General features: G+C 33.5%; 2 protein-coding genes and 2 pseudogenes across 3 annotated transcripts; 3 read left to right on the top strand and 1 right to left on the bottom strand.

Annotated features, from left to right (window-relative positions):
* The first annotated feature begins 23,714 nt into the window (after positions 1-23,714).
* LOC128157847 (uncharacterized) lies at positions 23,715-37,755 on the top strand. 2 transcript variants are annotated; one of them, XR_008239866.1, is made up of 4 exons: positions 23,715-23,925; positions 36,617-36,796; positions 36,918-37,169; positions 37,295-37,755. XR_008239866.1 is itself a non-coding variant. In XM_052820506.1 (3 exons), the coding sequence occupies exons 1-3, from the start codon at positions 36,671-36,673 to the stop codon at positions 37,589-37,591; spliced, it is 675 nt and encodes a 224-aa protein (XP_052676466.1). In that variant the 5' UTR covers positions 36,001-36,670; the 3' UTR covers positions 37,592-37,753. The 2 variants fall into 2 exon arrangements, 1 of the variants encoding a protein (XP_052676466.1); XM_052820506.1 differs by lacking the exon at positions 23,715-23,925 and having other exon boundaries at positions 36,001-36,796; positions 37,295-37,753.
* A 7,405-nt stretch (positions 37,756-45,160) lies between these two features.
* Positions 45,161-59,103, top strand: LOC128157841 (peroxisomal acyl-coenzyme A oxidase 1-like; annotated as a pseudogene).
* A 1,613-nt stretch (positions 59,104-60,716) lies between these two features.
* Positions 60,717-63,063, bottom strand: LOC128157837 (intersectin-1-like; annotated as a pseudogene).
* Positions 63,064-63,717: 654 nt separating this feature from the next.
* On the top strand, positions 63,718-67,476 carry LOC128157853 (perlustrin-like protein). Its single transcript, XM_052820511.1, has 3 exons — positions 63,718-64,012; positions 65,951-66,046; positions 67,058-67,476. The coding sequence occupies exons 1-3, from the start codon at positions 63,813-63,815 to the stop codon at positions 67,116-67,118; spliced, it is 357 nt and encodes a 118-aa protein (XP_052676471.1). The 5' UTR covers positions 63,718-63,812; the 3' UTR covers positions 67,119-67,476.
* The last annotated feature ends 4,613 nt before the right edge of the window (positions 67,477-72,089 follow it).

The raw sequence follows: 72,089 nt of genomic DNA, 5'->3' as shown, positions 1-72,089 counted from the left end.
TATTCATAAAAAAATTGATGACAGTAATTTCCACAGTTCTAACATTCCTAAGTGGTTCACACGCTATCGTAGATACAGACGAAACGGAAAACAAGAAATATACATGCAACAGAAATATTACGCGGCTGCTTACATCCCTTGCACTGTGTAAATTTGAAGTCCCCGTACAGGCTATACTCGCGGCTTGATATCGGAAATTTCTTCTTAATTGTTCAACCCGCTGCAAATTTGGCAGAAAAACAGAATGAGGTCCGAGGTACATTTACACAAAATTTCATGAGGATTGAGTGAAGGGCTCGGGAGTTAGAATTTTTTTCTACAGTACATGTCAAACACGAAAATTAAAACTCAAATGCCAAAAAGTTCATAACTCTGTTAATAATGAACAAATTGGTCTGATAATTAGTGCGGTAATCTAGAATGGTACTAAGTTGAAATTAAAGGTCCGAGATCAAAGATCAAGTAAAATCGGGCCAGAAAAACTAAATGATTTTATGAAGGGTGGGGGGGGGGGGTGGTCGGTGACTTCTATATTAAACGGAAAATACTAAATTCCCAATATCACTAGTGTTTGAGATACATGCTTGACCTATATTTTGCTATTTACCAGCTAATCATGATTTGGAAATAGAATGAAAAATCCTTTGATTTTAAACAGACTCTTTTCTTCAATTTCTATATCCTCTTTTTCTTTTACAAATAAATCATAAATGTATTGGACTTCTCGCCCTTGTTTTGTTTCTGATATATGTATAAGAGCTTTGTTTGAAACATTTAGATCCCTCTTATCATGTAATTTGAGGGGCTAGCCCCTTTTTCTTGATATCAATGAAAGGTCCCTTAATATTAAACACATTTTGTTCAACAAGTGTTTATAAATTTGTTACTGTTTTTGAGAAATTAGGGAAAGATTGTTTTAGAGGCCGACTCTTTATCTCCTTATAAGGACCATTAAACGAAACTTTGGTGGTTAAATATTATTACGAATATTATTCTTAGTATCTTCTCTTCTATAATGCATTTCAAAATATTTCTCCTTTTTAAGAAATAAATGATCAAAATATTGGACTTCTAGCCCCTTTAAAATCCAAATTATGTAACATATCAGAAAACTCTTAACAAATATAGGTAGATAACTGGAAGATACACATTTTTGCTTCTATAATACATTACAAAATATTTTTCATTAAAGAGATATAGATAAAAGACTTTAGACCCCTCTTGGCCCCTTATATGAGGGGTCAGCCCCTTTTGCTTTGTGTCAGTTGAAAGATCTTTTATAGATTAATTTTTGATGCTCTACATGTGTTAGCAAAATATTGATTAGAAGAAAGACATTCGTGATCAAATCTCAAATTTCGTAAAAATTGTCAAAAAAAATTAACATCAACATTTTCAGTTCCGGTCGAGCTTCAAGGATGATGACTTCTGGTCAAATCTAAAGCAAACATGCAAATCTACCATAACCACTCTATCTTGCATATAAATTTCAAGTCCCTAACTATAACAGTTTTTGAGGAGATGCGTGAACAATATCATGTTCCAAAATACATGAAAAAGGGAGATAATTCAGAAGCGGAAGTGAATTTTCAGACAGAAAGTAAGATGCAAAGAGATATTCACCTAAGACATCATCCCTGTAAAAATCATTAAAATCGATTGAGAAATGGCTGAGAAATTAAGGGACCCAGCGTACTGCAGGTGTACTTTGGCGGCACGTCTTTGATGCCTGCGATGCGACGAGCGTTTGAATATAGCGAACTGCTGACAGAAACAAACTATCTTTTTGTAATTAAAAAAAGCCGCTATTATTTCAATATATAATAAATATAAAACGGAAAACATTAAAATCCATCATTTTAAAGATAAAATCGTTAAACAAAACAAAATTAAGAAAATGTCTTTGATACCGGCAATGCGACGAGCGTCTAAATTTAGAGAGCTGCTGACAGAAAAGAGCTCCATATTTGTACTGCAAAAAGCCGCTATTATTTTTAATTATGACAAAAATAAAACGAAAGAACATTCAAATCCATCATTTTAAAGACGAAATCATTAATCAAAACACAAATAAGAGAGAAAAAACATTCGGCACTCAAGGACTGAACCCGGGTCGTCTGGGCACAAGTCCAACACTCTAACGACTGAGCTACGCGGACCTTCGCTTCAGGATTTTGGGGTCCAAAATCTCAAGAATGCGTGGTTCGATTTTAAAACAAATTTCATATTTAGAAGTTTTGAGGGCGTCTTTATCGACTGAAATAATAAAAAAATTCAAATCCCAAAAATTGAAAAATTAAGGTTTTTCATTTCCTTCCGGTGACGACCGGAAGTGACGGCGGACGTTCGGATATGCGTAGTACACTGCGGCTGGACACTTTCTATCATCCCTGACGATTTAAAAGTTCTATCTTAAACAGGTCGGGTACACTACCTTATATGGATAGCATTATTTAACACGTGACAGTATTTTCGTCAAACAGATTCTCCAATCCAGTGAATGAGTTGCAATGCATGACGGTCTACAACGTGTATACGATTCAACAAACGCACGTGGTTTTTGTCTGTTTTATTCACAATATTTAATTGCTTGCCGGAATGTTTGTACATCTTGATTTTTACTTTAGAAGGTAAAAAAGGAAAGATTACGTACCATTAACTTTGTTCCATGCTCACATTGAAAAATACTGTTGTTTTAGTTGATCAATTGTTGCTTCAAAAATGATCAGTATCAAACGACTGACAAACATACGCATACAAGTACAAACAGGTTTTGATAAGAAAAAACTGCACAGTTGTGTATTGGTGACTTTATCATTGTGCACTAGAAATAAATACAGGTAACTGTACATTTGTAACATACGTGAATAGCCACGGTAGTAGAAATGCACAAATATACAAACGCAGAAGCGCAAGCTGTGCAGCATATAGTATTTTGTCCGTGAAGCAATCTGATGAATGTCCCTGAAGAAAATATCAACGCGCATTCTAATAATGTTGCTTTAAATATGGGATATCATGTGAAAAAACGGTACTCGCTGCTTCTAATTCTATAGGACGTACCTCTCTTTTGAACAGTGACAATGGGGTATTTAAATAGGTTGATATAAGTCCTCATATGCAATACTTTTTAAATGTGAGCATAGAAATTGAAGTTCAGACATAACTGTCCATATTAATTTCATAAATTCTGAAAAATCATTCATAATGAGTTTCCAAAGGACAATTCAAAATGGTATATATTTGCAATACGCTTTGTATACACTGAAACTTGTAGTAGCCCACAATGCCTTGCAACTCATTCACCTGATTGGTTTGTCGATAAAAGTAAACAGATGGCTAATTTAGTATGCAAATTTATGCCGACGTCACAAAATATAGTGGTCTCGACCTGTTAAATACTTTTGGAGAAAACTCGTGAACAAGCAAAAACATAAAATCTTTAAAATCTCGGGACCGGAAGTGACGACCAAAAAAATCCCACGTACTTTTCTTACAAATTTTGTCATAAACAAGATCTGAAAGTTTTATCAAAATCGGCTGAAGCGTTTTTGAGAAAACGTGGGAGAAAAAAAAAAGAATAATAACTAGACACGATCTCGTTGCGAGCAACGAGGAGGTCTTCCGTCTGATTTTTAGAAGAGGAAATGACCTTTCCTTTTATCTTCATCAACGAAACATATCAGGAAATGCAGATGTGATATTAAAGAGCGATGGATGAGGAATTCTACACCCCGTTGGACCCCTAATTTGAAGGACCAGCCCCATTTTATTTCATTTTAAATAAGAGGTCTTTTGACCTAATAACACGTCTAATAACCTGTAATAAAAAGAAACCGAAGAAAAAAAAGAGGGTCACCCTTTGTAAACGGAAGACCCTAATAACAATAAGAATAGAAGGGTCTTCCGCTGAAGATGGAATACCCTAATTATAAAAGACTGTTTTTGTCTAAATCTTAATTGAAGAGTGTTTTTCAACTTGAATTTTAGTCCAACAACCCTTTTATGTTGAATATTTAGAAAATTAAATAAAAAGGAGAGAAAGAAATAGAGAGAAAGAACAAATCTTGGCTCCGGCGAGATTAGAACACACAGCCTTTGCAGATGTCTCAAAACATGGCTGACGCAAAATAATTCCCGAAGTTGTCTTTGAATTTGGGGTGTTTCCGCCTGGGAGAAGAGCTGAGTTTTTGTATGAGATGAAAAACAACGTGTAAGATGTCTAACTATTCAGGTTTGGTAACAGTGCGAGGTCATTTGAAATATTGATGCGTGTTTGTGTCTGAAGGGGGGTGAAAAGACCTGAGCTTGATTTTCGTCGTAAATATATCGAAAATAGAATTTTGAGGTGTGGATCTCGGATTGGGTCATTACATTTAGTACAGCAATCTAGAATTGAACTAGGTTGAAAATAAAGGTTCAAGATGAAGGATCTAGTAAAATCAGGCCAGAAAAACTAAATTATTTTGTGAATAGGAGGAGGGGGGGGGGGGGGTTGGTGCGTGTACTGTGTAATATTAATTTCCCAGTATAGGCAATAAGCGCCGTTTAATCTCAGGAATTTCGTCTTGATTGTTCAATTCGCTGCATATTTGGCAGAAAATGAGAATGGTGTCCGAGGTTCATTTTCACGAATTTTCATTAGGATTGAATGAAGGGCTTGGGAGTTATGATATTTTTGCAGTACATGTCAATCACGACAATTGAAACTCAAATGCCAAAAACTTCATAACTCTGTTAATAATGAACGAATTGGTCTGGTAATTAGTACAGTAAGCTAGACTGGTACTTACAGTCAGTTCAAGCATATCTTTTACAACATACACCATAGCATAGCATAGCATTGAAATCTCATCGCATAGCATTGGAATCTCATAGCATAGCATTGGAATATCATACCATAGCATACAATTTCATAGAATCGCATTCGTCATATCATACCATAGCATACCATAGCATAGCATACAACATTAGTTAAACTCAGTTTTAAATGTTTTTATATGAAAAAATTAATGTTTACATGATAGATTTGTTGTAAACTTTGGCTTCTTATTATTTCACTTCGAAATGTGTGGAACTCCTTTGTGTATGGAGGCGTTTTTGTTCAAATCTCATAGCATACCATAGCATAGCATACCATACCATATCATTAAGCCCTTCATTTCAATTTCTCATAGCATAGCATACAAATCTCATAGCATACCATACAAATCTCATAGCATATCATTAAAATCGCATACCATAGCATAGCATTAAATTGTAAAAGATATGCATGAAATGACTGTAGTTGAAATTAAAGGCCCAAGATCAAAGATCAAGTAAAATCGGGCCAGAAAAACTAAATGATTTTATGAAGGGGGGGGGGTGTCGGTCGGTGACTTCTATATTAAACGTAGAATATTAAATTCTTAATATCACAAATAACACAATTTCTAAACAAAATACATATGTTAGAACAATGTATAAGCGTTGTTTGAAAGATGTAACTATTGATTTTTTAACATCTGTTTATTTTAGGCTCAAACACTCATAAACTGCTGGTCAGTTTTCAAACCTTGTCGCAGTCACCCGTTCGTTTGTATAGTTACGTGTATAAACTTTGGAGGTTTTTCTTAATCCCAGACAGGCAACAGATTTGTATCGGTATATAGACATGCACAAAAAAGGTAAAAGTACACCATCTTTAATAAAAATGACTTTTTAGCGTTGACTTCCAATCAGTATGAAGACAATCATTAAACAATGAATTCAAATTATTTGAATCCATAGACATTATCCCGTAACTTGAAATAAATACATGTATAATTTTTGGACGCCAATGTACATTTAGCCTCTATCCAATTTAATGCATGTTACCTGTACTAGTTCTTATTTAAATGCTAAAACATTTGTACTTTGAGAGAGAGAGAGAGAGAGAGAGAGAGAGAGAGAGAGAGAGAGAGAGTTTTTATAGTGTTTAGGGAATCAGTATATTAGCAACGTATGTCAATAAACACATTTATATACATGCATGCGTGTATCTATATATGTGAATAAATACTAATCAGTCCTCCTTTTAAGGTAATGTTGAATACTTATTTAAACGTTGGTGCATTGCTAAATATTGTGTGTGTCATTGAGATGGCGGCATTTCTTTGATGCCGGCAGAGCGACCCAGCGTACTGCAGGGGTACTTTGGCGGCACGTCTTTGATGTCTGCGATGCGACGAGCGTTTGAATATAGCGAACTGATGACAGAAACAAGCTATCTATTTGTAATTAAAAAAAGCCGCTATTATTTCTATATATAATAAATATAAAACAGAAAAACATTAAAATCCATCATTTTAAAGATAAAATCGTTAAACAAAACAAAATTAAGAAAAAACCATCATTCGGCATGTTTTTGATACCGGCAATGCGACGAGCGTCTTAATTTAGAGAGCTGCTGACAGAAAAGAGCTCCATATTTGTACTGCAAAAAGCCGCTATTATTTTTAATTATGACAAAAATAAAACGAAAAAACATTCAAATCCATCATTTTAAAGACGAAATCATTAATCAAAACACAAATAAGAGAGAAAAAACATTCGGCACTCAGAGACTGAACCCGGGTCGTCTGGGCACAAGTCAAACACTCTAACGACTGAGCTACGCGGACCTTCGCTTCAGAAGTTTGGGGCCCAAAATCTCAAGAATGCGTGGATCGATTTTAAAACAAATTTCATATTTAGAAGTTTTGAGGGCGTCTCTATCGAATGAAATAATAAAAAAATTCAAATCCCAAAAATTGAAAAATTAAGGTTTTTCATTTCCTTCCGGTGACGACCGGAAGTGACGGCGGACGTTCGGATATGCGTAGTACACTGCGGCTGAACACTTTCTATCATCCCTGAGAATTTAAAAATTCTATCTTAAATACTTTTGAAGAAAACTCGTGAACAAGCAAAAACATAAAATCTTTAAAATCTCGGGACCGAAAGTGACGACCAAAAAAATCCCACGTACTTTTCTTACAAATTTTGTCATAAACAAGATCTGAAAGTTTTATCAAAATCGGCTGAAGCGTTTTTGAGAAAACGTGGGAGAAAAAAAAAGAATAATAACTAGACACGATCTCGTTGCGAGCAACGAGGAGGTCTTCCGTCCGATTTTTAGAAGAGGCCTTTTATCTTCATCAACGAAACATATCAGGAAATGCAGATGTGACCTAAAAGAGCGATGGATGAAAGATTATACACCCCGTTGGATCCCTAATTTAAAGGACAAGCTCCATTTTATTTCATATTAAATAAGAGGTCTTTTGACCTAATAACAGGTGTAATGACCTGTAATAAAAAGAAACCGAAGAAAAAAGGAGGGTCTGCCTTTGTAAACGGAAGACCCTAATAACAATAAGAATAGAAGGGTTGTCCGCTGAAGACGGAAGACCCTAATGATAAAAGACTGTTTTTGTCTAAATCTTAATTGAAGAATGTTTTTCAACTTGTACTACAGTCCAACGACCCTTTTATGTTGAATATTTTAGTTAGAAAATTAAATAAAAAAGAGAGAAAGAACAAATCTTGGCTCCGGCGAGATTAGAACACACAGCCTTTGCAGGTGTCTCAAAACATGGCTGACGCAAATAATTCCCAAATGTGTCTTTGAATTTGGAGCTTTTCCGCCCGTGAGAGGAGCTGAGTTTTTGTATGAGATGATAAACAACCTGGAAGATGTCTGCCTATTCAGGTTTGGTAACAGTGCGAGGTCATTTGAAATATTGATGCTGTGTTTGTGTCTGGGGGGGGGGGGTGAAAAGACCCGAGCTTGATTTTCGTCTTAAATAAATCAAAAATAGAATTTTGAGGTGTGGATCTCGATCTCGGATTCGGTTAACAACAATTAGGGGAAGTCCTAAAACAATGACTGGTGCATTTTACCCTGTTGAGAATATTTTTTCGTGTCGTTTACTATTATGTTTGACTGTTTTATTTCAGCAGGATTGATAAAATCTTTATAAATGTAGAAATAACGAAATCAGTAAAACGTAAATTTTTTCGGTAAAAATTTGATGACAGTAATTTCCACAGTTCTAACATTCATAAGTAGTTCACACGCTATCGTAGATACAGACTATCTACAGAATTTTTTTCTACAGTACATGTCAAGCACGCCAATCGAAACTAGAATGCCCAAAAATTCATATCCCTCTTAAAAATGAACGAATAGGTCTGGTCATTAGTACAGTAATCTAGACTTGAACTAGGTTGAAAATAAAGGTTCAAGATGACAAATCCAGTAAAATCAGGCCAGAAAAACTTAATGATTTTGTGAATAGGAAGGGGGGGGGGAGTTGGTGCGTGTACTATGTAAATTTAATTTCCACGAATAGGCAATAAGCGTCGTTTAATCTCAGGAATTTCGTCTTAATTGTTCAATCCGCTGCATATTTCACAAACAATAAGAATGGGGTCCGAGGTTCATTTTCACGAATTTTCATTAGGATTGAGTAAGGGCATGGGAGTTAGAATTTTTTTTATAGTTCATGTCAAACACGACAATTGAAACTCAAATGCCAACAAGTGAAAATCTGTCAATGTGACAGCAAACCGGGTTTTCTTTTATGTGAACTGTATCCATAATCAATGTCAACCCGTATCCAGTGAAATGGATAAGGTGAAAGGGTACCCTATATGCAAATTTTTGCCAAAAAATGACTAAGTTCAAAGGTAGTATTTTTTTCATAAATAATCAGAAATCAAAATCCTAGCAATATGCACACCTCTGATATATGTACAATTGATCTGCAAAAGAACAATTTCCTATCTTAAATACTGTAGGAGGAGTTATCCGTACAATGAGGGTACCCTATATGCAATTTTTTTTCCAAAAAATGACTTAGTTCAAAAGCTGGTATTTTTTTCATAAATAATCGGAAATCTAAATCCTAGCAATATGCACACCTCTGATATATGTACAATTGATCTGCAAAAGAACAACTCCCTATCTTGAAAACTGTAGGAGGAGTTATCCGTACAATGAGGGTACCATTTTGGCAGCCGCCCGCCCGCCCGCCCGCCATTTTCACCATTTTATTAACCGGATTTTTCCGTTGAAAAAACCCGGTTAAAAACTTCATAACTCTTTTATTAATGAACGAATTGGTCTGGTAATTAGTACAGTAATCTAGAATGGTAATGAGTTGAAATTAAAGACCCAAGATCAAAGATCAAGTAAAATCGGGCCACAAAAACTAAATGATTTTATGAATTGGGAGGGGGGGGGTCGGTCGGTGACTTCTATGTAAAACGAAGAATATTAAATTCTAAATATAAAATATTACACAATTTCTAAATAAAATACATATGTTAGAACAATGTATAAGCGTTGTTTGAAAGAAGTAACTATTGTTTTTTTTTTTTTTACATCTGTTTATTCTTATGCTCAAACACTCATAAACGGATGGTCAGTTTTCAAACCTTGTCGCTGCCACCCGTTCGTTTGTATAGTTACGTGTATAAACTTCGGAGGTTTATCTTAATCCCAGACAGGCAACAGATTTGTATCGGTATATAGACATGCACAAAAAAGGTAAAAGTACACCATCTTTAATAAAAATGACTTTTTAGCGTTGACTTCCAATCAGTATGAAGACAATCATTAAACAATGAATTTCAAATTATTTGAATCCATAGACATTATCCCGTAACTTGAAATAAATACATGTGTAATTTTTTGACGCCAATGTACATTTAGCCTCTATCCAATTTACTGCATGTTAGCTGTACTTAGTTCTTATGTACTTTAGAGAGAGAGAGAGAGAGAGAGAGAGAGAGAGAGAGAGAGAGAGAGAGAGAGAGAGATTTTCTAGTTTTTTGTAGTAATTAGGGAATCAGTAAATCAGCAACGTATGTCAAAAAACGCATGCATACATGCAAGCGTGTATCTATATATGTGAACAAATACCAATCAGTCCTCCTTTTAAAGCCATGTAGAATAACGTTGGTGCATTGCTAAATGTTGTGTGCATACAGACATGGAGATGGCGGCATTTATTTGATGCCGGCAAACCGACCCAGTGAACTCTAATGCGGTCGTACTGCAGGGGCGCTTCGGCGGCATGTCTTTGATGGCGGCGATGCGAACTGCTGACAAAAACGAGCTCTATATTTGTACAAAAAAAGCTGTTATTATTTTAATTTATGATAAAAATAAAACGGAAAACAATAAAAACCATCATTTTCAAGGTAAAATCGTTAAAGAAAACAAAATTAGGGAAGAAAAAATAATCGGCACTCGGGGATGGAACCCGGGTCGCTTGGGCACAAGTCCAACACTCTAACGACTGAGCTACGCGGACTCTCGCTTCAGAACTTTTGAACTCAAAATCTCGGGAATGCCTGGATCGATTTTAACACGAATTTCATATTCTGAAGTGTTTTAAGCGTCTCTATCGAATAAAAACATAAATAAAATTCAAATCTAAAAATTTGAAAATTAAGGTTTTTCATTTCCTTCCGGTGACGACCGGAAGTGACGGCGGACGTTCGGATATGCGAAGGGCACTGCGGCCGTTCACTCTCTACCTTCTCTAAAAAAATTTGAAGGTTCTATCGTAAATACTTTTTGAGAAAAATTGTGAACAAGCAAAAACGTAAAATCTTTAATATCTCGGTACCGGAAGTGACGACCAAAAAAAACCCGTGTACTTTTCTTACAGATTTTGTCATGAATAAAATCTGAAAATTTGATGCAAATTGGCTGAAGCATTTTTGAGAAAACGTGACAGAAAAAAAAAGAGAATAAAAACTAGACACGATCTCGTTGCGAGCAACGAGGAGGTCTTCCGTCCGATTTTTAGAAGAGGAAATGACCTTGCTTTTTATCTTCATCAACGAAACATATCAGGAAATGCAGATGTGATCTAAAAGCGCGATGGATGAAGGATTATACACCCCGTTGGACTCCTAATTTAAAGGACCAGCCCCATTTTATTTCATATTAAATAAGAGGTCTTTTGACCTAATAACAGGTGTAATGACCTGTAATAAAAAAAAAAGAGGGTCTGCCTTTGTAAACGGAAGACCCTAATAACAATAAGAATAGAAGGGTCTTATAATAGAAGACCCTTATAATAAAAGACTGTTTTTGTCTTAATCTTAATTGAAGAGTGTTTTTCAACTTGTACTACAGTCCAACAACCCTTTTATGTTGAATATTTTAGCTAGAAAATTAAATAAAAAGGAGAGAAAGAACAAATCTTGGCTCCGGCGAGATTAGAACACACAGCCTTTGCAGGTGTCTCAAAACATGGCTGACGCAAATAAATCCCGAATTTGTCTTTGAATTTGGGGCGTTTCCGCCCGGGAGAGGAGCTGAGTTTTTGTATGAGATGATAAACAACCTGTAAGATGTCTGACTATTCAGGTTTGGTAACAGTGCGAGGTCATTTGAAATGCGTGTTTGTGTCTGGAGGGGGGTGAAAAGACCCGAGCTTGATTTTCGTCGTAAATAAATCGAAAATAGAATTTTGAGGTGTGGATCTCGGATTCGGTTAACAACAATTAGGGGAAGTCCTAAAACAATGACTGATGCATTTTACCCATGTATTTCAGTGTTGAGAATATTTTTTCGTGTCGTTTACTATTATGTTTGACTGTTTTATTTCAGCAGGATTGATAAAATCTTTATAAATGTAGAAATAACGAAATCTGTAACACGTAAATTTATTCGGTAAAAATTTGATGACAGTAATTTCCACAGTTCTAACATTCATAAGTAGTTCACACGCTATCGTAGATACAGACTAAACGGAAAACAAGAAATATACATGCAACAGAAATATTACGCGGCTGCTAACATCCCTTGTACTGTGTACATTTTAATTCCCCGTACAGGCTATACTCGCCGTTTGATCTCAAGAATTTCTTCTTAATTGTTCAATCCGCTGCATATTTGGAAGACAATAAGATTGGGGTCCGAGGTACATTTACACAAAGAAGATGGGGGAATAAGATGGCGCAAATGCCCATTCGGTTTAGTAGTGAAATACAATTTTAAATTTATTTTTCCCCAATTAAATCTATTCAAATATATTATAATACAACTTTGCAAAAGCAAAATTTCTAACTATAGTCAGTTTTTGATATATTTAACAATAAATAAGAAAAAAATTATTGTCGGAAATTTTGTTAGTATCGAACCCGTAACATAAAAACCCTAGATATATAAGGTTAGCTTATGCCAGGTACTCTAACCACTGAGCCATTTCAGACACAACAAAGTGGGCTTTTTAAATATTATGTGTGACTAAGGTCAAGAACTACCGGACTTGTACTATTTTTTCAAAACGTTCAGTTGTTGGGATACAAAATGATATTTTTAATGTATAGTGGGTCTTCTCTCCACGTTTTTGTTGATTGAAATCGTTTTGTTTTCCAATAGACCTTAATTAGACTATGAGAAAAATATGGAGCACAGTCCCACTCTATAAAAGAAAATGCCTTGAAGTTCTAAAAAATGACAGTATTTGCAGGTTTTGATATGTATACGCCTGTTTGAGTCAACATATTCCAAGTATTGAACATACCTATAGGTTAAAAATCAATGATTCGTTAAACATATATTGTTTTAAATGATTTAAAAAAAAACATCAGATTTATTGTCCAAACGCGTATGGGCATTTTACACGAGTAAGGGGCTCGGGAGTTAGTTTTTTTTTATAGTACATGTCAAACACGACAATTGAAACTCAAATGCCAAAAACTTCATCTCTGTAATTAATGAACGAATGGGTCTGGTAATTAGTACAGTAATCTAGAATGGTAATTAGTTGAAATTAAAGGCCAAGATCAAAGATCAAGTAAAATCGGACCAGAAACACTAAATGATTTTATGAATTGGGAGGGGGGAGGGGTCCTTTTTTGTGATGTCACACTTAAGACATAGAGATAACTAATATTTGATCAGTTTTAATCTCCATTTCTTCATAATTTCTCATTTAATACACACATTCTTTATTAAAGTCTCGGTTACAATTGGTCGTCCGTGCTTCTAACGGTGGTCAGGGGCAGATTTTGTTTTGAAGATCTTGAGAGACATGCAAGTTTATTTTAAGATTTTGGAAATAGTACGCCTCATGTAAGCACGGTGGCTGTTGGACATGTACAACAATCACTACGGTTTCCTTATAATACATAAAAACGTACTCAGTTACGCTTTATTTAATAATTTCGTAAGATAACCGTATAATTTGACATCCACGAAAGACGTAAGGGGATCCTAAATGTGTTGCACGTACGTTGACCGCATGCCGCTTGTGCTCACTTTCAACCTATAAAACGAACGCACAGAAAAAGTAGGTCATACTAACCTCTATTGTACACAAATTAAAAAAAATCCCCTGAAGGTAAAGAAATTTCATTTTAACCTTTCATTAAAAAGCAAATACCATACAAACAAATACATTCTTTTGAATAAAAAGATCGGAGGCAAAGAAGAAAATACAGAAGGAAATAAAATAAGATATTGAAGTACATTGTAGAGAAAAGGCAAAAGATTACCCAAGCACTTCGATTTGCAAGCGAAGATGGGATAATAAACATTTTGTACGGATCCTGGGGAGTGGGGAGAAGAGAAATGATATTTGTGCGCAGAACGATTTTTTCAATTGAAAGCTTCTGCACAATTATACTCAAACATATCTTACATGAGGAACCTGTTCTAGGACTCGGCGCATAAACAGGGCTTACGGTTTGTAATAAAACTATTAGATAAGAATGATACCAGTAATATTTCTGAGCATTATAATTTTCGTTTGTGAAAAGAGTAGTTTCTCCATTTTGAAATTATTGATTCTAATCTCTTACGATCATTAAAACTTTATAAAAATGACATCAAAATCTAAATACCCGAACTGATTTTGTAGACTTTGATTTTCAAAAATGTGTCAAGTTTCAATAACATTTGTTAAGACACGTAAATCCCAGCGAAGATGGGTAAAACCTGGATATTTAATTTCATTTGAATTTTTTTTTCAAAGATATTTTAAAGTTATTATGAAGTTCAACAAATAGTGTACATCATTCAAATATATAAAATTCACCTATTGATAATTTGCTGAAATTTAGTTTGTGATTTCCAAACAATGTTAAATTTTTTATGGTATCAAACACTTAAGTTATATATTGGAAACATTTTTTATTTGTTTCATCTCATTTAGCTTATCTATTCACCAGAGTAGTATTTAGAGAATAACAGTCTCAGTACATGTCTACAGATACAAAATTATTGACTATTTTACGGGGAAACTATACTCCGCCCCCACCACTTTTTGCAGCATAACATTTCTACATTTCTACAATCTTACAAAACATTTATGCCCAATCTACGTCCACCAACGAAAAAAAACATCTAAATTTTTTGTTGTGAACCCAAACCCCCTTACCGCTTCTCATTTAAATGCACAAAGAATACCAAAAATAAAAATTCTACCGGGATATGCATTGCAACACATATTAAAAGTACCCGGATGATAACGTTATAATGTGTGTGAAGTGTCCTGCGTGTTTTCAAATAATATTTCTCATTATTAATATTCGTAAGAAATTGTTTTCGCTTCTGTTAGTTTCTCTGGGTAATTTATCGATAAAGGTAACTTTGATTTTCCCCTCGGGACATACTATAATTGTCCGTGAAACTGCCTTAAGGCAAAGGAAGACGTCGGTATGATTTTCTGCAAGTGACTCACGACGTTGATATCAATACCACTATTTGCAAGGCGAACGTACATCTGTTGCACGTGAGTCGTAAAACTCAAACACGGTTCCAACGGGCATTGCTCGTTGCGAGTAGCAAGCTGTTTCCAAATAAAACTGTATTTGTTACCCATCACCCATCACTGGCACGTCAAACGTTCTTTTGTCTTCATTGCACTTGCAGTCATTCCAATTGTCAGCCGACCGGTAACATGCACGACCAGTTGGGACTGAGTTAGTTTGCTTTTTAATGACGAATGTTCGAAATGATAAAGTCGAAAATATAAAGATGTAAAATTTAGTGTGTAAGTCAGTAAATAAGTAAGTTTTAGATGTACTTGTCTCAAAAGAAATGCTCAAAACATTCAGATGAATATGGTAGCAAAATAAGCGTAAAATAGATATTGTTTAGATACAGGTCCTTGGAAGTATATAATTTGACGTGTGCATCAAACGAATACCAGGGCAGTGTAGGTGACCTAGAGGGCTATCATTTCCCGGTCTCAAATGTTAACTGTAGAGGTACCACCGGGTGTTTGGGGCACAAATCAGGGTTTTTTATTTTGATCACAAACACTTTTAAAACACTGGGTTTAAAGGTGATTTTAATGTTTACAATGCTTAAGTAAGGCATTTTCAATAGGCAACCAAAATTTAAGTGTCATTCGTTGAATTATAAGCGAGTTACAGAACTTACAATTCTTTGCTTTGTAAATAAAGCTTTCGTTTCCATTTTGAAAGTTGAAATAAAAACTCCAGTTTTAGACCGAAAATGAATGTGGTAAACGTTAAGATCTGTTTATTTATGCTTAAAATGAATAAAAAAGGTGGAAAAATCAGCTTGAAAAAAACTTTTACCGGTATATTGAACTAATATAAACAAAAGCAGGGTACGAGCCTTGTTTACATGACAAAGAATTGTGAGCTCTGTTTCTTGTTTATATCTTTACTACAGACTCTCCAATTTCATTTGGTCATTAGAAATGCATTCCTCAAGCATTGTAAATGATAAAAATAGAATTTGACCAAAATCGTGACCATGCCTCTTTAAGACTTAGTAAAGAACCTTCCAAGTTATTCATAACAAGTGTTAAAAAGCGCATATGACCCATAAAAGGCACAGTTAAGCTCACCCGAACTTTGTAATATTTCAATATTTCACAATGATAAAGGGGTGAAAGGGGGTCGTTACATGTATCTCTTTTTTAAGTGTGCATTAAATGGATACCAAGGCAGTGTAGAGGACCTGTAGGACTATTATTTCCCCGTCTTAAATTTTGGGTGTGGGGGAACCACCAGGTGGTTCTAAGGGGTTTGGGCACATTTCAGGGGTTTATATTTCCCTTAAGTTATATTGAACCTTTTGGGGGACATAGGTGCCTTTTAATACTTTTTTGAAGGTCTTCTACAACACCCTTGTGTTCTTTTAGTTAGTAAAACCTAAGTAGATGTAAACCCGAACCTCTGGTAACCACCTGGTAGTGCCCCTAAAGCCCAAATTTGATACCTGGAAATAAAAGCACCATAGGTCCCCATCACTGCTTTGGTATCCGTTTAATGCGCTCTACAAAGATAAAAGAAACTAGATACGATCTCGTTACGATGCATATAGCAAAAACGCAATTAGAACTCTCATCCAGGCAAGCTTTACTGCCTCCGAAGTCATCAATGCTCGTAGAAATTATTAAGCATTAATCTTCTTGATATTAATTATCGATAATAAAGTAAAAAAATATAATTTTCTGTTCGAGTACTCTCAGTTTTTTGATGATTTTCCTTGTAGGGAAAAGAGTACCAATTCATTTCCCATAGGGCTCAATGTTAACCTAAACCCACCTGGCTAGTTTGCTATTATACTTACAGACATATCCTTGGTCACATTTGAAAGTTCATTCCAAGCACTAACACAAAATCAATAGAAATACATAGGGTCCCATGGCGTTTATAGGTCAAAATTGAGCTTGTTTACAACTTACAGCGATCCGCAGCAAATAAATCCAAGTCCCAAAATTGACACCCACCCCCTATTTCAACCCCTCTTATTTCTTCACTTTTTGCAGTACTTCTTCAATCCATCATTCATTTTAAACAGTGATAAATTTACTTTGAAATAATCATTATTTCAGCAATTAATTCAGCCAATCACCTTAGCCATACCTTTTTCTGCGCGGCTCAATCTTGTATTAACACTTCTCTGATGTCAACATCCGGTGCATTGGTACTCTCATTCCTATATTGGCTGCTAGCTTCAGCCTGGTTCGTGATGATCTGGGTCGGTCTTAGGGGGGACAAACACCACGATGCGCTGCCTTCGGTAGCGATGTGTCAATATGGCCAGTCGGGCAGTATAGATATATCGTCGGGGTTGAATCACTACTCAAATTGTGATCATCATCCATTTTAATCATGAAAAAAATTTCCACCATTATCATGCATCTTTGCAACAACGCACATCGTTTCATGGTGAATGTATCAAAGTATACACACGAATTTGCTCGTACACAAGCATCATCGATCAAAGACTCGTGTCGTGATGTTCGGATCAGATCGAGATCCAAGCAGAAATTAAACTTATCTTGACAATCTTATCAGAACGAACACATTTTATCGTATCAAATCAGTGATGTATGTTTAATGTGACCTTACTGTATCAACGCTAAACGAAACATACAGACATATACACTTGCATCACCTCATTACTAACCCTTGAATTATAGAAAAGCTCCATGATCACTTATCATTTCTCAATCGAAGTGTTTGTGACAGATTACTCGACAGTGGGAACCTAGCATTAAAGAGAAATCAATTTTTGAAGTGCTATTTCTTTTTGAAAACTTACAGCTTACCTGTTATACGGTGTGATGAGCAAATAATTATTATACACTAATGTTATTCTTTGGCGTACACCTACAGATTCACTGGTTATACTGTATGGTGGTTGATTACAAAAACCGTTAATTTATTACACGAGTGTTATTCTCCGGTGCACACTTGCAGGCCCACCTGTTATACTGTATGGTGGTTGATTACAAACAACTGTTAATTTATTACACGAGTGTTATTCTCTGGTACACACTTGCAGGCTCACCTGTTATACTGTATGGTGGTTGATTACAAACAACTGTTAATCTATTACACTAGTGTTATTCTCTGGTACATACTTGCAGGCCCACCTGTCATACTGTATGGTGGTTGATTACAACAACTGTTAATTTAATACACTAGTGTTATTCTCTGGTACACACTTACAGGTTCACTTGTTATACTGTATGGTGGGTGATTACAAACAACTGTTAATTTAATACACTAGTGTTATTCTCTGGGACACACTTGCAGGCTCACCTGTTATACTGTATGGTGGGTGATTACAAACAACTGTTAATTTAATACACTAGTGTTATTCTCTGGTACACACTTACAGGTTCACTTGTTATACTGTATGGTGGTTGATAACAAAGTTAAGAACAGTTAATATCTACACACTAGTGTTATTTTCTGGAATACACATACAGGCTTACCTATTATAATTATACTGTTTGGTGGTTGATTACAAAAAGCAGTTTATATCTATCCACAAGTCTTTTTCTCTGGAAAATTTACCCTTACAGGCTTTGGTTGATTACAAAGAAAAAAATAATATTTATTCACTAGCATTATTCCTTTGTACACCCACAGCCTCACCTATTACAGTGTATGATTGTTGATTAAAAAGAAAGTTTAATATCTATACGGTAGTGTTATTGTCAGGTATACACTTACAAGCTCATCTGTATAACTATATATAACATGTCTTACACTATATTATACTCCGTGTATGTAATAAGTAAACATAGTGAAGTCTGTTAGTTGTTTATTTATGTGTAATATGGTGTTGCCAACGGTTAATTAAAATGATTTCACAATGTTACATGTTATAAACAGTAGAATATCATAAAACAGTTGATTGTAGTCAGATCAAGATAGGTAAAAAATGGGTATAAAAAAGGACAAAAAAATGTATAAACCCATGTGAAATTCGATACTAAATGTAAAAGGTTTTATTCAATTTCATGTGTATGATGAAATGTACCTGTTCGCTCATTCTGTATTTCTACCATTATTATGATATTGATATTTTTTCATAAATTTTTCCAATCAAAGACTGTTTTATTGGATAGCCACATATAAAATGGCTGAAAGAAACAAAATTCAAGATGTTGTCACACTTCATTAGCCGTTATTGATGTAAACTTCTAACCCGACAATTAAAAAAAACATGTAATTAAATATTTTATTTGAAAGAACTATAAAAGAAACATGTGAAATGTAAATATATAGTGTTACATGTATGTAGTGTTGTCAAATTTGCGAGACAACCAGTCCCTTTTTCAGGACAAAATAAATTAAGGGGACTTAAAAGCGATCGGCCGTATTGCCAACATCTGTTCTAAGACTGTGATCTAAAACTGTTTCAGATGTGTTTGTTGTTCTGTACATAATATCTTTAGTAGTGTTAGTTGTAGTGCTAGATTTTCTTTTCCTCATATCATATACCTAGTAGTGAATCAGCTCCGATACACATATTTTAGACTAGGTGAGACATCAACTGGAAGCTAGGGCTGTTTCGCCTTCGGGGCTGATATTTCTCTGTCTCAGCCCGTCGTCAAGGGGGTGTATTGCCCTCAAATTTAAAATCGCTAATTTCCAAATATCTTTGCTTTAAATTAAGACTAGTCTGTAAAATAACGATAGAATAACAAATAAATAATACAAAGCATCACCTTACACGTCTGAATATTTTTATTTATTGCTGAAAATTGAAAAAAATTGTATCAAAAATGGCGCCAAAGAGTGATATGTATCTATTCAATGGGAGGTAAACCACAAAACAGTTGTGTATTCATAACAATAGCACGATTTATTTAATATCAATCAACATTTAAATCATAAAGGATATAGAGAAGGATGGAACGAGACTTAATCTTAGAAAACCAGAGATTAGACTGTAAACATTAAGTGATTAAAGTAATGGACGCGCTTATGAACGTTCTCAAACAACTTGCTATAACAGTATGGATTTTTATGAATGGAATCAGACAGGAAATCCCACTGAGGGAATTTGACTCATTACGACGTTGCGAAGGATGGAAGTTTCTCTCTCGATAATTTTGAATTCTAGAAGATAGTGCTTCATTTCAGACGATATACTCTCTTCTACTGTATTTTAAACGACAATGGTTTGTTAACAAAGTCTGACAACTCTTACAGTTCTTAACACATATAAAAGAGAATAAAGAACGAGTTTTATAAATCCGAAAAAAAATCTTTAGCTTCTGCATGATAAATTATATTCCTTACTTGGAATTTGAATTTGAATAAAAGTCTTTGATTTTAGATATAGGATATAAACAACATCACACTGTTGTTTTGATCTCGTCCTTGGTATCAGCCCTCGCGGATCGGATGGTATCGGCCGAAGCCTGAATACCAACCGCTCGGGCTGATACCAGGGCCGAAAACAAAACAATAGTGTGATGTTCTATATGTTCAAAAATCAAAAAAAGAAAAAGAAAATGAACAGTTCCAAAGTATATAAATATGTCGTGTAAATCCAAAAATCTGCTTTACTGTATTTTATGTAATATTGTTGATCTGTCTAGGATTGATAGAAAAATATAAAACATGGTTGTGTGTATGTACTGCCATTTATTTTTGCTAATAAGAAAAAATAGGCAATAAGGGGAGGTCTTCAAACAGTCATAATATCAATAACCAGACATTGAATGTAAGTTATAAATGGTGAGCAAATGACCTCCCCCATATTAAACAAAGATGTATACATTATCAACATGTACCAAATATACATGCAACAAAAATATTGTTGAACAAAAACAGCATTTCACACCAACAGCAACATACATGTGTAATACATTGCAAAATAAATCCCCAACTACAAAGGTGATGAAGGGGAAGGAGGTTGGGTTGATTGCGGTATTTACAAACTTGTTGACAGCTGACAGTTAAAGTGACGTAGTCAAAACATCGTGCGACTAAATGCCGCACTCTGATTGGCTAATGTAGTCAAAAAGGAAGATCAGCTAAATACTCAAAAGTACTCAAAAATTAGAATTACAATTATATTATGACTAGACTACTAATTTTGGTACTAGCATAAAAATAACATATCACAATTTACATAAATGCTATTATTTACAATAATGCTGTATTATGTAATATTGTTGATCTGTCTAGGATTGATAGAAAAATATAAAACATGGTTGTGTGTATGTACTGCCATTTATTTTTGCTAATAAGAAAAAATAGGCAATAAGGGGAGGTCTTCAAACAGTCATAATATCAATAACCAGACATTGAATGTAAGTTATAAAAGGTGAGCAAATGACCTCCCCCATATTAAACAAAGATGTATACATTATCAACATGTACCAAATATACATGCAACAAAAATATTGTTGAACAAAAACAGCCACCAAAAGCAAACAGCAGGTTTGCACAAAAGACCCCACACAAAGTGGACTAGCCAGATCATGGTAGTCAACAATATGAAAGATGGCAGTACATACAACACATATGGCAATGACTAACGCCTGCCTTATATGGAGATATAAATATTAATATATCATGAAGGCACAGATTATCTATAACCAAACCAGTTAAAAATTTGAATACCACTAGGAACATCTTATTTTTAACCTTGCAAGTATAAACACATCAGTTGACTTCTGCCCTGTGTTAATATAACAGCTGCTATAAAATATACATGTTAAAAGTTTGTTATATTATCAAACATGTTTTAAAGACAGATATACATGTAATCAAACATTTTCAGATGAACCAGTAGGCACATGTTACTCAAACGACAAAATCAAACAACAGAAAAAATGGTTAAAAAACTATACAGCAGACATAAACACATCAGTTTACTTCTGACCTGTGTTATGTTATGTGTAACCACATCATGCACATAGTATAGATAAATGTATAAGGTACATGAATCACACTTTGAATAATGTCCAATATAAGACAAATGATAGGGAATTGTGATGAGAACTGAATTTTTGAAATACAACTAATCTATACATTGAATTAAAAACACAAACAATGCATAATAGATACAATTATACAGACTATCAGATGAAGCGGAACCCTCTGTAATACACAGCAGTTAACTTCTGAACTGTGAAAATCTTCCAAGAAAAATTTATATACATAGCATTTGTTATACATATTTAAAATGTAAAGATTGACAGACATATGTATCTGCGAAACTTGTTGACAGCTGACAGTTAAAGTGACATAGTCAAAACATCGTGCGACTAAATGCCGCACTCTGATTGGCTAATGTAGACAAAAAAGAAGATCAGCTAAATACTCAAAAGTACTCAAAAATTAGAATTACAATTATATTATGACTAGACTACTAATTTTGGTACTAGCATAAAAATAACATATCACAATTTACATAAATGCTATTATTTACAATAATGCTGTAACATGTAACCACTGTGGTGAAAATTACATCGGCCAAACTGGAACACATCTTACCGCCCGCATGTGCGTCCATCGCCAACAGATCAATGATCCCAGTACCAGAAACACCCCATAGAGTGAACATTTTGACAGATGTGCTAAGAGAGATTATAAAGTATTCCCATTTTATAAACTTAAAACCGATTCAACCGCCATGAGACTTGTGAAAGAAAACTATTTTATTAAATTATTTTCCTCAAAACTTAACAAACATTAAATATCTGTATATATAATCATCTTTATCCTAGCCAGTCTTTGTATTTGTAATTTTATTGATGTCGTTATGAACATATTTTGTCTAATTCAGTTTTCCCGAACTTTAACGTTTTATATTGTATTATGACGTCATGGATTTATTCCTTCCCTGAAAAGACTCTGTTACATCATGACGTCATTTTAAACGTTTCTAAGGAAAACAAGTTCATAACTTATGTACGTTCACTTGAAGAAGGATGTAAATCCAGAAAGCGCTAGTGAATAGAAACTTTGGAACTGTTCATTTTCTTTTTCCTTTCTGATTATATATACTGTGTGATATCACCTTTCACTCTTTTTGGATTATATATATATATATATATATATATATATATATATATATATATATATATATATATATATATATATATATATATATATATATATATATATATATAGCCTTGGTACAGCCAAAAATACTTAGATAAATTAAATAAATTATAGATTGTTTACTGTTAGCTCTTTCAACTATGTCGGCTCTTCAGACATTATACAAAATTAAAAAGGTTGTTTGTAACGTTGTCAATATATATTACATCTTTCTCGGTAACTCTTTCTCGTCTTAGAAAATTCATTAGAAATTGAATGATTTTGTTTACTTTTAAGTGATTTTCTTGTAATTTGACTTTTCTCTTATACAATGACAGGTGGTTATACCGAACAGTGTTCAAATTTAAAAATCCAAAGGAAAAATACAAGACAGGAGGAAAAATACTAGACAGGAGCAGGGCAAACATGAACCTTTAACAAAATTAGAGGTAGGATCAGGTGCCACGGAGAAATGAGCATCCTATACTGACCGGTCAAGTATTTCTTAGGGTTCTGTTCTCCTATATGTCAGAGTTATGAATACATTTTTGTTCTACTGTAAAAGTTAGAATTTTATTGTTGATTTTTATTAAATTTGAGTTAATACAAGCTTATTTATAAAAAATAACCTTACAACGATACATTTCGTTCAGGGATTCAATGTAAGCGTAAACATATCATTGATCAAAATGTTTTTCTTCAGAATGATAAATGCAAACGTAAGCATGTCTAAGTCAGATTGCGTTACATTTTATATTGTATAGTGACTAAAGTTGCGTGCTTTTTATCTTAAAATCAAAAAAATTGTCAGGCTTGACTTATATTTCAAAATTTCGGACGGTTTTTAAAACCGTGTTTTAAATCTCACAGAGCTAGTATTAGTGTGTGTGCATCAACCGCAATTTATGTCGTTTTCTGAATTGTTTGTTTGTGAAGCCTTGATTCATCATTATTCAGATATAGGAATAAAGCAAAAAGTGTCTAAACAGTCAATGTTCCAGCGTACAACAAATATGATTCTGCTGGCTGTATCTGACATTTTATCAAATGACCATGACATGATTCTTTGGAGGGGTTTTCTTCGTGAAGTGGACTAAAGACAGATATTTTTAAGTAAGTTATTATAATTCTAGCCACAAACATTTCTTGTAGGTACACGTATAAGGGCAAGAGATCGATTAATCTAATATAAGTTTGATGGTTAAGATTCAATTAATGTAACCAGACACGTAAAATAATAATATAAAGAATCGGTTTTTCTTTATTCACATAAGTTACATAATACTAACTGAACTGAGAATTGAAAATTTAAACTTTGGCAAGAGTAGTGTAGAAATAACTTGAAAAGATGTCGAAGTATAACGTGAAAACATTTATTTTACAGAATTCAATTCTGCGAGTCATTTTTTTCTTTAAAGATTTCTTTATTTATATTCTTATGTTGAAGTAACTTGTGTTGCGTTGAATTTTATCTTTAACTTAAAACATTTTTACAGAATTCTAATGTGAATACGTTGTAAGAAGTTAAAACTGACAAAAATCGAACAGGAGCGAATGTAGTAAATAATGAAATAAGAAACTTTCTCAGTAAAATTCTTTGTAGTTACAAAATAATATTTTTTCAGAAAATCCATTTCTGAAAATGTTTACGGGGTTCATCAATAAGATATCGAAAATGAAAATCCATGAGCCTTTTATATTACCACATAGATAAGATCAAACATTGAAAATATTTCCCTTTACAATTTTAGTACTTATATTCTATGATTCGAATTAAACGATTGTCTCTAGCTATATGACTAAGGCTCCTTTTTAGATTCATAAATCGGTTTTACAATAGCACAAAGTCGCTTGATCGTGATATATTGCTTCTGATTCTAAACAAGAACTAAACATTAACAAAGGAAAAAATGTAGTGCTTATCGATGAAAATTTATTCAATTTTGGCATAATTTAATCAGCTGTCAAGTGAAAGGGCAATAAAATTGTATAATTGATTAAGTCTCAGACTTGCTTACTGCGACTTGGTTTTAAATATATTTACGCTATTGCTAAATTGTTTCATATCACGTGCGATTAGTCATCAACGAGGAATTTGCGTGCTAGAAAAAGCAACAATAGCCGTTGGTAGATTGTTTATATAAAAATTACATGATCGTTTTGATGTCAAAGGACTATGACTTATTAATCCAAATCATAATGTATGTCCACCCTAAATTCCGTTTTCCTTGTCGTATATATGTGTAGTTTCTAATTTTGACCATCTCTCTGTTCTTACAACCTACCTACCCCATGTTTCTACTCTCTCTCTCTCTCAGTCTGACTGTGTGTCTGTCTGTCTCTCGGTCTCTCTGTCTGTCGGTCTCTCTCTCGCTCAAAATGTTTACGGGGTTCATCATAAAATATCGGAAATAAACATCTATCACACGACTTCAATTAAAAACTCCATAAGCTTTTTATATTACAACATACATGTAGATAAGATCAAACATTGATGATATTTTCCTTTACAATTTCGGTACTAATCTTCTATGATTCAAATTAAACGATTGCCTCTAGATTTATGACTAAGGCTCTTAAAATTGCATATTGTATAATTGATTAAGTCACAGACTTGCTTACTGCGACTTGGTTTTAAATATATTTACGCTATTGCTAAATTGTTTCATATCACGTGCGATTAGTCATCAACGAGTAACTTGCGTGCTAGAAAAAGCAACAATAGCCGTTGGTAGATTGTTCATATAAAAAATACATGATTTTTTTGATGTCAAAGGACTATGGCTTATTAACCCCAAACATAATGTATGTCCACCCTTACAACCTCTCTACCCCATCTTTCTACTCTCTCTCTCAGTCTGAATGTCTCTCTCGCATTGTCTGTCTGTCTGTCTGTCTGTCTGTCTGTCTGTCTGTCTCTCTGTCTCTCTCTCTCTCTCTCTTTCTCTCTCTCTCTCTCTCTCTCTCTCTCTCTCTCTCTCTCTCTGTTCATTGTTCATGTTCATTTACGATATCGTTTTGATATAGCTCAAAGTTACTTGATCGTGGTATATTGCTTCTGATTCTAAGCAAGAACTAAACATTAACAAAGGAAAAAATGTAGTGCTTATCGATGAAATTTTAATCAATTTTGGCATAATTTAATCAGCTGTCAAGTGAAAGGGTAATAAAATTGTATAATTGATTAAGTCTCAGACTTGCTTACTGCGACTTGGTTTTAAATATATTTACGCTATTGCTAAATTGTTTCATATCACGTGCGATTAGTCATCAACGAGGAATGTGCGTGCTAGAAAAAGCAACAATAGCCGTTGGTAGATTTTTTATATAAAATTACATGATCGTTTTGATGTCAAAGGACTATGACTTATTAATCCAAATCATAATGAATGTCCACCCTAAATTCCGTTTTCCTTGTCGTATATATGTGTAGATTCTAATTTTGACCATCTCTCTGTTCTTACAACCTACCTACCCCATGTTTCTACTCTCTCTCTCTCTCAGTCTGACTGTGTGTCTGTCTGTCTCTCGGTCTCTCTGTCTGTCGGTCTCTCTCTCGCTCAAAATGTTTACGGGGTTCATCAATAAAATATCGGAAATAAACATCTATCACACGACCTCAATTAAAAACTCCATAAGCTTTTTATATTACAACATACATGCAGATTAGATCAGACATTGATGATATTTTCCTTTACAATTTCGGTACTAATCTTCTATGATTCAAATTAAACGATTGCCTCTAGATTTATGACTAAGGCTCTTAAAATTGCATATTGTATAATTGATTAAGTCACAGAATTGCTTACTGCGACTTGGTTTTAAATATATTTACGCTATTGCTAAATTGTTTCATATCACGTGCGATTAGTCATCAACGAGTAACTTGCGTGCTAGTAAAAGCAACAATAGCCGTTGGTAGATTGTTTATATAAAAAATACATGATTTTTTTGATGTCAAAGGACTATGGCTTATTAACCCCAAACATAATGTATGTCCACCCTTACAACCTCTCTACCCCATGTTTGTACTCTCTCTCCCCCTCTCTCAGTCTCTCTCGCTTTGTCTGTCTGTCTGTCTGTCTGTCTGTCTGTCTGTCTGTCTGTCTCTCTCTCTCTCTCTCTCTCTCTCTCTCTCTCTCTCTCTCTCTCTCTCTCTCTCTCTCTGTGTTCATTGTTCATGTTCATTTACGATATCGTTTTGATATAGCTCAAAGTTACTTGATCGTGGTATATTGCTTCTGATTCTAAGCAAGAACTAAACATTAACAAAGGAAAAAATGTAGTGCTTATCGATGGAATTTTAATCAATTTTGGCATAATTTAATCAGCTGTCAAGTGAAAGGGAAATAAAATTGTATAATTGATTAAGTCACACACTTGCTTACTGCGACTTGGTTTTAAATTTATTTACGCTATTGCTAAGCTGTTTCATATCACGTGCGATTAGTCATCAACGAGGAATTTGCATGCTAGAAAAGCAACAATAGCCGTTGGTAGATTGTTCATATAAAAAATACATGATTTTTTTTATGTCAAAGGACTATGGCTTATTAACCCCAAACATAATGTATGTCCACCCTTACAACCTCTCTACCCCATCTATCTACTCTAAATATATTCACGCTATTGCTAAGTTGTTTCATATCACGAGCGATTAGTCATCAACGAGGAATTTGCGTGCTAGTAAAAGCAACAATAGCCGATGGTAGATTGTTCATATAAAAAATACACGATTTTTTTTTATGTCAAAGGACTATGGCTTATTAACCCCAAACATAATGTATGTCCACCCTTACAACCTCTCTACCCCATCTATCTACTCTCTCTCTCAGTCTGAATGTCTCTCTCGCATTGTCTGTCTGTCTGTCTGTCTGTCTGTCTGTCTGTCTGTCTCTCTCTCTCTCTCTCTCTCTCTCTCTCTCTCTCTCTCTCTCTCTCTGTTCATTGTTCATGTTCATTTACGATATCGTTTTGATATAGCTCAAAGTTACTTGATCGTGGTATATTGCTTCTGATTCTAAGCAAGAACTAAACATTAACAAAGGAAAAAATGTAGTGCTTATCGATGGAATTTTAATCAATTTTGGCATAATTTAATCAGCTGTCAAGTGAAAGGGAAATAAAATTGTATAATTGATTAAGTCTCAGACTTGCTTACTGCGACTTGGTTTTAAATATATTTACGCTATTGCTAAATTGTTTCATATCACGTGCGATTAGTCATCAACGAGGAATGTGCGTGCTAGAAAAAGCAACAATAGCCGTTGGTAGATTTTTTATATAAAAATTACATGATCGTTTTGATGTCAAAGGACTATGACTTATTAATCCAAATCATAATGAATGTCCACCCTAAATTCCGTTTTCCTTGTCGTATATATGTGTAGATTCTAATTTTGACCATCTCTCTGTTCTTACAACCTACCTACCCCATGTTTCTACTCTCTCTCTCTCTCAGTCTGACTGTGTGTCTGTCTGTCTCTCGGTCTCTCTGTCTGTCGGTCTCTCTCTCGCTCAAAATGTTTACGGGGTTCATCAATAAAATATCGGAAATAAACATCTATCACACGACCTCAATTAAAAACTCCATAAGCTTTTTATATTACAACATACATGCAGATTAGATCAGACATTGATGATATTTTCCTTTACAATTTCGGTACTAATCTTCTATGATTCAAATTAAACGATTGCCTCTAGATTTATGACTAAGGCTCTTAAAATTGCATATTGTATAATTGATTAAGTCACAGACTTGCTTACTGCGACTTGGTTTTAAATATATTTACGCTATTGCTAAATTGTTTCATATCACGTGCGATTAGTCATCAACGAGTAACTTGCGTGCTAGTAAAAGCAACAATAGCCGTTGGTAGATTGTTCATATAAAAAATACATGATTTTTTTGATGTCAAAGGACTATGGCTTATTAACCCCAAACATAATGTATGCCCACCCTTACAACCTCTCTACCCCATGTTTGTACTCTCTCTCCCCCTCTCTCAGTCTCTCTCGCTTTGTCTGTCTGTCTGTCCGTCTGTCTGTCTGTCTGTCTGTCTGTCTCTCTCTCTCTCTCTCTCTCTCTCTCTCTCTCTCTCTCTCTCTCTCTCTCTCTCTCTCTCTCTCTGTTCATTGTTCATGTTCATTTACGATATCGTTTTGATATAGCTCAAAGTTACTTGATCGTGGTATATTGCTTCTGATTCTAAGCAAGAACTAAACATTAACAAAGGAAAAAATGTAGTGCTTATCGATGGAATTTTAATCAATTTTGGCATAATTTAATCAGCTGTCAAGTGAAAAGGAAATAAAATTGTATAATTGATTAAGTCACAGACTTGCTTACTGCGACTTGGTTTTAAATTTATTTACGCTATTGCTAAATTGTTTCATATCACGTGCGATTAGTCATCAACGAGGAATTTGCGTGCTAGAAAAAGCAACAATAGCCGTTGGTAGATTGTTTATATAAAAATTACATGATCTGTCATCCCCTGCGTTTTCACTGTCACCCTCTGTACATCCCCTGTGTGCCACTGTACAGAGCCCCTGTATACCCTGTCACCCCCTGTGCGCCCCTGTACACATCCCCTGTGTACCACTGTAAGCCCCTGTCACCCCTGTACGCCCCTGTCATCCCCTGTAAGCCACTGTATACTCCTGTGCATGCACCTGACATCCCCTGTACGGTTTTTAACTGCTCGCTAAGTAAATAAATAGCTTTCAATTAATTCGGATTTTTAAAATTTATATTCAGCATTCATGCTCTAGACGGTGCTTGTTTTTCTTTGCATTTCATAGAGGGCAATATTACTACAAACGTAAATAATTTTGACTCAACATTGACACAAATTAAGATTTACTTGTATACCGATAAACCGCATATTTTATTACATGCATTTAAACAAACGACCGTGTTCTGTAATTTGTAAAAAAAAAAATAAAAAAAAAAATAAGTGGAGGAGTGCGTGAAATCTTCAATGTTCTGTGCCATATAACCTGCCTTAGCTAAAGCGCATAATTATAACACAACAGGATCAGCACGTGCCGATAACCACACATAGATCGAAATGAGGAAATGATCACCTAAATTGTGACTGTTTTGCCCAGTGTAATGATACATAGAATTAAATAGTCTTTAGGAAGTTCATGTAAATCGCTGGTATTTGCTGTCATGCAGCAATTATTTGATAAATCATGTATTGAGAGAAAGAGAGAGAGAGAGAGAGAGAGAGAGAGAGAGAGAGAGAGAGAGAGAGTTTATTTTGGTCGGAAGGGGGGATTAGACCGGTCCATTGACACTTTTAACTTCTATCAGTGTGCATTTTCCAGTTTAGCTAATATTTATATGTATTATTGACTTCTTTCTTTTCTAATATTATAGAATTGTCCTCATGCATATAGAGCAATGATACGGTCAATGAATGATTTAATGCATGACTGTTTACAAATGTCGGTAACGGGTAAACATATACATGTATAGACACATGCTTTATCTTAAACAATGTTATGGGTTTTGGATTAGAAAAATATACATTTATTTAAATTTGACTTGATTTGAAAAATGAAAAATATTAAAGAGCAATATTATAATACAGTTTTAATTCATATCACCGTGCCAAATAATGATCTGAATCTAAAGCTCTTCAATCTTTTCATATTTGAAATTCTCAGAACTGAAAAATCGAAATTTTCAATTTCTTGTTTCTTCACTTGAATGACTGAGAAAAAAGTAATAAGGGGTGTTTAAACAACATATTGCATTATTGTGTAGCATTACCGAGCATCCAGACCTGATGACGTGTGTCTGTCACCTCATTGTTCCCAATCTCGCTACCGTGCACTGCAAATTGTTAAGAAAGGTTGTATACAGTATATATAGCTATTATATAATCACTGACCGACCATTCAAATCTAAGGAAGTGTGTGTATATATACATGTACACGCGTGTCTTTCATCTCTTTTTCCCTATCTCGCTACCGCGCACTGCAAATTGTCAAGATGGGCTGTGTACAGTAGTTATTATATAATCACTGACCGAGTGAAAAAAAATATCAACATCCTCTCCTTTGAAAAATGTAGCTTCAGTCAGCTAGTTGTTAATCATGTGTCTTCAAGTTTTTTGATCAATTGATCTGGTGTAGAATAAAACCTTGATGAATTAAAAATCAATTCGACAGGTCTAAGTTTATCTAAATAATTATAAAGAAATGGTTATGAAAATTAATTAGGATTGCATATTTACTTATCAGGACATTAATCCCCGGGGAAACTTTATAATTCATAAATTTCATTCAAAATCAATGCTCTCTCTCTCTCTCATTTTTAAATTTCTCAATATCTATATAACTTCCTAGATGCATAGAAAACACATTTACATGTTCTGAACTTGGCGGTAGATTTCTGTTCACTGGCAATTAACTAGCCTCCACTTTGCAGTAAAAAGAGATATGAAAATTAGATTTTATAAATTATTGAAATTGATTATGAGAATAAATCATCAGTTGAAAGTCAATTCAAGAGTCCAATAAGCCGGTCAGACACATAGTAAACAAACATACTTAAATAATTTCTTAGGCTTATATAATCATTTCTTAAACTTATATAAGCTATTGATGCTTTATTTTGCTATTTAAGTGAAGATCTTGGTTAAAAAAAGAAGAAAGGTGTACTCTATTGTTACATGGCTGATTATAAATTCTACATTCTGACTGATTTATTGGTTTTAGTGTGCACCTATATGATTAGATATATACTAAATAAAAAAAAACATGTGCCGCGCTTGATCTTATAGTTTCTATTGTAATGTTTATTACCAAGAATCATATGATTCATAGGTTTAAGATATTCATAAGTAAAGTGTACATATATCTGTAGACAATTTTAGAAAATAAATAAATCACTCTGTGTCGAATTTTTTATGTCTGTTTTTAAAACATAATGTTCCCGAGCTCTAGGGGACTACATGCCCCGAGGGCTTTCACACCTAATATCAAAAATAATCCCGCCCGCACCTGAGATTTACCACCCGGTGGATCTCAAGTCTTTAGTTGTTAGCATGATTATTCAAGTATCAATAAATTATCAACTAAAACATGTGATTTCTAAAATTACGGTAACAGTGTGTATTGTGATTCGGCAATGTTAAGTGTAAATATTGATATATAGCTCAAAATATAACATATGTGATTTCAAAAGTAGAATTAAGAAAATGATATTGAAAACCCCCCAGTAAAAAGCCGTACAGGAGATGTCAGGGGGATGCACAGGGGTATACAGTGGCTTACAGGGGATGACAGGGGCGTACAGGGGGTGACAGGGGCTTACAGTGGCACACAAGGGATGTGTACAGGGGCGCACAGGGAATGACAGGGTATACAGGGGCTCTATACAGTGGCACTCAGGGGTTGTACAGGGGATGACAGTGAAAACACAGGGGGTGACAGGGGAAGACATGGGATTTTCATACGGACAGGGGTTTTAAGAGCCAGTAGTGATCTGTTCATACAACCTCCCTACCGAATGCTTCTTCTCTCTCTCCCTCTTAGTCTGTCTGTCTGTCTGTCTCTCTCTCTCTCTCTCTCTCTCTCTCTCTCTCTCTCTCTCTCTCTCTCTCTCTCAACTCTACCCTTCAGGGATTATCTAGTCGTAATATTTGAGTCAAGGAAGTTTTAAGAATGATATTATCTGTTTACTGCCATTTACAAAGGAGACTAAATTTAACATTTTTTTCAATTAGAAATCACACCTTCATCTCCACAATTTTACTAAGAAATTGTTTACACTTAAGCAATTATTAACATCTAACAGTAACAGACAGTGGCAGTCAGACAATGTGGATTAAAATTCAGATATCCTAAAAGTACAGTATTTGATTCAAAATGTTTTCGGATATCAGAACATAGTCAACTGTGCTTCATCCATTGTTTAAAACAGGTAAAGGTACAAATTTTAACTCCAAAAGTACGACCATTAATTAAGTAGTCTCAGTTGATTTTATGCACAAAGATCTAATTTATCCCTGCCTCGATTATCTAATTTAGAGTCCATATTATGACGATTTAGAATTTGTTTGTCAACAATGTAATTTGAATGAAGAGGAATGTAGCCATTGTTATCATTTACAATAAAATATGGTCCTGTAGAGTTTCTGGTATTAAAATCGTCACATAATAAAATGTTGCCTAGATTTTGGTAAAAAGCTGTATCTTTACCATTGCAATAAAGAATGTAATGTTTGATACCTTTGGAATAAGATTAATTTTCTGGAGGGTTACACACCATGCAGATAAATAATATCTGTACAATTTCGTATATCGATTTGAATCAGTCACTATAACACTATAAATTCAAAATTTGAAACTCTCTTTCTTCTTACAATCTTCCTATCCCATTCCCTCTCTCTCTCTCTCTCTCTGTGTTTCTATCTATCTATCTATCTATCTATCTATCTATCTATCTATCTATCTATCTATCTATCTATCTATCTATCTATCTATCTATTGAGTCGTCAATCTATCCATCGATTCATTCACTCATCCATCCATCCATCCATTAGTCCATCCATCCATCCATCCATCCATCCATCCATCAGTCTATCCATCCATCCATTAATCTCTCTCTCTCTCTGTTTTTTCCTATCTATCTATCTATCTATCTATCTATCTATCTATCTATCTATCTATCTATCTATCTATCTATCTATCTATCTATATGTCTATCTATCTATCTATCTATCTATCCATCCATCCATCCATCCATCCATCCATCTAACCATTCGTCATGTTTCTATATTGTGCAACTGGTTCTTTGCAAGAACTTAAACTAAGCAATGGAGAGAAAGGTAGTGCTAACAAATGAAACTTCAATTACTTGTTCTCTGTCTCTCTCTCTCTCTCTGTCTGTCTGTCTGTCTGTCTCTCTCTCTCTCTCTCTCTCTCTCTCTCTCTCTCTCTCTCTCTCTCTCTCTGATTTTCTTTCTGTATCATTAGAGCTCAGTAAATCACATAATTATTTTTTTCCGCTCAATGGCATTTTTTATGAAAGATTAGATTTTAACGTTGTCTTCGACTAGAAACAACCTTGATAAAGATATATAAGTGCTTCATTTCTATCTCATTCTCTTTCCTTTCTATCTATCTCTTGGATGTTTACAATAAATCGGGGACACATAAACTATTTTACTCTTTTTATCCAGCTCACGAGTATTCCGACACCAATATGGAAAAAATGCGATGGCAACAGTCTGAGTCACACTGTGTTTATGGGGTGACGCAGTGTATGTGTTCGAGAAAAATCAAGAAAAAGCACCGTGTTGTCGCCATGTAACTTCGTGGTCACCGTTTTACTCCGTGAATATCATTACCTGATACGTTAATAGAGTATGTTCAGAAATAAACGAATTATGGCTAAACAAGGGTTAAAATATGAATACCGTTTCTGAATGTAAAAAAAGTGAACCAAAGTTATACAGACCCACAAAATTATCGGGCGTTCAATTTAAAGTAATAATATTTAATATCTTAAAATCCGTCGTAAATGGGTACATTTTAATTCATTTGTTCTTAAATGAATGAAAAAAATACTAGGATGTTCTCTTCTCTAGTAGATGAAACTTCTGGATTTTACATTTTTAATTTGAATAAAACAATGTGCACGATTTTTTTAAATTTTAACTAAATAGAATCAACCAAATATATTCATGTTTGATATATGTGTATACATATCCAGGTATGACTGCTCGGTTAAATACACGGCTATATTTTGTTAATAGCGTGTTGGTTTTTTGCTTACAACGCTACTCTTAACTATTTTAGTAATTATGAAATAATATAAAATGCCATGAGCTATCAACAAATGAGAGAGAGAGAGAGAGAGAGAGAGAGAGAGAGAGAGAGAGAGAGCCATGTCGAAGAAAGATTAGGTATTACAACTGTTTTCGACTAAAACTTACACTTTGATAAAGACTAAATAAGTGGTTTTTTCTCTTCATTCTCTTTCTCTTTTGTCTATCTCTTGAGTTTTACTAATAAACTGGGGACATATAAACATTTATTCTATTCTCTCAATCCACAGTATAGCATACATCAACCTTGAAAAAAAATACAATAGAAACAGTCTGAGTCATACCGTGTACATGGGGGTGACGCAATATATGTGTTCTAGACAATTCAAGAAAAAGGACCGTGTTGTCTCAACTGAAACTCCGTGGTCCCTCTGTCACACCGTGATTATCTGAGAGGATAATAGAGTATGTTTAGAAATAAACGATTTTTGGCTAATGAAGGATTAAAATATATCTTTGTTACATAAAATACCCCCAAATCCTAAGTCTTACTGTATATCCGACGTTTGTTATGAAAGGTCTATAAAGTAGATATGAATGACAATTTCATGATCAGTTTAATGCTAACAAACTGTAATAGATAAACATAAGTCTTGCGCACTATGAGTGGTGATTCTTTTTTGAGTCAGTAATCAGTTTTACAATAGTCCAAAGATGCTTGCAAGCATTATTTTGTTACTGGTTCAAGGCAAGAAATAAAACCAAACTAAGGAGAGAAATGTAGTGCTAATCGATTAAATTTATATCAACCTTGGTATAATTTACATGTACTAAGCTCTCTCTCTATCCATCCATCCATCCATCCATCCATCCATCCATCCATCCATCCATCCATCCATCCATCTAACCATTCGTCATGTTTCTATATTGTGCAACTGGTTCTTTGCAAGAACTGAAACTAAACAATGTAGAGAAAGGTAGTGCTAACAAATGAAACTTGAATTACTTGTTTACTATCTATCGATCGATCGACCATTCTACCCCCCCCCCCCTCTCTCTCTGTCTCTGTCTCTCTCTCTCTCTCTCTCTCTCTCTCTCTCTCTCTCTCTTTCTCCATTTATCCCTCCATCTATCCCTCCATCCCTCCCTGCTGAAGTCAGTCAGTCAGCCAGCCAACCAGCCAGTAAATATAAAAATGTTACGAGAAAATCGTGCTTGAATAACCCTTGTTTTCATTTTTATTTATTTTTTCCTGTAATTCCAATAAATAATCCGTCATTGAGTATTAAGCTGATACACACTTCCATACATGAAATTGTATAATGAAAACAAACTTATGAGATTGATATCACAAACAATATGATGAGGAGATGATAAAAATCAAACAAAAAGGACGAAAATGTGAAACAATACTGCAGTAAATGCTAGTTTATTGTAAATTTGAAGCAATGACAGTTGATATTAGAAAATTTAGGTTAACTATTAGTCATTGTAAGTTTTGACTCAAATAAATCGAATATTTTTGTATATGTTTGCAATTGTTTCAAAAATCACATTCCTAAGGTGTTTAAGGAAAAGTAGTCACTAGTGCATTAAACACATGTTGATAATATATTTTGTTTATGAAAATAAATATGTAAACAATTGGAAATATATTAAAACTTTCCTGAAAAGGCGATGCAGAACACGAACGTAAAAAAAATCATAATAGCACAGGTGGTAACCATATTGTTTACATTTGAAACTAGGTCAAGAAAGTCGTTTTTATACGATTTGTCGATTTTATAAATACTTGTTGGATTGTTGTTGGAAGAAAATAAGCAAATTGTATCAAGACTTTTTATTTTGAAATCGTCATTAGAATATTTTCCAGAATTAAATCGATTTCTTTAGATTTTTTAAGTCCGCGTGACTATGCATCTATGTAAATTGCCAAAGTCAGATGTGTTAGATCATAATCTATTTTAAACTTTTCATCTCATTGGTTTTCGTTTGCAAATACGTCGTTCATATAGGCGTGTCTTTAGACTAAGATAAAATTGACTGCGACTCCATTTTTGCCCCAAAAAATGAAAACCTGTCAGAGCAGTGTTGTGGATGTTAATTCGCCAAACAAGAAAACAATTAGCAGAACTATTAAGGAAAAGGAGAGAGCATTTCCAGGCAAAGAAAAGGACATGTTTTCGGCAGACAAGGTAATTTAAGTAAAAAGTAAACATTTTATCACAAAAACATATTAAAATGTTTTTTATCAATCGCTACATACTTATTAGTCTGTAATCAGACACTTTGTAAAATAGTAAATGTTTTTTTAAGGGTATCACGGTTGGTGCGACCCCCTTCAAGATTGACGATGACGATATCGGTAGAAACTGGGAAAACATTAAGGAATTTACGTTTTCCATTTCCTTATTTGACTGCGACTCCATTTTTGCACCCAAAATAAAAACATGTCAGAGCAGTGTTGTGGATGTTAATTCGCCAAACAAGAAAACAATTAGCAGAACTATTAAGGAAAAGGAGAGAGCATTTCCAGGCAAAGAAAAGGACATGTTTTCGGCAGACAAGGTAATTTAAGTAAAAAGTAAACATTTTATCACAAAAACCTATTAAAATGTGTTTTTTATCAATCGCTACATACTTATGAGTCTGTAATCAGACACTTTGTAAAATAGTAAATGTTTTTTTTTAAGGGTATCACGGTTGGTGCGACCCCCTTCAAGATTGACGATGACGATATCGGTAGAAACTGGGAAAACATTAAGGAATTTACGTTTTCCATTTCCTTAAAAAAACAGCGAGGAAAATGCCCCCAACTCGAGGAAAGGAAAGAACTTTTGAAGAAAAAGACAATAAATATTATTATAATTATAATTATAATTATCATAATCATCATCATCGGTGTTCTGATTATAATTATTATTTTTATTTATATTAATATAATTATTATCATAATGATTATTATCATTATTGGAAATATTAAATTTTAATTAATATCATACTTATTATATTCTATATTAAGCGTTTATTATATATTTTTATTAACTTTAGCTCATAAAAGAAGTTTACAAACAAATTTTTTTTTAAAACATAAGGCATTTAGATTTGTTTGATAAGAAAGTAAAAAAACATGTATTTCTCTTTGTATAAAAAATAAAATTTTTAGTTCCTGATTTATCTTGCTTATTATTATTGTTTGATATGAATATGTCATAAATATCATACTATTGTTGATCAAATGAAGGAAGGTATCATGGTGTTAGTGTGCTTTTTATATGTATATTTACAACATCCGTCACTGATTCAAAGTGAGAATTTGTACTTGTGACCCAACAATGATATCGTCAGGGTAGGAAAAGTACAAGAAAAAAATTGACGGTTATTTTATACGAAAAGTTTACACCAAATATAGAGAGACACCGTTCTGCCAAAACATGTACAGGCATTGTGTATTTCGGGAATGTCTTAACTATCTATATTCTTCATATGATTATTTAAAAAAAAACATATAAAAACCATCTATCTATATTCTTTAAATGATTATTTTTAAAAAGATAACTTATATAAAAACTATAGTTCCGTGGTAAAAAAAGAAGTTGCAAACTGCTTTCTGTGCCTGAAGATTTCAGCAAACAATGCGCAATGTTTGAATGTATGTCAAATTAGTTAATGCGCCGCTCGGGTAATATTAATATGTTTTGTTTTATAAATACCAACACATCTCTATGATTTTTTTTGGTCAGCAATGTGTGTGCTCCGTTTGGTGGGATTGAATTACAAATTCTATGTATGTATGAAATGTCATTTATATCATTAAATTACATAAAATAAGCAATGGAAAATAAATAATGAGAATACAAAATTAACAATCTACATACCCAACCAAAGATGGGTTAATCTCTTATGATAGGGCATACATGGTAGAAATTATGTTCGTATTTGCAATATTTACAAAGTAAGATGTTCGTGAAGGCACGCTCATTCACAACGGATAAGCATAGCATCATAGTTTCTGTTCGTCTTTTCCTTTTCTTGCCAATGCTTTTCAATGACATGGTCAGATATAGAAAACGCTTTAAACCAATGCCCAAATTGAACATGTCATACGTAGGATTAAAACGTAGAAGGGTTTAAGGACAAATATCCTTCTACTAGTGTAGGAGGAGTAAACTAATGCAGTCTTTCTTTATATGTACATGTTCGAACGTTTTATCATTCTGAGTTATAGATTGCTGTATTTGATTTTGTGATATACAATTTTTGATACAAGAGTGAGTGATCTGGCAGTTGCAGATTACTGCCCCAATTTTGTAAGTCGTCTCTCTAATGAGAGTGATACGTATTGTCTAGACAGGGCAGAGCGGTAGCCCTTTATGCTTCTGGACTTCATGTACCTGCCGTTCTGGGTACAGAGGAAAACGACCAATAGTCTAAAGATTGCCTATTTACATCATTCAGGTTAACATCTATGATACTAGGGATTGATAAATCTTGAAACTTTCTTTGCTACAGAGGATAGCTGTGCTATCTATCTGTTGTATGCAGAGCCATCATAACGTTACATTTTAAGGTTACCCTCCTTAAAAACAATTTTTGATAACGGTATTCAACTTATCTTGTATTAATTTCATAATTTTAATCATTAAGGTAGCTCCATACTCGTAAAATTCTCTGAGGAAAGTTGAAAAACCGAACTGATTTCGACTTAATAGACTTAAATGTCATCAATTGTTAGAAAAAATGTACATGTCATCACACTTTTTGAGATGCCAGATAAACACAAACTAAAGCATATTTAAGCATTAGAAAAATGTATTTTTTTTCTGTGAAAAGTAAAATCTTGTAGGCAGAAATTTGTTTTTCTTGTTTAATTTTAATGTCAACTTTATCAGAAAATTAAAATTACAAAAATATTTTAAAATTAATCGTTGGAATAAGAAAAACTATAGCATTTAGACATACAACTGAGAGAAAAGTCAGAAAAAGAGTTATTTCCCCTTTGCATAGATAAAATATATAAAAATTTGGAAATTAAGTATAAAATTAAGTGCGAAAATATCTTTAACCTACCAATAATTCTAATTACATCCATGTGATTATATTCACATAAAATAAATAAAACTATCTTGCACAATTTTTTAAGAATTCAAAGTTTTACAAAAAAGTGTGACGTCACAGAACACTGGATCTACTTTAAGAGACATTGTAGACAAACATTAACGAGTTTTATGTTGAAAAGATAAGGTATCAAATAATAGCGAGTTGATATTGGGAGAAAATCACAGGATAAAGCTCTGCCACTAAGTTGACTGAAAGGTAACTGATAGTCATGGATATGTGACTGAAAGGCAGATCCACGCCATCAGTCAACTTTTAGTTGACTGAATGGCAGAGCTTCATCCTGTGAATATTATCCATTTGAAGATTCCTACCGAAAAAAGCAATTTCTATTTACCTTCTCAAAAAATCACTATGTCATTTAAAAATATTTCATCGGTAAATCAATGATTTGTTTCTTTTTTTACTTTTGTATTTCATAAAATGTATCATATTGAATTTGTAGTATGCTTGGTCTTTCTTTTATGCTCATTATGTCATGATAGTCATGGATATGTGACTGAAAGGCAGACCCACACCAATCAGTCAACTTTTAGTTGACTGAATGGCAGAGCTTCATCCTGTGAATATTATCCATTTGAAGATTCCTACCGAAAAAAGCAATTTCTATTTACCTTCTCAAAATATCACTATGTCATTTAAAAATATTTCATCGGTAAATCAATGATTTGTTTCTTTTTTTACTTTTGTATTTCATAAAATGTATTATATTGAATTTGTAGTATGCTTGGTCTTTCTTTTATGCTCATTATGTCCACATAGATCAAAATTTGAAATTTGGAGTTCGAAAAGGGTAGTGTAAAAATATTTTGAAAAGATGTCGATGTATACAGGGGAAGCATTTATTTGATAGAATTCAGTTCGTTAAGTCAACAATCCTTTAATAAGATTTCCTTCTTTCATTTATTTTCTTATTTAGATATAAAAAGTTGGCAATAAATTTTTCTTTTACTCGATAAATTTATACATAATTTTAATGTGGATTTGTATCGATCAGTTAAAATTGATTGTAATTGAAAAGGAAAGAAAGAGCAAATCATGAGCTTTTACACCTCAGTTCAAGTCATTTTAGTCAAAATTTTAATTCTTATAGACTTTTTTAAAAATAAAATTATCACGAGGTTTTCAATCAGATATTGCAAATGAATGTTTATCGCGCGATGTTCGTTTAAAAGTTCAAAAACCTACAATATTACCAGATATGCAGGAAAAAAAGAAGATATTTTCCCTCTAATTTAAAATTTGATTAACCCTGATTAAGATTGTCTTCAGCAATGTGAGTTGAATTTCCTTTTAACTTCAATAACCAGTTTTACAATAGCATAAAGATGCTTGGTGGTATAATTTTGCTTCTAGTTCTATGCAGGAAATAAAACTGATTTAAGGAGAGAAATGTAGTGCTTATTGATGAAATTTAAATCAATCCTGGCATAATTCACTCAACTCTCAAGAGCCGGAAAAAAATTGTATACTAAACTAAGTCACAGACGTTGTTTTACCGCTACCTATAACTACATTATTGCTGAGTAATTACATCACGTTCAGTTAGTAATGAATGAGCAATGTGCGTGTAGAAATACTACCAATACCCGTAAACAAAATCCACCACTCAAAGTTCCAGCTTTGTGTAGTTTTGTTTTGTTGTTTCTATCACCTCTTCTTGTAAAATTTAAACGTTTTTCCTCATAGAAACTTTGTCAATAGCAAAATATATCATGTATTTGTGATGGTCGATACTCACATTACTTCTTATTTTACAAATCATGGAACATAAGTTCAAGTCAAACCGAATGTACACCGTTCATACCAGAATTTGTTGTGCCTTATAAGTCAAATCTAGACTTGTCTGTTAAATTGTTTCAGATAAACCCTCGGTGTAGTTTAGTACATTTAGTCATTGTAAAGTAGTATAATATGTGGCATACTGTTTTCTAAAGGTATTGAAATTGATTCCATTTGTGTTAAAAGATCTTTTGCCATCAATAATTCTCTTCCCTCTTCTCGTTGAGTTTGGGACAAAAACAATCGATGAAACAAAATGTTGAGTTTCTTCTATTCTACTATATAGAAATTATAGAGATTTTATATTTATATCAAAATCAAATATTGCTATAAAAAAAGTCATAAAAAGGTCATTTGTATTAATGCCAAATTCTAAGGTGGTCGGTTATACGAAAACACGCGGCATGTTTCCTATTTATTGTGAAAATATGTTTATTGTAAAATTAAACGAATACTATGCTACGCAAGGAGTTTTCAATATTCATTGATATTAATATCATAGTCAATGTGACTTAAATATAATGAGTCATAAACCCTTTTCGCTACAGAAAATGTTGAATAAACCCTAGTCTTACATGTACTTTATATTTGTCTCTGCTATGCAAAGTCTATGAGTGACATATGAATGAAAATGTCATGGCTTGTGTGATGTCAACAGACTTTGATAAAAAACCTAATAAAAATAAAGTCTTACAGTGTTCGCCCTGATACCCTTTTATGGTGCACTATCTCGGATTTCAAAATAAACCACTGCTCTATTCTTAAAGATTCTTTAAAGTAAGTCTTGTTTTCTGATCTGAATCGGTTCATATATTTTCAAAATATCTCCTCTTAAAACTCTCACCTCTGTCTGTCTGTCTGTCTGTCTCTCTCTCTGTCTCTGTCTCTCTCTCTCTCTGTCTCTCTCTCTCTCTCTCTTTCTCTCTCTCTCTCTCTCTCTCTGTCTCTCTCTCTCTCTCTCTCTCTCTCTCTCTGATTTTCTTTCCGTATCTATAGAGTTCAGTAAATCACATAATTATTTTTTTCCGCTCAATGGCATTTTTTAAGAAAGATTAGATTTTAACGTAACAACCTTGATAAAGATATATAAGTGCTTCATTTCTCTCCCATTCTCTTTCTTTTCTATCTTTTCTATCTATCTCTTGGATGTTTACAATAAATTGGGGACACATAAACTATTTTACTCTTTTTATCCAGAATACAGCTCACGAGTATTCCGACATCAATATGGAAAAAATGCGATGGCAACAGTCTGAGTCACACTGTGTTCAGGGGGTAAGGCAGTGTATGTGTTCGAGAAAAATCAAGAAAAAGCACCGTGTTGTCGCCATGTAACTTCGTGGTCACCGTTTTACTCCGTGAATATCATTACCTGATACGTTAATAGAGTATGTTCAGAAATAAGCGAATTATGGCTAAACAAGGATTAAAATATAAATACCGTTTCTGAATGTAAAAAAGTGAACTTAAGTTATACAGACCCACAAAATTATCGGGCGTTCAATTTAAAGTAAAATTTTTGATATCTTAAAATCCGACGTAAATGGGTACATTTTAATTCATTTGTTCTTAAATGAATGAAAAAATACTAGGATGTTCTCTTCTCTAGTAGATGAAACTTCTGGATTTCACGTTTTAATTTGATTAAAACAATGTGCACGATTTTTTTTATTTTAACTCAATAGAATCAACCAAATATATTCATGTTTGATATATGTGTATACATATCCAGGTATGACTGCTCGGTTAAATACACGGCTATATTTTGTTAATAGCGTGTTGGTTTTTTGCTTACAACGCTACTCTTAACTATTTTAGTAATAATGAAATAATATAAAATGTCATGAGCTATCAACAAATGAGAGAGAGAGAGAGAGAGAGAGAGAGAGAGAGAGAGAGAGAGAGAGAGAGAGAGAGAGAGAGCCATGTCGAAGAAAGATTAGGTATTACAACTGTTTTCGACTAAAACTTACACCTTGATAAAGACTAAATAAGTGCTTTTTTCTCTTTCATTCTCTTTCTTTTTTGTCTATCTCTTGAGTTTTACTAATAAACTGGGGACATATAAACATTTATTCTATTCTATCCATCCACAGTATAGCATACATCAACCTTGAAAAAAATACAATAGAAACAGTCTGAGTCATACCGTGTACATGGGGGTGACGCAATATATGTGTTCTAGACAATTCAAGAAAAAGGACCGTGTTGTCTCAACTGAAACTCCGTGGTCCCTCTGTCACACCGTGAAGATCATTATCTGAAAGGATAATAGAGTATGTTTAGAAGTAAACGATTTTTGGCTAATGAAGGATTAAAATATATCTTTGTTCCTACATAAAATGTCCCCAAATCCTTAGTCTTACTGTAAATCCGACGTTTGTTATGATAAGTCTATAAAGTAGATATGAATGAAAGTTTCATGATCAGTTTATTGCTAACAAACTGTAATAGATAAACATAAGTCATGCTCAATATGAGTGGTGCTTCTTTTTAGAGTCAGTAATCAGTTTTACAATAGTCCAAAGATGCTTGCAAGCATTATTTTGTTACTGGTTCAAGGCAGGAAATAAAACCAAACTAAGGAGAGAAATGTAGTGCTTATCGATGAAATTTATATCAACCTTGGTATAATTTACTAAGCTGTCAAGTGCCAGGAAGTCACAAACTTGTACTTAACCTAAACAAAGGAGAGAAATGTAGAGCTTATAAATGAAATTAAGATCACTATTTGCATACTTTACCTGAGACGTTATTAGAGTATGTTTAGAATTAAACGAATTTTGGCTAAACAAGGATTAAAATATATCCTTGTCTTCACATAGAATGTCTCAAAAACCTTAGTCTTACTATATATCCTTCTATTCTATTCTATTCTTTTATTCTACTATGTATAGTTTACAAAGATTTCATATTTAATTCAAAATCAAATATTGCTACTCAAAGTTGATATTTATGGTCATTTGCATTGAAACCAAATCCTATGGTGATCGGTAATTCGGAGAAACGCATTACTATGCTATGCAAAGAGTTATAAATATTCATTGAAAATAATATCATAGTCAATGTGACTATAATATAATAACACCCTTGTCTCAACAGAAAATGTTTTATTTAAAACCTAGTTTTACATGTACTACATACTCGACTTTTGCTATGCAAAGCCGATGAATGAGATATGAATGAAAATATGGTATTGTGTGATGTCAACACACTTTGATTCAAAAACCCCAGTCTTACTGTGTTTGCTCTTTTATGCTGTCCTTCATCTCAGGTTTCAAAATAAAACACTACTCTCTCTCTTTCTATCTCTCTAAAAGATTTTCTTTTCCTAACATTTGAGTTCAGTATGTCACATAATTAATATTATCCACTGACTGCCATGTCAAAGAAAGAGTAGGTATTACAACTGTTTTCGACTAAAAATGACACCTTGATAATGACTAAATAAGTGCTTTATTTTCCTTTCATTCTCTTTCTATTTCATCTATCTTTTGATTGTTACTAATAAATTGGGGACTCATAAACATTTATTTTATTCTATCCATCCACAGTATAGCTCACAAGTATCCCGGCATCAACCTTGAGAAAAAAATCTGAGTCACACCGTGTACAGGGGGGTGACGCAATGTATGTGTTCGAGACAATTCAAGAAAAAGCACCGTGTTGTCGCCACTGAAACTCCGGGGTAACTGTGTCACTTCGTGAGGATCATTATCTAAGGATAATAGAGTATATTTAGAAATAAACGATTTTTTGCTAATGAAGGATTAAAATATATCTTTGTTTTTACATAAAATGTCCCCAAAACATTAGTCTTACTTTATATACTTCTATTTTATTCTTTTATTCTACTATGTATAGTTTACAAAGATTTCATATCTATTTCAAAATGAAATATTGCTACCCAAAGTTCATATTTAAGGTCATTTCCATTGAAACCGAATCCTATGGTGATCGGTAATTCGGAGACACGCATCATGAATTCTATTCATGGTGTAAATATATTTAGTGTAAAGACATACCCTTAATACTATGCTATGCGAAAAGTTATAAATATTTATTGCTAACATCATAGTCAATGTGACTTAAATATAATGACACCCTTGTCTCAACAGAGAATGTTTTATGACATCTAGTTTTACATGTACTACATACTAGACTTTTGCTATGCAAAGCCGATGAATGAGATATGAATGAAAATATGGTATGTGTGATTGTGATGTCAACACACTTTGATTCAAAAACCCCAGTCTTACTGTGTTCGCCCTTTTATGCTGTCCTACATCTCAGGTTTTAAAATAAGACACTACTCTCTCTCTTTCTTTTTCTCTAAAAGATTTTCTTTTCCTAACATTTGAGTTCAGTATGTCACATAATTAATATTATCCGCTGACTGCCATGTCAAAGAAAGATTAGGTATTACAACTGTTTTCGACTAAAGATGACACCTTGATAATGACTAAATAAGTGCTTTATTTTCCATTTATTTTCTTTCTTTTTTATCTATCATCTGAGTGTTACTAATAAATGGGGGACTCATAAACATTTATTTTATTCTATCCATCCACAGTATAGCTCACAAGTATCCCGGCATCAACCTTGAGAAACAGTCTGAGTCACACCGTGTACAGGGGGTGACGCGAATTATCTGTTCGAGACACTTCAAGAAAAAGCACCATGTTGTCGCCACTGAAACTCCGGGGTAACTGTGTCACTCCGTGAGGATCATTATCTGAGGATAATAGAGTATATTTAGAAATAAACGATTTTTGGCTAATGAAGGTATAAAATATATCTTTGTTCTTACATAAAATGTCCCCAAAACATTAGTCTTACTGTATATCCGACGTTTGTTATGATAAGTCTATAAAGTAGATATGAATGAAAATTTCATGATCAGTTTAATGCTAACAAACTGTAATAGATAAACATAAATCTTGCGCAATTTGAGTGGTGTTTCTTTTTTAGATCAGTAATCAGTTTTACAATAGTCCATAGATGCTTGCAAACATTATTTTGTTACTGGTTCAAGGCAGGAAATAAAACCAAACTAAGAAGAGAAATATAGTGCTTATCGATGAAATTTATATCAACCTTGGTATAATTTACTAAGCTGTCAAGTGCCAGGAAGTCACAAACTTGTACTTAACCTAAACAAAGGAGAGAAATGTAGTGCTTATAAATGAAATTAAAATCACTATTTGCATACTTTATCTGAGACGTTATTAGAGTATGTTTAGAATTAAACGAATTTTGGCTAAACAAGGATTAAAATATTCCTTGTCTTCACATAGAATGTCTCAAAAACCTTAGTCTTACTATATATCCTTCTATTTTATTTTTCTATTCTATTATGTATAGTTTGCAACGATTTCATATCTATTTCAAAATCAAATATGCAACTCAATGTTCATATTTCAGGACATTTTCAGATGTAAAAATATATTGAATATTATAGTGTAAAAGTTGGAGATATTTACGAAAGCCGAGAAGGATCATTCGAGATTCGAGATTCGAAATACGAGATTCGAAATACGAGATTCGAGATTCGAAATTCGAGATTCAATATCTAAATTAACCAATCAAATCATGGATCTGAAACCTGTATCCTAGCAACATCAAACTGTTCTAAATAAAGATCATTCGTACATGCTCTTTCCTACAAATACATGTCTTAATAGCTCTTATATAGTGGTTATAAAATGGTTAAATTAACATTGATGAATTAACCCCACACAGTATAAACAATTAAATTAGAAATAACACTGTTAGCTTTGCGAATCTAAGTGGTTTTGTTTGCCCTGTATGTATTTCCCCCCGAACAATTTTAACCCGAAGTGTATTCGCCCCAACTGTGTAAAAATCGGCTCGCGAAGAAAGATCTGTTTAATCTAAATGTTTTAGCTATGAAACGAAACTCAATGAAATAATCGATCGACATGTCAAAATATAGGTTATGATAAAGTTTTAAACCATAGAAGATATAATGATTTAAAACCTCAAAGACAAAAATCCAGATAAAAATAGTGTATTGTAGGGTATGGCAATGCCATTGTCGATATGAGAGAGAGAGAGAGAGAGAGAGAGAGAGAGAGAGAGAGAGAGAGAGAGAGAGAGAGAGAGAGAGAGAGAGAGAGAGAGAGAGAGAGAGAGAGACAGACAGACAGACAGACAGAAAGACAGACAGACAGACAGACAGCAGACAGACAGACAGACAGACAGAGTTTTGTAGTGTCAAATTCAGTTTTGATTTAGAATTTGAAATTGATTTGATTTGTTACAATCATATATAGACAAAAATTAAGCCTCTAAAACGAGAAAAGAGAGGAGGTAGCTAGGGTAGGGCAGACCAACTAGCAAGCTTTAATTTTAACGGTGTTAGCGCACCTGTGATTTACATCGAGTCTCTCTCTCTCTCTCTCTCTCTCTCTCTCATCACCTAGCATTTCCTTTTCCGGGAGGGGGTTTGGGGTATTTGTGATGTCTTACATTGGCTAGCGAAAATAATAAAAAAAAACATGAAATTTTCTTTAAATTGTGTGCGGATGTTGTACGCCAATAATCTGTATATACATTTCAAGGGGGGGGGGGGGCTATATAGTCCTAATTAATTTGTCAGTTATTCTGTTCCCACTTTGTTTTCTCTTCGTTTTCCAGGTTTTTTTTATTTGGCTCGGCAAATTAATATAAAACTTTCTGTGTAGCTCCATAACGATGCACTGTAGATAAATTATGAGTAATGTTACTTGTGATAAAAAGGTACATATCCGTACTTGATTTTTAATATTCCAATAATTATAGGGTAGGAAAGAGTAGACGGGACTTTTTTGCGCATATCCTACTGTACCATTCATTCAACACAGGTATTAGCACTCATCGAGTTCGACTTGCTTTCCTTTTTTTATCTACTGGATTTAAAGCTATTGATTTTTTAAAATATTTTGAATTTATGGCCTGATTATATATAAATTAGAGCTGCGCTGGTGCATATATTTCCCCAAATGGACCAAAATATAACCAAATGAATCTAAAAATTTTGACAAAATTAGTTTTAAACGAACGACTATTTTTCAATTCTAATCGGGTATGTCCTTTAGAAAAATCTTGAACCACACACATTTTAGCAAATAAAACGACAATTGTTTCATTTTTTTTATGGGGAGGGAGGTGGTGCCGGTAAAGGACATGTATTGCTTGTGGCAGTTGTCACAGGGCGAAAAACCATCTTTAAGCAAGTCCTTAAAGGTGGCTTAAAGGTGACTTAAAGGAGCTTAAAGGCTATACAACCTTTAAGCCGCCTTTAAGTCACCTTTAAGCAAGTGCTTATAGGTCCTTAATGTCCAAACTTCTTTAAGCCACCTTTAAGCCACCTTTAAGCATCTTTAAGTGGCATTTACGCTCTCTTTACACTGCCTTTACACTGTCTTTAAGTGGCCTTTAAGTCAATATTGATCAAGCTGAACAATAAAAACATATATTAAATGCAAAATCTCTTTTATAGAGATGGGAGGGGGTCATCCGAGTGATAATATAATTTCCAAGGAAGGGGGGGGGGGGAGTGTTCCAGGCGGTTTTAATCGTCGCTCCATTAAACACAGATCGCTATCATCAGCACCGCTCCGATGGACACAGATTGCCGTTATAAAATTCTTTATAATTTTTGGGGGGTTTCAAAATTATTGTAGGGATGAGCGCAGTCTCTGTATCTTAATATGTGCATAAAACTAATTAAAGTATGTTTGTTTCCTATTATAAATTAATCGGTGAAAAAAAAATCTCTCTCTCTCTCTCTCTCTCTCTCTCAGTTCATCCGGTTATTAAACAAAATAAAGATAATGAACCAAAAATGCATGATTTAATTTGCTAATCGGTTTAAGGTTTGTATTTTTTTTTTCAATTTTCATTATTTCTAACTCTAGATCTGCTAGATACATGTTAAAGATGAAAAGACTCTCAACTGCCTTTGTTATATCGGGCAGGATATTACTGCTTTGTTTGTCTAGACATAGTTTTGTTCGTTTGTGTATATCTAATTAGAGTCTATTGTTTGTCCAATTTAAGAAAACCCCTGGAACTAGCACAGAATATACAAGATATACACAACAGTTGTGTCGTGTGCCCAGGTGCATGTTTGTGTATATCTAATTAAAGTCTATTGTTTGTCCAACTTAAGAAAAGCCCTGGAACTAACACAGAATATACAAGATATACACAACAGGTGTGTCGTGTGCCCAGGTGCACATCAGGGTTTCTAAAGGCGTTGAATCTTAGTATGTACGAGTATACGATAAGTCTAGTGAATAAAAGTTAATTTACATTTGTAATTCATTTTCAAAGTATTATTTCCTAGCTCTGGGTTTCAAAGATGTTACGTCTACAAATTAACGATACATGTATGTAAGAGTAAAATCTTGAGGCTAATTAATTAATGTACCGGTGATCATAAATAGGGGTTGATTATTTAAATATATGTATAAGGGTAAATATGTCAAATATACCCGGCCTGGCACATCATACAATTGTATGTACAAGTCATTTGCAATTGCCACATGCAGTAAATACGTCACCGGTAATTGGTAATTTTGTTTGTTATAGAATTGATAGTTTATAAATCATGTACATACAATTACATGTAAATATTTAAACATATTGGAACGGCGCCGCGATCATGAAAACCGGGAAATTGAACAAATACCCTAATAGTATCAATGCATTTAATAAAAGAAATGATTTCATTTTCTTTGCTATAAATAAGATGAACGTTTATCTACTCGGTTTAAATTTATTAACTACATGTAAGAAAGCCTACTATAGTGAACCTAACGGTTTCCATTTAGGTATAATATATTTTTGTTCACTGAAGACCAAGTTCCGTATTTCATTCTAAATACATGCATGCATGTAATTTAGTAATTAGATATAATTGATTGTTACAAACTGAATGGTTTGTCAAAATATTTTCAAGTAAACACATTCAATACAGTGATTCAATATCCACTGATATATAGGATATAAAAACGCTCTTATATATGTAAGTTGCCGTGGCGCAGAGGATGTGTGGTGATGCTAGTAAACTAAGGGTCCCGGGTTCAATTCTCGCCGTGGCCGGTTTTTTTGTTTGTTTTTTTTTTCATTTTTCTTTCTAGAACAAAAACCGTTTTAATACCTTTTCTTTCATAAAGTTAATACATTTTGTTGGAAATTAAGCACAATATTGAATAAAAAAATTTTAATGGCTTAAAGGTGGCTTAAAGGTAGCTTAAAGGTGGCTTAAAGGTGGCTTAAAGAAGTTTGGACATTAAGGACCTATAAGTTGTCCTTAAAGGTGGCTTAAAGGTATCTTAAAGATAGTCTTTAAGCTGCCTTTAAGCCATCTTTACGCTTTCTTTAAGCCACCTTTAAGCAATACATATAGCTTAAAGGTAGCTTAAAGGTGGCTTAAAGATCGTCTTTAAGCTACCTTTAAACACCTTTAAGCTATCTTTAAGGAGGACTTAAAGATGATCATTCATCCTGTGTGTGCTATATATTAGGTAATGTTACATATAATAGGTAATACTACATATTGATATAAAATGAAAGTTTCCAATTTCACTGTACATAGCTTCTATCACGCATTTTTAACCCGTGAGATAGCTTAAAACAATTTTCAAAGCATTTAATGTAATTCAACCGATCATTTTTTAAATTTAATTTTCTGGATCCCCGCCTGATACGTCCGCCTCCATGGACATTAGAATTACATGTACGTTGACTATATGTACACATTAACTTAATCGGCTATGTTATGGGACGATAACATTTTTTATCAATGTTTTTGCAGGATATGTAACGAATAACAGCCTATTTGTGGGTTTTTGCACTGATTATTTGAGATAATTTGCCGCCATCTTTTATGCATTCCACACACCACTCACAGTTTCTTTATTTGGTGTTCTGTGTGTATGGCGACAAATTGGTAAATTTGCACCACTCACCCCTTGTAGCTTCATCCTGATTACATTTTATCTGGCTAAGTGTAATGCAGTAGTATATTAAATTCACACATCTTTGTTTGCAGTGCTTATTTACATCTTAAGAGATTTACTTACAAAAAAAGTAAACATTTATATGACTTATATGTAATTATTGTCAATTTTGGTGCGGTGGGGGGGGGGTAGGAAACTACAGAGAGACTTAACTTGGCTGTGAAACATGCTTTTATTCTTTCTTGTTGATATATCAATGAATGAATTATAACAAAATATATGTACAACAATTAATTTTGAAATATTCATGCACAATCAAATAAAAGGTTTTACTGTTCTCTGCACAAGAAATCGGCAATGTGAACAAATTGGCACCCTCTCATCCCTACCTTTAATTGTAGAGAGTAGGTATCCTTCTATATTGAAAACAATTCCAAAAGTAAGACTCATAATAAGTTGTTTACTGAAGAAAAGGAAAAAAAATTGTATCTATCAATAATTCCGTATGATGTGATACTATCTCAATGATTTGTTTATAATCATAGTACTAGTGTATCACTGTATGCATACATAAAAACGATAAGTAATGCTTATATTTATTTGTGAAACAGGACAGATTATTTATATTTAGATTATTTAGATACATGTACTAATCTTCATGCGGGGATCTAGAAAGGAGGGGGTCAGGGGATCTGGACCCCCTCCTCGGGAAAATTGGAGCTTATTAAATTTACATAGTAAAATTTTTTAAAATTGGCCTAGGATCCCCTACAGAAAAAATTAGCTACGCTTATGAAGTTCTCTACCATAACCGCATTTTTTTTTACAAAAGGGGTGAATAAATCCGGGTTTTAAACTATTACTGGTGGTGAAATACCTTAGGGTTCAAACGCATCAGGTGGAAATGCACCAGGGCAAACAAAATCACTTAGATCCGCGAAGCACACTGCATTATTACTAGTCTACTTAGATATTCTGTGTAAAAGTAAATACAAATAATTATTTAGTTAGGTAGGGAGAAGTGAACATAGCATTTATTTGTATATAAGAGCATGTACGTATGATTTTGATTTAGAACAGTTTGATGTCGCTAGGATACATATTTTCAGATCCTTGATTTGATTGGTTAATTTAGATATTGAATCTCGAATTTCGAATCTCGAATCTCGTATTTCGAATCTCGTATTTCGAATCTCGAATCTCGAATGACCCTTCTCGGCTTTCGTAGATATTGGACCCAAACGTTCATTCAATACCATTGACATTGGTTACTTAATCCTGAATAATGTACAAATTCCACAGGAGAATATGTTGATGAAAAATGCACAGTTGAACAAGCTTAAAACTCACATATTTAAACTTGTTAACACATGGGATTTACTGCTTTTATGTGCTTGATAAATATATCTATCTAAATGAGATATCATAATGTTGTTGAAGAAAAAAGTATTATTTGTGTCTTTAGCACAAGTTGAAAATAATATCCATGTATTTGCTTGTTGAAAGTAATTTACAGCGGTTTTATTGATTCATTTCCTCTGTCCTTTTTTCACCAATGATAATGGCCAGATTTAGTTTTTGTACCATGCTTAATACTGAATCTGATTTTACACAAAAATCGTTTTTCACAACAATTTATGTAACTGTATTCATATGTATATTCACAGTAGAAAAAATGCATTTAAACATGTTAAATATATATCGACCCATCTACATATATGTACAATACATACATGTATGTACACATTTATGTACCTATATTCACTTAATAAACACATCTATTACTTATGTTGTGAAGGTTAGCAGAGAAGGCCATTTTACATTCAGAGGCCCTAGCAAGGCAAACTACTCTGCTATGATCTTGATGAGGGTCAATATTGTAAACTGGTGCTTCGGGATTCTCCGTAATTCTTCTACAATAACTGTTCGGTACTCTGCTGTTCGAAGACAGTCTACATTAGATTCAAGGTAAGCCATAAATTTCTCATTATTCTTCTACAAATACATTTAAGTATCTATAAGAATTCTTGCACATGAGCATATGTTAAAGTTAAACTTGATAATAACATGCAAAGTTGCATTTCTTAGGCATTCCACAAAATTCTTTTCAACTCTATGGAATGAGAGAGAGAGAGAGAGAGAAAGAGAGAGAGATAGAGAGAGAGAGAGAGAGAGAGAGAGAGAGAGAGAGAGAATAGCCTATTTAGTCTTTAGATGTATTCATAGTACATAGTGTAATAATTTGATTCGAACTGTTACAAATATGTGTCACAGCAGTGAAATGGAGAGCAAGATCTTGGACTACCAGACCCAGCAGTACAAAGTGTTTCCTAGTCTTGCCACAGCCTACGCTTTATTCTTTGTCTCTTAAACCATCAAGAATAATTACTTAAAAACCTATGCAGAGATAATGAAGGGAAACTTTAAAAATCTTCCTGAGGTATAGTATTGTATAAATGTATTGCTTTATTCACATGTACGTATGGTGCTTTATTTTTGATTCAAGTGATTTTGAATAATAAATCAAAGTTATTCTTCCAGTAAAGTAAAGAATGTTTTTGCTTGAATGTTTGAGTTATGCCACCTAGTTTATTAGTGTAGCTAAAAAAAGGCATGGTTAGGAAAATCTTCAAATGGCTGTGGGTTTTTTTTGTAGATCCATTGTCAGTCGGCTGGCATGAAGGCCATGTCAGCCGAAATGACGGTCGAGCTGTTGGAGATCAGCAGAGAGGCCTGTGGGGGACATGGTTTCCTCGCCGCTTCAGCCCTGGGGGACGCAGTAGCATTGGCCAAGTCACTGGTGACTGTGGAAGGGGAGAACACTGTGCTCTACCTGCAGGTCGCCAGGTGTGTAATGAAAAAAGAGGTGTTTTAAAAACACTCTCTATAAATTTTGGCATGGAAGGTATTGTGTACTTGTCTTAAAAATCTTAAAAGAAATGTAACACTGTATAGCAATGAAGGGGTGGAGGATACTATAGATTCTTTTTAAAGGAAAATGATTAAATTCTGGTTGTAAAACCTTTTTTGATTGGCAGAACAAGTTCATCTACAGTCGCACCAGCTGATACGGCCACCTTTAACCTGTGGCCACTCCCCATGAGCATCCAGTTTCAATCCTGCCTGTTTAGTTTTTCACTATATTTTAACTCATTTAAGCGACCACCTGTTTAATGCTACCAACGGCCAGTGTTTTTCGTTCCTGCTTTTTAACTTGCCTGTTTTCAATTGTCTGTTTTGTCACATGATTTCTACTGTGACACGTGACCCTGTGTCAAAAAAAGCCAACCTTAAACAGCAGATAATGAGGTGATGACCAATAATTGTGTGTAATTTGAATTCTGTTAGGATTTAATAAGATAACCCAATTCAATACAAAGATATCAAATGGTCAATCTTGCGCTTAACATGTATGTTAGCCCTACTGCCAGTATTGTTCATTTTATGATGAATTCTGAGTAAACATCTGGCATTGTGAATAAATTTATATGAATGGAAAGTAGGAAGAGCCTCTTCCGAAGAGGTCTTCTCATTTAAAATCCTAAGTACATTGATTTGAAAACTGGAATAAAAGGCCCCCTGTTTTAAGTGGTCAGGTTGTCATTCTCCCATCAGTAGTCTCTAAAAACAGGTGCGACTGTATTTCATGTAACATAACTTGCCTATGTAACAATTGTGTAACACAGATAGAAATTAAATTCCTTTATTACTTAGAATGGCAAGAAATATCCTCTAGGGGTTTTAAAATCTCTACATTATTTTTCCAACAGTTGTGAACAATTACAAAATGAAATTATGTTGTGATTTTATACTTGAATTTGTATTAGTATTTGATACAAAGTGGCAGATATTTATAGGTGAATGAGAAACCCAAGGTAAATAAGAAATCAACCGTACATGGTGATTGTGAGAGGAAATGCTATTTTTGAGACTTGTTCATGATCAATTTAATGGAGTGTTATTCAGAATTAATGTGAAAGATTCTGACTTGAGAGTTATTATAATCTGTAGTAGCCCATTTTGAAATTTACAGTTAATTTTAAGAATTTGATGTGCAAACTGAAATGAAATATGGAGAAGTCATATTACGTTTTGCATGGTTAATACATAATGGAAACATGATAATTACTTACTATGTATAGGTACTTGATGAAGAGGTTTGCTGCAGTTGTTAGCGGAGAGAGATTGTCCGGTTCCACAGAATACCTGTGTATGGACCCCATAAAATACACCTGTCCCATCAACTCACCTGGAGACTGTATGAATGTGTCTTTGTTATGCCAGGTGTACAGGTTCCGAGCCTACAGGTAAGTACCATAGATAAGATTTCTATAATTTACATCTTACTGATCACCCAGGGAGACTTAAACTGGTATATCCTTGTTACCCCTCTGCTGCTGAACAATAACTGAAATTTTTATTATATAATATTTATAATTATCTTAATTACATGAGTCATGTAAAAAAAATGCTTGCTGTCAAATCATCTGACTCCTTTACATAGAAAGAAAATTTCTGTAAAAGTTAAAACTCATTGAAATTCAGTGAAACAGTGTCATTGTAAACATCATGCTTATTTTATTACTTAACATAATACATGTAGAGGACTTTTGGTCACGTCACACATTTATGTTGAATTTTTAGGATGATTTCAGAAGTTGCCAGGATGCTCCAAAGAGATATAGAAGGGGGAAAGCAGCAACATAAGGCCATGAATGACAACCTGGTTCAACTTGTCCGAGCAGCAAGGGTCAGTAACAAGAGAGAATATACACTGATAGCAAGAATCAAATGAGGTTTTTTTTATACCATATGTTGACCTTACCTGTTAAAGTTTGACAAAATACTATAAGGACTTACATATAGAATTGTATCACCTTGAACCTAACCCTAAACTTATTGAGAAGTTCCATGATCACTTATGATTTATCCGTCATAGTGTTGGTGACATTGTGCTCATGACAGATCACATGCCAGTGGGAACCTCGCATTAGGTAAAGAGAAGTTAGTTTTCAGAGTGTTATTTTTTCCCAAAACTTGCAGACTTACATATACCTGTTATACTGAGTGATGAACAGTTAATTTTTTTACCCTTAGTCTAGAGTTATTTTATGGCTTACACTTACAGGCTCACCTGTTATACTGTATGGTGGTGGTTTATAATGACTGTTAATTTAAAACACTAGTGTTATTCTCTGGTACACACAGGCTCACCTGTTATACTGTATAGTGGTTGATAACAGATAACAACAACTGTTAATTTAATACAGTAGTGTTATTATCTGGTACACACTTACAGGCTCACCTGTTATACTGTATGGTGGTTGATTACAAACAACTGTTAATTTAATACAGTAGTGTTATTCTCTGGTACACACTTGCAGGCCCACCTGTTATATTGTATGGTGGTTGATTACAACAACTGTTAATTTAATACACTGGTGTTATTCTCTGGTACACACTTACAGACTCACCTGTTATACTGTATGGTGGTTTATTACAAACAACTGTTAATTTAATACACTAGTGTTATTCTCTGGTACACACTTACAGGCCCACCTGGTATACTGTATGATGATTGATTACAAGGAAGGCATGAATCAACTTCAGATCAGCGTTCCTGTTTCCAAGGCTTTAAACAATCTGCTCATCTTTTTTACTGTGTTCAACATTAAGAATGCTGGAGATTTTCTAAAGGTGAGACAAAAGATATATAACTACACCGTATTATACTCTGTGTACAAATTATGGAGACACAGTGAAGTCTGTTGGTTGTTTATGTATGTGTAATAGGGTCTTGCCAACTGACATTTAGATATGATTTTACATTATACACAGAAGAGTATTAGAACAGCTGATTGTAAATAGATCAAGATAAGTCTAAAATGGATATAAAAAAGGCAAAAATAACATTGGATATACCGATATGAACTTTGGTCATAAATGTCAAAAAGTCTTTATTCAATTTCATGTGTATAAAGTTTGCTCATTCTGTATTTCTACCATTATTATGATAATGATGTATATTTTCTAAATTTTTATCCAACCAAAGACTGAGTCTATTGGATTGCCACAGATGGAATGGCTGAAAGAAACAGAAGTCAAGATGCTAGCAGAAATCAGGTGAGATGAACCAATTAATACATGTACTAAATAATTCTTAAATATCTTCGACATGTTGCTTAGTAACTCTACATGTGTAAAACATATTTTGTTTGGTCTAGCAAGTTTCTCCTTTTCTGAGCCCTGCTACCCACAGACATTCTCTCTCTCTCTCTCTCTCTCTCTCTCTCTCTCTCTCTCTCTCTCTCTCTCTCTCTTGTAATCTTTCTTTTAGATTTAAGAGTACCTGTATTATTCAATAATTTCTTTACATTTCAGACCAGAAGCAGTCTCCCTTGTAGATGCCTTTGATATCCATGACAACACACATGGTTCGGTGCTTGGCTGTTACGATGGAAATGTTTACGAGAGAATGCTAAAATCAACACAAAATGAACCTCTTAACCAATCTGATGTAAGAACCGTATTTTCAGCAAAATTACCAATATAAACAGCCTCAATGAATAATTGTATTATAATATTTCACTATATTGTTTTTTTTTTTTCAATCATACTGGATATTGTATATTTACATATAAATATTGCTCATTTACATGAACAGATATGATAAACATTGTATTTGTACAGTTTCTATAAGTGCTGATCCACATTGCAAAAACGATGAAAGAGTTACATTGCACATCTGGAAACAATGAAAATTTTTTACTAGTATTCTGAATAATTTTACTCTGCATTCTTAGATATATAAATTTTTGCAGGTTCATTATTCCTTCCACCAGCACCTGAAACCATTTCTACAAAGGAATAACACCTCAAAACTATAAAAAGTGCCTCCATAACAATATATTACAATCAAATCACTCTATTAATTGCTTGGAGCAATTGTGAGAACAACTGAAGCCACAAAATGTGAAATCATAGACTGCTAGAGGATGAATGTAATATTAATGCTGAGAATTATCTAATCAAGACCTGACCAAAGAATATCATTGTATTTTTTGATACACAATACATGTATATTATAATGTATATAATTTGATAATCATTTTTATGTAATTTGCTCATGAATTTTTTATTCCCTTCGTTTTGTTTTGTGATAAATCTGATTTAATTGCTTATTGTAGATAGTATAAAGATATTAATTGAAATACATGTATTTCATTAAAAAATTTCCTGTAATGCCATTCGAGACCTAACGAGAATGATCTTTATACATGTATCTTATATCTGTGATAACGACCACTGGTTGTGTTTTTATGGGTTTTTTCTGATTTTGTTTATGTGATTTATCATTTGTTTATCAAAGGTTGTTAAGCATTCACTATAAAATATTACACGATTATATATTTTTGATGTTAGTATGAAGTTTGTAGATTTACTGTATTTGAATGCCAAAATATAAGTAAAGTATAGATTACAATTCGTATGAGAATCATTTTAACACATAAATTGATGAATTGTTTCACTTTGTTTTGTTGTTGTAATTTTTTGAATAGCCAAAATATATTGGAAGCTAATAAAAGGATATTTGTAATAAAATAAAATAATTCTTGATTGAATTAATTCACAACTTTTGATGGTAAAATTGAAATTATTTGATGAGTTGTGAGCTTTTACACTTTGAATGCGCTATGCGCATTTAGGTGTTAAATAAACGCCATGCATGCATTCCAAACTTCAATGACGCAAAAGAAAGCAGTAAAGGAGTTGTCATAAGCTGGGAGAAGTTACACGTGTATATATAAGTTACTAATGTGTTTACAATACTTCATATTCTATTAAGTATAAAAATATCTGCACTTTTTCAAAGTATGGTTCCTATTAATTGATCTTCCATGCTTGAAGGAAAAAATCACACGTTTCTTGTCTAAAACATACTAACACGACGTTTTTACCCAAAAGCAGCACTTATCAATTGTAAGCATAATAATGAAAAAGGAATGTTGAAGCAGTTATACGGTAGATTTATCATTTAATTTGAGTTCTTAATTCTGCGATTCAAGCCTTTTGCTTCAAATCGCCGATTTTTTTTTTTTATCATAGTTTCATTTAGTTTACATCCGTCCGAAAAATAAAAGAAAAATCTTAATACCCGCAGGATGCGCTACTCACGATTTTACGCACATATTAATTCCTCGCTTTTAATTAGGAATCGACAGTAAACACAATACAAGAAAAAAACTCTTTAATTTCTTCAATCATACGGGAATATATATATTTAAATTTAGTACCTTATCCAACTTATTGATTAATAATTGAAGACAACTTGTTGCATTTGAACATATCTTCAATTCTCGTAATGGTTTTAAATACTAATATTACAATTGCCTAATGCTTTCACGATAGTTACATGTATTTAGGGGAGGGTTTATTATAATGTATAGACTTTGCTTGTTGTCCAATCCTGTTTTGACATATCAATGAAATGTGTTAAAATAAAATCCAATCTTTATACAGATGTATTTTCATTAGACCCAAAAATTGTTGAAATATATTATATAAGGAATAAGGAATCATTTTTTGAGTATTAGGAAGTGATAATTTTGGTCGGGGCGTGATCAAATCCAATAAAGCCCGAAGAGCTTTATGATAGATTTGATCACGCCCCGACCGAAATTATCACCTCATAATATTCAAAGAATGATTCCTTATTACTTATATTTATATAATTTTGAGCCATCGTACGATTAAATATTTTTATATAAATAAGCAAACCCCGCTGGCGCCTCAATTTGGCGTCATTTGTATTATGGGTTCAGGCACGTAGCATCAGGGGGGGGGGGGGGGGGCAGGGGGGGGCCCTGCCCCCCTCCCCCACTTTTTCTCGGAACAACAATTTTTTTTTTAATTTACATATAAAAAAATGAATTATAATGGAGTTGCCCCCCCCCACCCACTTTTTTGGAAGTAAGTAAAAAATTGATATGAAGATAAGGAAATGAGGAGTCAAATTGAAGTTAGTCCCCCCCCCCCCCCCCCCCCCCACGGATTAGGATTTTGAAGATTTTTGGAAACTTTGAATCTTCTTTTTTTTTTTTTTTTTTTGCTTGTCAAGATATTTTGGATGGGTCTGGCCCCCCCCACTTTCAAAAACGATGCTACGTGCCTGGGGTTATATAGCACAAAATCGATACGTAGTTTTATCACAGGCAAAGACACTGGAAAATGTAAATATATAGTTTTAGTACCGAGAGGTAAGAGCCCTCTCTCGAATTATAGGGTCAACATCAGAGGGATGAATTTTGACCTTGGCGACTTCGTGACCGCTTTCTGAAATCTCTTGATCACTTTCTTGTTGTTGTCTTTGGGCCTCTGAATGAATAGTCTTTTCATCCTTTTTCATTTTTGCCTTCTCTATTTCTTGAACTCTTTGCACTCCTGAAACTTCCACAACCTCTGGTTTCCGGGGATGCTTTTTAGGAACATCAGGCCTTTGCTTGTCTCTAACGTTTTCCAATTCCAAATTTTTGTGGTTTTTATCAGGCTGTCCAATCCCTTTAATCGGTTTTCTTGGACCCATCGAAAGAAGCATATCGTCTTGCTTTCTGTTTCTATCCATTCCTTTTACATCTGGAGCTGTTGCTGCTCTCTGTCATACTTTAGAGCGTTGCGGTCTGTCATCTTTGAGTTGTTTTTTAGGAACATCAGACCTTTGCTCGTCTCCATCGTTTTCCAATTCCGACTCTTGGTGGTTTCTATCAGGCTGTCTAATCCCTTTAATCGGTTTTCTTGGACCCATCGGAAGAAGCATATCGTCTTGTTTTCTATTTCTATCCATTCCTTTTACATCTGGAGCTGTTGCTGCTCTCTGTCGTACTTTAGAGCGTTGTGGTCTGTCATCTTTGAGTTCTTCTTTCCCAACGTCTGGTGGAATTACATGAATACCCCCACCGGATTGTTTGCCTTTCACGTTTTGTCTTTGCTCAGTTAAAACTGCTGTTTGATCATCTTCTTTAAGAGATATTTCGTAAAATGTATTATTTGTTTCATCCGGGCTCTTGTCGATAAGTTTGCCCCTGTTTTTAGCATCTTTCTGTACTTTACCTTCCATTCTACCGTCTATCCTGACTGGACGTCCTGTGTTTTGAACGTTATGCTGCTTTGCTTGGTATTTGTATGGCGCCTGACTACCACCATACGAGTCATCTGGCATCTGTTGGGCTTTATCATAACGTTTGACGTCCTTCCGGTTTCTTCTGTCCTCCTCCTTCTTCTGTTCCTCTTGTAACTTCCGGTCTCTTTCCTGTCGTTGTTTATTTCTGTTTTGTTGACCTGCCTCTCTGAGCCTGCGCACTCTTGCGGCCTCTTCTCGTTGCTGTTGCCACACCTCTCCCTGTTCCTCGATTCTCTTTTGCTTTTGATGTTCCTCATTCTCCCGTGTATATTTATCCCTGAAATTATTTCTAGCACGGATCTTGACGGCCGTCTCTTCCGGGGATTGGGAGGTACCGATTCCGGAGCTATAACACATGGAGAAATCATAGAGAGTTTATCATACATGTATAAAATAAAAAAAAATATCTGGCTTTTTTTTTTGCGTGTCGCACATTTTGCCAAAAAAAGAGAGAAATCTAAATAGGTAGACTTTTCTTTTAGAGTATGCCATTTTTTACGATTTGCGATATTTTTGATAGTTGTAAATTGTACTGAAAACAATTTTGTGGTAAATTTTTTGCGACTTGAAATAAACGTTTTTTTATCATCGCGTAAAATCTCAGGATATAAAGTTTGCTGCTTTTAAAGTGTTTCAATACAAATTACAATAGTGCAACTCATTACGTTTTATAATTATTTTTTTTTTTACAATTACTACATGGGCTTCCGTTTTACTTGTCAAGTCATTGCAACTTCAACTTACAAATTAGCTAAAAATGTAACAAAATTATATTTAAACGAGCTGTCGTTGAATGAAAAACGATATTTTAATTTGTGTTGATGTTTATCATATACACTGTATTTATAAATAAAAAATGGTGTCCAACCTGCGTCCAGCTTCTTTATCATTTTAACAAGCAAAGCATGTACCAAGAGTTGTGTGTATCTAATGTTTCTAGTATACGTCATACGCAGGCGTTTACCTTTAGTTACTATCTTAATTCGGTTTTCACCCGCCATCAAACTTTCGATCTCGCCCCTTACTCAATACATTATCATAAAATATCTTAAAAGTATTGCGTATACACTTTTTAAACAATAGATATTAGTTATGATATCTTGTTTTTGGATGAAATTACCTTGCGGTAGCTTATGAAAAATTTGCCCCGAGGATCGAAACCGTGATTATATATGTTGTATGAAATTGTTTATACGCCAGAATATTATTTCCTGCGCTCAAACAAAAGCATGAAATAGAGCTATAAAACTATTATTTAACACGCTAGCTATAACAACCTTTATCTAAAAAATATTCTAAGCTTTATGCATTTTTTTAAATTGTGCTATACTTACCAACAAGCGCCCATACTTATTCTATAAATGTCTCTTATGGTATTTTTTTTTTTTTTTAAATTTCCTACAAGTTTCCTTTCGACATTTCACCAAATGCACGGAGTATCTTGTTATTTTGACTGTTCACATTTAATATGCTTGTATCCGGTGGGATAGTTTGCATGTTCATTTTGATACATGAAGTTAGTAAAACACGTAGAAACACATTGTTCTAGGGAATAATGATGTTAGCCATATAAAACTACGATAGAGGCGATATTAAACAAATGACTAGCCTTCATTGCATAAATGAAATAGAAAATACATAATTAACGTTAAAATAGCTTTTAATTGATAAGTATAAAAGCATTTTCCTTGACAGCGCATATTTATAAAATGAGATTAAACTTGAAAAACCGTTTAAAAGCTGTGAAACTAATATCGAAATCAACGAGACGTTACTGTCAGCATCGTTCAAGCAAATACGAGATGACGCTGGAATTCGGTAGATTTTCCAGGAGTAAATCTCAAAATGCTATCTTTCGGCCAATCCTTAAAACACACCGGCACATCTCTCAAGCACTTTAATTGCATATTTTCCCTCTCCTTCGTTCTTCATGACAAATTACTACGAGTCTGGCGCGCTCTGTTGTTAATTGTTGAAAATTCTCTATGACAAACAAAGCTGCCAGATGATGCAATCGCTATTACATAACTACAGATTCGTTTTTCTTCTTTTTATCGTAGGAGGAACATACATGCGTATACATAAATCATTTTACATCTCTGTTGAGTTGCAGTCATTAAGAGCTATCGAGTAAAAGTTAAAAAAACCCAAGAGATATAGAAAATGGAGAACTGTTGTATTCTTCGATTGTTCATTCTTGTGTCCTTGGGATCTTCAATGACCTTGGCCTGCGGTAAATGTGACCCCGATGTTCCCTGTCCACCTCTACCCTCCAAAAATTGTGACGTGGTACAAAGACCTTGTCATTGTTGCAGAGAATGCGCACGCAGACTAGGGGATCATTGTTCTTGGGCTACCGCAAGGTAATATCATATTGAAATAAATGACCGAGTAAAAAGTTGTTATATATTTTTAATTCAGTGTATATGGTGCTATAAAGATGTTTCAAGTTATTGTAACGAGTTAGGAGCGAAATTTAAAGTTTGATAGCGGATACGAAAACTGAAGGCAGGTGGGTAACTGAAGATGTATTTAAGTTTTTGCTGTACAACTTTTAGCAACAGTTTTTCAAATGATACTCTGTAAAGCCTTGTAAATTTCTTTTCCCCCTCCAAATTAATAAAAATAATTATTACCTAATCAAAGGGATTTGGTTGTTTTATCACAAATTAAATATTTGCGTCTATTTTGAACTGCCGTTCAATAGACTGCGATCTATTGAACCGCCGGTCAATAGACTTCGATCTATTGGACCGCCGGTCAATAGACTGTGATCTATTGGACCGCCGGTCAATAGACTGTGATCTAATGGACCGGCAACGTATTTCAGAACGCGGGTATGTTAATGTTACATCCTTTCGATAGTACTCAGGGAATGTATATTCCTTTACATAGACGCTGTTTTTAGTACTTGGTGAAACCAAATTCAATGTTATCAAAATGGAGTATCAAATAATCAACAGTTTTAAAGCTTTATATAAGGTAAAAGACTATTTAAAATCTAATGGGTTGAAGACTCCCCCTTCTTTGTGTAAATTAATATTAAATTGAGATGTTGTAATGCATGCAACAGGCTCCACCGTCACCAAGACTTTCAAATCCCTCAACTCGTTCCTCAACTCAAATCCTGTAAAGAAATGTGCATAAATTTGAGGTCAAACCTCAGATTTGAGGATGAGTATTGGCTTGAGGAAAGTTGGTGACGGCGGGGCCAGGTTTTGTGCATGTAAAAGATGAAAAAAAATCTGAGTATATGCATAATAGCACGAAAACCATCTGCAATATGCAAATTGTAAACCCCGAAAACTAAAAAAGGAATTAGGTAATAAAACAATTATTTAATGCTTGAACAGTCAATAGACCATAATTTTTTCCCTTGGTGTAGGGAACAGCTCAGTATGATCTATTGCCCTCGGCCGTTGGCCTCGGGCAATAGATCATACTGAGCTGTTCCCTGCACCTCGGGAAAAATATTCTAGTCTATTGACTGCTTAAGCATTAAATAATTGTATAATAATATTATGTTTCGCAACCGGGGGGGGGGGGGGTTGTAGGGGAGGAGGAGGAATTGGATGATTGTTTTCTCTCGGGCATCGACTATTCTAGTGGCTATTGTCTAATATAACTACCTATTCATCAAAATTTATATAAAAATAATCATCAATTTGAGCATTACAGATACTTGCTTTTTTAAAATGTTAAAGCGACGGAGTCTGAATTCTGAGCCTTGCAATCGTCTTCACCTTAATAACACTGAGCCAAAAATATATTTACTAGACAGGATAAACAAATGCATGCATAATCAAAACCGACATTGTGTTGCTTTTCATGGGTGATAAAAATAATGATGGAGAAAATAAAACATGCAATCTGGCATAGATGATGCATTTTGTTTACATACACTTTTGATGTCATTTTGAAACAACGTGCAGATCCTACAACCTTTCGTTTAATGAATCATTGTTCAAGCATTTATATGCAAAGAATAAACGGAGTAAGGGAAACAATACAATAACTAATTGTTCATCCATGGTATTTAAAAAATATTAGGTTTTTAAAAATAAATTCTGGATGAATACGATAATACGAAAGACGAGTAGGGCCACTTAAAAAATATTTTTTCATGTGGCCCTATTCGTCTTTCGTACGATTATGAATTATAATGAAAAACGGTAAAAACTGGCCTCTTGGAAATGACTAAACAGTACACTAAAATGCATAAATATATGTATTATCGATTGAATTAATGAAAGAATAATTGAATCAATCAATCAAATAACCAATCAATTATTTCCTGACAGGTGCGCCTCGGGACTGATGTGTGTAAATGATGACGGTGAGGCTTTGGTCAAAGTTCCAAGGTTTTTGACGTATTTCAAAGGGACCTGTCAATTCGTGTAAGATATGTAGTATATGTATTATATAAATGAACTGATTTTAAATTTAAAAAATAACCCAATGATTATAGATAATTTAATTTGATATTCATAACAAAAAAAATTGTCACAGATAATATACAACCAGGCAAACCATGCCATTCTGTTTCTCCTGTATTTGCAAAATTATTGAAAGCAACCTTAGTGATAGTTTAAATAAGTAAACGTTTGAAGAGAAATACTAGTATACATACATTTAATAACTTTTTATCAAAGATGAACTGTTTTCTTTGGTTGTTTATACTTAATAAGAATGCAGCGATACCTAATCACTATAGCCTCAAGGGACGTTAGAACCATTAATTTTAATAAAACATTTTACAGTTTATATTAACACATCTCCTTATATTCTATCGGATGAATTATTCAAAGTACCTGAATATTCATATAAGCAATCATAATGTGATATAGACGAAAAAAGCCAAAATGTTTGTCACCAATACATGTCTTTTGTTTGCTTTTTAACGTTCAAACAATTCAATCATTTTTGTAAAAGTTCATGAAGAAATATATTTCAAAAAGACACAATTTAACATTATCGACATTTTTTTATTATTTGTAATTAAGCAATGAGCTGTAAACAAGAAATCAAACATTTGCCTTTTATCCGCCGCTTATAATAACATTTAGGGCACCAAAGGAATCACATCACTGCAACTTACGGATCAAAATTGCAGAAAAAAGAAGGCTGTCAGTTAATTGATAGCCCAAAATTGCTGCATTTAGCCACAAAAAAAAGATGTTTCGACTTTTTTTTCCTTACAACGATTCATCGACTAAGAAAATATTAGTTGAGGATTGTTGTAACCTAGCGATAGTCAAGTATTCGAATACCTGTACTCCATAGTTTCAAACAATTTACTCATTTTAAAGGTGGTTTGTTTAATTACTGATATGGAATATTAAGTGAAAATATTCCTTTATATGTATTTGTATTCCGGACACAATCTAATAACATGGCCTCTTTTTCAGAGTCATTCAGCCGATTGTTGTGGAGAATACTGATGTCATTGAGAGAAGGCAACGCATCTAACACTGTCATCATCGAATATAGTTCACCATCAAATATTGTCCACTATGAAATATAGTCCACCATCAAATGTAATAATGAGAAGGTATAAATGCATATACCTATCAAAAATACAATTGCTAGATTAGATGAGCAAAAGCCATCTGATTCCAATTTGGAAATCGTGACAGTGTTAGCAATAATGCAGTTTCTGTGATTGTTCTGTCTTTATACAAGAAGTGTATGTCTAAACTGTATATATCACATTGAAATTACGGTTCTAAATATCGTATTTATATGCATGATTTCTCCATAATAGAATAAGCATTATAAGATTAATAATTATACACAATGTTATAAAAAATAAACATGCAAAAATCTTCTAAGGACCCAGTTTTTTAGACTTTAAGAAATATTATTTGATTATAGGCCAATTTTCATAGGAAAATTATTTTAAAAAACACTTTAAAGTGTATAAGCACTTATGAAATTGATTTTTGCTCGCCTACTCAAATGAAAACAAAGTATCTTGTTCAATACAATGTGTAGAGTGCTTAAAACAAATTACGCCATACCATTAAGAGTGCAGCACATCCTTTCATACATCAAAAGGTAGACAACTTTAACAGCAAAAATGTAATGTAACCACGAAATTATAACTCGTCTGTGTTCATTGTAGAGATTGAATACCACTGTAGAATTTACTGGATTATAACTTTTAATGGAATCATTGGAACCTACACAACAAATTACGATCTATTATGTTCTTACATTTATTGGAGAATATGACAAAAAAGTTCCATCTCAGATTTTTTAATTTAGTGGCGTGAATTCGTCTCATTACATTTACAGGTATTTGATGTGCTGTTTTACAATTGCATGTACGTTTTGACTTACTCTGTCTCTGGCCGATTTATACCGAAAATGACAAGATATGTTTAATCTAGACTTTAACAGTTTGTTGTAAACAATATAACTACTTCAAAGATGCAGGTCTAGTTGCGTGGTGTATATAACATGATCAATATGTTAAGAATTCTAAATTTCCGTTAAGAAAAGTTTTGATCAAAATAAAATTGTAATTTCTTTATATTTGTTTATATCCTTTTTATATCACCAGCAAAGACAAAATTGTCTCTCTCTCTCAGAATCATTTGTCTCGAATTATAAAGTTTTAAATTTATATTTTTTATTTTACATTTTCTGGAAATAAGGAGATTACACTGAATGCACTCTCTCATACGACAAGCAAAATGCACAATAAATCTTGCATATAAATGTGATACAAAATTATTATCAAAACTTAATCCAACATTATCATGACACATCAAACATTTTGAGATGAATAAGGTATAGAATTTGGTATAGGTTCACCACTTCACTATGTTTTGATCCTCAACGAACAATAAACAGGTTTAGAACTCAATGAAAAATGACAATAACAAACTGTCAACCATCTCAAAAATCTATTAAATGAAATACAAATTCAAAGCGAAGGAACACGAACACCCCCCACCCCCCAAAAAATAGAGGTAGGATCAGGTGCATAGGAAGTGTTGTAAAATATAATGCACTGATAGTCCAATACCTTTGTAGACGAAGGAACAGGCGTTTAATTTTCAACGTACAATTTATTTCATTGTTTAAATAAAAATACTAGTATACCACAAAATTCCCGTTGATCAGACTAATTAAAAAGATATTTACGTTATTATGTCTTATGTAACGTACAATCTCTGAAAAATTTATAGTAAAAATTAGACTTGATTCGGAATCTGGATACTTAGATTTAAATTAAAACTTCATTTAGCTCATTATTAAGTGTTTTTTTTTTTTAGAGTAATCTCAAACTTAAAGCTGAACACCGCTCGTAAATAGGCACTGTCTGCCATATTTCTCTTTAATCACTGCTGTCCCTACAACCCTTATATAAGGGACAGACCTCTAAACAGTTCAAAGTACTTCGCTGTAGAGGTCTCACCTGTGTGGACGTACATTTTGCCTCGCCGTGTTACCCGGTCGCGATGAAATTATCAAATTTTACGCACTTTTTGAAGCCAGGAGAATACTAACATCAAATAAATTGGTCAATGCATTATTTACGAACAGAAAATGAACATAAGATAAGGAAAAAATGCATAAAATCTAAAGACCACGAAAGGAATACTACATGTCGACCACGAGGTTCAGGTGTGCAATCGGGTGTAACGAAATCGAAGGGTTTATATAGCAGGTATCTGTGTGACGGTGCCTATTTACGAGCGGTGTTCAGCTTTAAAGCAGTATTTAAAGAGAAAAATTAAGAAGATAAGCATCCAGCGGAAGATACTATTATACAAATTAAGTAATCTTCAGAAAATGAGTTTTGTCTAAAGAATGGAATGATTTTTTATTATATACCACAATCTAATATTATTTTATTTTGAAAGCGATGAAATAGTATACGTTAATGCAACGCATTGGCATCTTTACACATAAAGAAAAAAACCCAAAGCATTAATATTCTTAACATAAAATTTTGATGAAAATGAATTCTTTGCTTACTTAGAGAAAAAAAACCCCAAAGCAACTTGATTATTGTTTTTAAATCCATTACAATTACGTCACACCATTGAGATTGCTGCATATTCTATCATACCTGAAAGGACAGACAACTCTAATTGCCTGAAAGTACAGTAACTATAAAAATAGAAATTTTCAGTGTTTAGCATAGAGAGAGTCCTTATTTATTGGAGAAATACCCCTTAAGAGCATTCTGCTAGTTTTTTTTAAACATAAGAATTACTTTAACCAGCAGAACAAAACCACTTAAAATCTAGAATGTCTTTTCGTTTACAGGATAAAATGACAATTATTTGTGTTATATTTGATTCTTAATTTATTGCGTAGAAATCGCCTAAAGGTTTGTTATGCGGTGCATTGTTTGTTAATACCGTGTACTTATTGGGAGTTGATTTAATCAACTGTCCTATGCAGTTACTCTGGCAAACCGAAAGTGAAACAGTGTTTGGACCTAAGCACAATTCATCACCGCTGATAAGACGTAGATCTTGAAAATAATAGATAAATTCGGTGTACTGTATGCTGTACCATTCTTTTTCAAAAGAAAAGTATCTATAAATACCTTGAAAATAGTCAGATTTTATATAGTACGAACAATTCAACTGTTTTTGTAGTTGCATGTATTCCTACGCTAGAGTTCAATATAGTCTCGTTCATCTAGACGCTCGGCTGTCTCCGTAAATCTCCGACAAGCAGAGAGTCTCTATTGGTAGTCGGAGATTAATGGAGACAGCCGAGCGTCTGGTTGAACGAGACTAGAGTTCAATATTGCTTGGATCCAGACGTGTATAATTTTTAAAAACGTTTCGATTACTGATACACAGTTTGATGGAATTCATTCTATCTTTAAATATTACACAAAATGATTCATATGGGGTTTTCTCGAAATTCTTGTCGGAAAAGTTCGAGAATTCATATTATAAAAATTTGCATAACATATCGTTGATTTTAAAATTGATAATAATCAATAAAATCAACTCCCGACAGTACTTCAGTACTTTGATTTTGATATCTGAAATCTAAATTTTCGTTCAGAGCAGTTTTGAAAAAAGAGACAATATTCTTTGTTTTTATATTTCATATATTACCAGCATGGTCAATGATAACGTTTTTTGACCTAAAATAAATAGTTAGTTGTATAAATATTTCTGGAAAAATTACTAAAAAAAAGATTATATGATCTTTCTCACAGCACAAGTAATATCCCATAACTGATATAACAAAATAATATAATAAAAGATGATGAAAACTTTTAGACGCATCAACATTTTTCATGATTTGAGTCAAACAATATTTTTTAATTTTGAATCGTCGCAATGTTTCAGAAAGTCATTTCAAATAGTCAACCAAAATTTGAGTGTCACTTGATTATTAAAAATGTATTTTTATAGCATTGAAGCAACCTCTAATAATACATTATCCACAAATGATATACAGTTGCATAAGTGGTCAGATTTCTGACTGTTTACTAATGATACAATTTCAAAATTATATTATCAAGGTCATACGGTAATTTACGCCTACTAATATCGGGGGGAAAATCGGAAAATAGTTACATTGCTGATCCTTAATGATATGATTTTTATTGCATTAGAGGATGTACTTCAACCACTAATGATGCAATTATGTATAATACATGTAAAATAGTATTTTTAATTTTGCAATTTGTATTTACCTCTTCATACATGTTATTGTGTCATTAATGGTTGACGTCCATGCATTAGGCAACACCATCTACAAGGACTATTGCAATACATGCATAAAGATATATCAATATTGGTCAATGATGTATTCTTTTAAATTGTTTTTACCTTTTTTAGTTAACAGAGCGAGAAGTAGACAAAATAACACGCATAAATGCATGACTTGTCCATCCACTAGGCAAGACAATCCACTTGGCCTAATGCAATATAAAGATTTTTATCATTGGTCAACGATGTACTTATTTTCAATTGTCTTCTTTGTTCTTAATCTATCTAATATTCTAATATACTTTTCTTAACCAACAGAGAAATAGACAGATAGGTTTAATCAATGGTTTAAGTCCATCAACTGATGCAATAAAAATTATATCATGAAGGTCAACAATTCACAACATGTACTTGCTTTGCGTTTTATTTCGCATCATTAGTTGATGTTATTTTTTACCATAAGTTATATAATAACTTTGAAATTGCTTAAAAAATGGACGTATAAGAAGTACATTAATGATAACATTATATCATTAATAGTTAGTTATGATTCCGTCCACTTATGCAACATTATATCATTAATGTTGTATCATTAAAGGTTCCTACAAAAGAACATGCTTATAAGAAACAAAGAAACGCGACTTTTAGCCTGCATACCAGATACGTTGCACCTATTTTGGGATATAAGGACCTACATGTACTCTAGATAGTTTATATGTCCAATGTCAAAAAAAAGAACTGA

This window comes from Crassostrea angulata, chromosome 8, assembly GCF_025612915.1.
Source record: "Crassostrea angulata isolate pt1a10 chromosome 8, ASM2561291v2, whole genome shotgun sequence".
In the NCBI taxonomy this organism is placed as follows: Eukaryota; Metazoa; Mollusca; class Bivalvia; order Ostreida; family Ostreidae; genus Magallana; species Magallana angulata.
Note: the sequence above shows the minus strand (reverse complement) of the source record. Positions and strands in the feature narration are given on the sequence as shown.

Coding starts and splice junctions, on each gene's coding strand:
- LOC128157847 (XM_052820506.1), top strand. CDS start 36,671: ATGAAAACCTGTCAGAGCAGTGTTGTGGATGTTAATTCGCCAAACAAG. Junction 36,797..36,917: donor ACATGTTTTCGGCAGACAAG/GTAATTTAAGTA, acceptor TGTTTTTTTAAG/GGTATCACGGTTGGTGCGAC. Junction 37,170..37,294: donor ACATGTTTTCGGCAGACAAG/GTAATTTAAGTA, acceptor TTTTTTTTTAAG/GGTATCACGGTTGGTGCGAC.
- LOC128157853 (XM_052820511.1), top strand. CDS start 63,813: ATGGAGAACTGTTGTATTCTTCGATTGTTCATTCTTGTGTCCTTGGGA. Junction 64,013..65,950: donor TGTTCTTGGGCTACCGCAAG/GTAATATCATAT, acceptor ATTTCCTGACAG/GTGCGCCTCGGGACTGATGT. Junction 66,047..67,057: donor AAAGGGACCTGTCAATTCGT/GTAAGATATGTA, acceptor CCTCTTTTTCAG/AGTCATTCAGCCGATTGTTG.